The 71,476-nt window shown below is 41.8% G+C and overlaps 2 protein-coding genes across 7 annotated transcripts; one reads left to right on the forward strand and one right to left on the reverse strand.

The window, feature by feature from the left end:
• The first annotated feature begins 548 nt into the window (after nt 1–548).
• On the forward strand, nt 549–40,239 carry GTPBP8 (GTP binding protein 8 (putative)). Of its 3 annotated transcripts, XM_053663069.1 has the most exons (7): nt 550–629; nt 720–899; nt 5,255–5,353; nt 6,940–7,070; nt 7,978–8,077; nt 9,630–9,748; nt 12,915–13,373. In XM_053663069.1, exons 1-7 carry the CDS (start codon nt 564–566, stop codon nt 12,985–12,987), a joined length of 768 nt encoding a protein of 255 aa, XP_053519044.1. In that variant the 5' UTR covers nt 550–563; the 3' UTR covers nt 12,988–13,373. The 3 variants fall into 3 exon arrangements, with proteins under 3 accessions (XP_053519043.1, XP_036992739.2, XP_053519044.1); XM_053663068.1 differs by lacking the exon at nt 12,915–13,373 and adding an exon at nt 39,289–40,239 and having other exon boundaries at nt 549–899; XM_037136844.2 differs by having other exon boundaries at nt 549–899.
• Nucleotides 15,777–31,035, reverse strand: NEPRO (nucleolus and neural progenitor protein). Of its 4 annotated transcripts, none has more exons than XM_053663066.1 (9): nt 30,867–31,035; nt 28,793–28,947; nt 26,150–26,229; nt 25,646–25,777; nt 24,279–24,356; nt 22,634–22,995; nt 22,264–22,325; nt 19,450–19,709; nt 15,777–17,303 (listed from the first exon to the last, which is right to left on the reverse strand). In XM_053663066.1, exons 1-9 carry the CDS (start codon nt 30,967–30,969, stop codon nt 16,844–16,846), a joined length of 1,692 nt encoding a protein of 563 aa, XP_053519041.1. In that variant the 5' UTR covers nt 30,970–31,035; the 3' UTR covers nt 15,777–16,843. The 4 variants fall into 4 exon arrangements, with proteins under 4 accessions (XP_053519041.1, XP_053519042.1, XP_036992737.2 ...); XM_053663067.1 differs by lacking the exon at nt 30,867–31,035 and adding an exon at nt 30,405–30,571; XM_037136842.2 differs by lacking the exons at nt 24,279–24,356; nt 26,150–26,229; nt 28,793–28,947; nt 30,867–31,035 and adding an exon at nt 24,093–24,205 and having other exon boundaries at nt 25,646–25,731.
• Nucleotides 40,240–71,476: the final 31,237 nt, after the last annotated feature.

A 71,476-nucleotide genomic window follows, 5' to 3' on the forward strand; every position in this document is an offset into this window, starting at 1 on the left:
AAACTGTTTTTGCTTCTATTGTGTAAGAAATCTCTAAAATTCAATGACATTTCCTGAAGCGACAGAGAAAGCATTTCTATAAACTCTCCCTTTTCTGTAAACCAATTGCCACTTCGACCACATAGCTCACCAGCTTTTTTCTGGAATGTTTTCCTAGTGATGTGTACGTCAAAGATCTGTGAGACAACCATAAACTGTTGAGTATAAGGGCCTGAAATCCATCCGAGCCTCACATTTTCTCCTTCCCCTGAGATTTAGAGGCCACATAGGCAGGTATGCCTTTTGACGTCCGCAAATCAGTCAAGAGCCTCCCCACAGCAACAAACTCAAAAGTGGTCATCAAGGGCTGAGTGTGGAAGGAACGTAGCAGCGGGCCCCCTATCCGGTCCCCCACGTCCCCACCCCCATGCCTCTGGCTCACTAGAAGGGAGAACCTTAGGGCGGGAACAGGAGAGCAAATGAGACTACAATTCCCAGTAGGCTTAGAGGGAGCGGGACCACGCACGCGCGACCCGACCCAGAGGCGGGGAATTGGGTCCTGCAGCAGCTTCTGGGAGAGAAAAATGGCAGTGTCCGTGGTGCTGCCTAGCCTGGGCAGGCTGTTTGAGATGCCCGCTACGTTGGTGCACGTGAGCCGAGCTTACAGCAAGCCCCAGGCCTTCACGGAGGTTCTACAGCTGCCAAAACGGCAGCTGACGAAGTTTGTGTTCCCATTACAGGAACTCCAGCGGCACCTCCTCTCCGACTCCACGTCTGACCTTCACCTGAAGACCTTCGACCCGAGCCTGGAACAAATCGCGAAGGCAGATAAATTCTTCACCGCCACAGCCGGGAACCGCATCGAGTACCTCAGTTCCGCTGTGCGTCTGGACCACGCCCCAGACCTTCCCCGCCCTGAGGTGTGAGCGCAACTGCTGGCTAGCCCAGTTTTAAGTATTTTGGTAATGAATGTAGAAGACGTTACAAGGTTTAAAAACCTAAACTAAGTATTCAAGATATTATGCTTTTAATTTTTTCCTATTTAATTGAAGTAGGGAAAACAAAGTGAAGAATGTGAAAAGTATGATTTTCACAAACGATGTGATCTTTACCGATTTGTAATTTTCACCGTATCTGAACTTCCTGTTGTGTAAAAAAATGATATATAGATGGCAGTAATGTAGATTTTTAAAAACAACTTTAGTGACATTCCATGATTGTACATTTTATGTATGTACTGCAGTTTACTCATATTTTGTTCTAAGACTGGTAAAAGAAACCTCAGCTCTTTACATACAATAAGTTCTCACATATGATAGTTTCTTGGAAACTGAGACTGAAAGGAATATATAACATAACCAAAATCAGTTTTACCCAAAGCTAATTGGGTAAAATTCGTTGATACCAACTAGTTAAGTTCCTATGGCATATTTCTTGGTCCCAAAAACATCGCATAACATATAAAGACCCCCCAAAATTTATAATATTAAACATTGAAATGAATGTGAACTATACTTATATTTAAGATGAATAAAAACAAACAAGGTAATTATTTTCCAATCCACTTATTGAGCTCTCCTGGCAGCTCAGAGCAGAAGGCAGGAACCAGCCCTTCACAGGAGCCATGCAGGGCCCACTGGCACACACCTGCACTCACTCAGAGTGGGACCGTGTAGACTCACAGGTCCACCTAACCGTGCACAGCTTTGGGATGTGGAACTACCTGGAGAAAACCCACACATGGGGAAAACATGAAAACTTCACGCAGACAGTGGTCCTGGCCATGAATTGATTTTTCCCCCTCATCCATGTTATAACAAAACAATGTTGAACAAAAGGATGTTATTCAAGGATGTGCTGTATTTGTAATAACTGTTCCACTGCACTTAAAATTTTCTTCTACTATATTTAGAATTGCCAGAATTCAAAAACATATATATATATATATCATTTATTGATTGTGACGTAGCATCACTTTTTGATTTAAGCTTTTAAATTACTGGACATTTTGTGTAATTTGTTTTTTAAAATTCAGTTTTATTATCTATAGGTTATCATTGGATTTAATCTGGCAGAGCATTTGAAATTTATGCAGACTTCAGATCAGTTCATTCTGAAGGACTGACCCCAGTTTTGCACAATATATAGCATCCTTGGCCCCTGTCTACTAAATGCTACCTGATCATTACAGATAGCATTTCCTTACAGATTTCTTTACAGGTTTCCAAAACACACCTCAGGGAGCAGTACTGCCCTCATTTACAACCACCGATTGGTATTGTACCACCTCCAATACCATGTTAAAAAGCAGAGCCATATATATTGGCAATTATTATAAAGAATATTTTGTTGCTTTCTATACTGTAGAACAGCAATTTTTAAATATATTTTATTGATTATGCTATTACGATTGTCCCATTTTCCCCCTTTCATTCCCCTCCACCCTGCACACCCCCTCCCACCCACACTCCCCCCCTTTAGTTCATGTCCATGTGTCATACATGTAAGTTCTTTGGCTTCTACTTTTACCATACTATTCTTAACCTCCCCCTATTTTCTACCTATTGTCTATGCTACTTATTCTCTGTACCCTTTCCCCCTCTCTTCCCCTCCCACTCCCCTGTTAATAACCCTCCATGTGATCTCCATTTCTGTGGTTCTCTTTCTGTTCTAGTTGTTTGCTTAGTTTTTTGTTTTAGGTATGGTTGCAAATAATTGTAAGTTTGCTGTCATTTTCCTGTTCACATTTTTTATCTTCTTTTTCTTAATAAATCCCTTTAACATTTTATATAATAAGGGCTTGGTGATGATGAACTCCTTTGACTTGACTTTATCTTAGAAGCACTTTATCTGCTCTTCCATTCTAAATGAAAGCTTTGCTGGATAGAGCAATCCTGGGGGTAGGTCCTTGCCTTTCTTGACTTGGAATACTTCTTTCCAGCCCTTTCTTGCCTGTAAGGTCTCTCTTGAGAAATCAGCTGACAGTCTTATGGGAACTCCTTTGTAGGTTACTGTCCCCTTGCTGCTTTCTTGCTGCTTCCAGAATTCTCTCCTTCATTTTAATTATGGGTAATATAATTATGATGTGCCTTGGTGTATTTCCTCCTTGGATCTAACTTCTTTGGGACTCCCTGAGCTTCCTGAGCTTCCTGGAAGTCTATTTCGTTTGCCAGACTAGGGAAGTTCTCCTTTATTATTTGTTCAAATAACTTTCCCACTTGTTGCTCTTTTCCTTCTGGTACCCGTATAATTTGGATGTTCGAATGTTTAAAGATGTCCTGGAGATTCCTAAGGCTCTCCTCATTTTTTTGAATTCTTGTTTCTTCATTCTTTTCTGATTGGATGTTTCTTTCTTCCTTCTGGTCCACTCCACTGATTTGAGTTCCAGTTTCCTTCCCATCACTATTGGTTCCCTGTACATTTTCCTTTATTTCACTTAGTGTAGCCTTCATTTTTTCATCTTATTTGCGACCTTATTGAACCATTTCTGTGAGCATCCTGATTGCTAGTGTTTTGAACTGTGCATCTGATAGGTTAGCTATTTCTTCATAACTTAGTTGTATTTTTTCTGGAGCTTTGATCTGTTCTTTCGTTTGGGCCATTTTTTTTTTGTCTTAATGTGCCTATTACATAGTGAGGGGAGGAGACTTAGGTGTTCACCAGGGCAGGGCAACCCACGTAGCTGGGTTATGATGCTGTATGTGGGGGAGGGGTCCAAGAGGGATCAGGGGCGCTTGCTACGCTCTGCTAGATATCAGTCACTTCCTCCCAAAAGCAAACTGGGCCCTTCTGGTGCTGGGTCCCATTTGGGGGGTTTATGTACTTTCTAGGACCTTGTGAGTCTCTCCCACGAACTTTTCTGTGAAGCTGGGAATTCCTGCTCCCCATTTTGTTTCACCTGGTGTTATCTGCATGGGAATGTGGGACCACCCGCTCCACCAGCTGCTGCCTTGCAGAGAGTCCTATCTGCCTGTCTCTGCCCCTCCTACCGGTCTGGATGAAAGTGTCTCCTTTAATTCCTTGGTTGTTGGACTTCCACGCAGTTTGATTTTCTGTCAGTTCTGGTGGTTTTTTTTTAAATTGTTGGTATCCTTTTGGTTGTGTGAGGAGGCACAGCATGTCTACCCACACCTCCATCTTGGCCAGACGTCACTAGAACAGCAACTTTCAACGACTGTAACCACAAGATGCACACTGGTGTGCTACAAGAATTTTAAAACATGCAATACCTGACTTTTTAGTTAGGAACACTGACCTCTCTTCCCTTATATTATCAAAGAAAAAATTACAATAGCAACACAACAAGGGACATCTGGTGTAAATGAATTATACCTATTTTTATGTCAGATCAGCAAAAAAAATTTTTTTTGGTGTGCCACAGAATTTTAGCAATTAGTTTATGTGTGCCATGAGATGCAAAAGTTTAAAAATCACCACTATAATAGAGGACTAAAGGAGAAAAGTTCAACTGGAAGATGAGAGCCCAAGAAAAAAAGGAATAACCCCTTACAGTGTACTCTGCAAGTTTGTGGGGAAATGTGGGTCTAACTTCAAAAAGCAAGTGTAAATATAGAATGTTTAGTAAATGTTGCAGATATTCATAAGCAGCACAGTGTCATTAAAAAGCACAGATTCTGAATATAGATGTCTTGAGTTCTGATTTTAACTCCTTCACTTTCTGTTATTTAACCTCTTTCTACCTTGTTTTATCATCTGTAAAATGGGGATAATAATATTGCCTATCTCATAGGGATGTTGTAAAAAGTAAATAGAAAAATGTATGTTAAATGGTTAGAATAGCACCTGGCACATTGAAGTGATTCAGAAGGTAGTAGCTACATGTTAGGGTTTGAGGTTTGACTAAGCCCAAGTCACTTTCCATGGCTGGGCAAGACCAAATAGTTTGACAGGTTTTTGCAGCTAATATATCATTAAATAAACAAACAAACAAATAAATAAGCTAGTACTCAATTACCTTTTTTCTTTTTAATTTTTATTGAATTTATTGGGGTGACATTGGTTAATAAAATTGTATAGGTTTTAGGTGTGTACAGTTCTGTAACACATCATCTGTATGTTGTGTTGTGCGTTCACCACCTAAAGTCATGTCTTTCCATCACCGTTCATCCCTTTACCCTCTTCTAACTCCCCCCTCCCCCTTTCCCGCTCGTAATCACCATTCTGTTGTCTGTGTCTGTGACCTTGTTGGCCTTTTTGGTTTTGCTTAATCCCTTCACTTTATTCACCCAGTCCCCCTTCTCTTTTCTTTTATAAGGTGTGTTTCATAGGCAGAAGCAATGTTGGAAAATCCTCTCTAATAAAGGCTTTATTTTCACTGGCTCCAGAGGTTGAAGTCAGGATCTCCAAAAAACCGGTATGTTGAGATAAAAAATGTGAACTATCTCTGAATTGACTAAGAGGAATAATAAGTGCTGGGAAGTACAAGAAATCATAATTGCCAACTTCCTAGAAAAGTGATTTCTTTCAAAGTAGTAAAGGAAGACATTTCATTAGTGCCTGTGTATTTCTTTGAAGAAAGGGAAGATATGTCTAGATTTATTTTAGTAGTCTTACCAGTATCTTGAGGAAATCTTCCTTGGTCTAAATTTTTTCCAGAGATGTTCTATTGTTATTCTATAATTGTTTCTGCAAATGATCTTAGTTTTACATTGATTTCAGGGGAAACAGCTTTAAAGTGTTTTTTTCTCCTATAATCTTTTATACCTTGCTAACTGATACATATGTACCAGTTTACCTGGGCCAAATTTTGTGCTTATTATCTCAGGCAGTCTCTTGTAGTAGCTTTCTGTCATTTTCTAATTTTCTCTACTTCCTCCTCAATGATGCAGACTCCACCAATATCTAAGATTCCTTCTCTTCAAAACTTGCCCACAGTTCCCCTCACCCTATTACATATTCATGGCAAAACATCCCCACCAACCCAATGCACACTGTCCCTTTTCCTTGCATTGGAATTCTCCCAGGAGGCTTCACTAGTCCTTTCTTGCTGTCCGCTTCTTCATTTAGTTGATTCCCTGGCTCTGTCACTAATGATTGTTGTTGTTCGTTAATCCTCCCTCCCCTACCCCTGCCCTGCCTCACCAAATCCAGCTAAACTCTCACTCCTACGTAGAGTGGTTCCCTTCCTGCTTTGAGAGGAGGATGCAAGGAATGTATTTTTGACATTCCTACTTCCAAAATCATTTTCCTATAGATAGACACAGAGCTGACTGGGAACCTAAGCACCATCTATAAAATCTTTCCTCTGAAAATACTTGTTCCAAGTTCTAAACAGCTGACTTTTTAAATTATTTATCTTAATCTTTCCTTGCCTGATTAATGTCCATAGATACAAAATCATGAACAAACCACTTACCATCTGTACATCAATTTTGCTTGCACAGATATTTTATAATGTTTTACATACTTTTTAAAAATGGTTTTGAAAGCCATCTACTGAAACATTCAAAACCCATGTTCATTGTAGGGGTGCAATAATCTGGGCATAGTGAACTATCAGGCTTTGCACCTAGGTCGTATGACTCTGACTAACAGTAAGCATTTAATTTAACTTACCAGCACCATAATTCATTTCTTCTTAGAAATATGAAGAGAATATTAACTAGAACAGTCACACCACTTAGAACAGGATACTTTTTCACTGAGAGAGCGAGCTAATGAAAGAGGAGAGACTCCAAAATATTTTGCCTACATATTTTTAATACGGAATCTAAAGTTCTTAAGTCATTCTTCTCTTAAAACTATGAGTTGGAGAGAAGTCGAATCCCTGAAGCCTGTCTCCAGCCACTGCTGTCGTCACTTCCTCCTCACTGTCAGCGTGACTGGGATTATATACAAAATACTTACACGTGTTAATAAATGTGACTAAGTAGAACATATTTTGAGTTATGAAATGTAAAGGACATATTTTAAGGAGGCTTTCATTTTTCCATTTATCAGGGTCACACAAAGAAAATGAATTTTTTTAAAGTTGGAAAATATTTCACGTTGGTGGACATGCCAGGTTATGGCTATAGAGCACCCGAGGATTTTGTCGATATGGTAGAGCCCTATCTAAAGGAACGAAAGAAGTAAGGAAAAAAATTTTTATACTAGTTACACATTTAACCCAAAAGCATATTTTTATTATTCTCATAATGTTTTACAACACAGTATTTAGAACTGTGGTATATTCTGCTTGCTTTGCTTTTCCCTATAGATTGGCTTTATCTTAAATTCAAGTGTTTTTCTAAATTGAGACTATAAATAGTACTTCAGCAGAGTTTACTGAGTTTTTTATACCAGACGGTTAGATGGCTAACTTTGAAAATGAGAACTCTTGGTTAATGTGGCATTTACCAAATTCAAATACACGTCTGTAAATTCTAATCATTCTTAAAGTACTTCTGACATCACATCCTCTGTAAATGTTACATTTTTTTTTGTCTCCTTAGGTAGTTAGATGGTAGCTGTATGTTTCAAGCTTTGCACAGATACAGAAAAATTTGTTAAATTTTTGAAGTATAAAAAGTGTTAACAAGTATCTTTTTTACTCTGGCTTTATATAGAAACCAAGATGAAATATTTATACAAGAAAATACAAAATATAGTGTGTCTGGTTTGTGTTATCTGTTAGACTTAAAATATTCGTTAATTGGTATTTTAATGATAATATAGTTAATTGGGTTCATCTCTCTTTCTCTCACTAGAGTTCAAGCTCTTAGAGGAAGGGGCTCACTCACCTTTATAACCAGTCCCAAGTACATTGTCATGTTCAACACATGCTACTGAAATAAATTGATACTTAGTGAACTTAGTTCATTAACTATTACACTGTAGGATAGACTTCCTGGTGAATCGAGAGTTCCTTTTGCCTAAAGAAATTTTTAAAGTGTGGATTGAAAATTAGTCAAAGGAAAATTTATTAGTATTGTGAGTGTCAGGGAGAAATAAATGAATTTCATATTGCCTTTCATCTTTATTTCTGCATTCTTGTAGTTTGATGAGAACATTTTTGTTAGTGGATAGTGTTGTCGGAATTCAAAAAGCAGACAGTATTGCCATAGAAATGTGTGAAGAGCTTGCGTTACCTTATGTGGTAAGTATTTCTTTTCAATTATGGTTGCAGTTAGAAATACCAGTTCTCTGAGTGTGTGTGTCTGTCTTTTTAGTGAATAAGTAGGTCTTGCCTCTGGAAGAGATAAAAGAATACCTTTTCAATTGTTTGGCCATTAATAAAATAAGTCTGTGCTACTCTTATTAAAAAATAATACTTTTCTCTCAGATCTAAGTTTTCAAAATTATAGTCAAAGTAAAGTTTTTAAAGCTGTTTATTTGGTGTTTATAGGTGCTTTTCTTTATGATTTTTAATGGCAATATAAACATTGGTCTAAAATGAGTTAATAGCTCTTTAACAGTAGCTTGTCAGAGAGTACTTGTAAGTATGTAAATAAAACTGCAACTGAAAATTTACTAAGCTAATTTGGAATTTCAGAACCATTATGAGAAGATAGTAGGTTCTAGCACATACAAGTAGGATTTTTATACTGTATACTTCAAACAAAATTTCTTCTGGATATATTTTATCAGTGTTCTTTCTGTTATTTGCTCTGGAATAGAATATAGATTAGTAGGTTGGTATCCACATTTATTTCACCTTTTGAGTTTTCCAAATAAAATAGCACTCTTAAGGAAAAGTGGAGAACTCATTGACTATAATTTTGTTTTTCAGAATGTCAGAAAACCACTAAAATGTAGCAGTGGAGTTTAATGCAAATCAAACCACATTACTAGTTAGCACCTTTTTTGTGTTCTTAGAGATATGGAGTTCTTGGGGTTTGCAAAGCCCCATGAGGCATTAGTGATAACTTAGTTATGAGGAGCCAAAGGTTTGATAAACATAGTCTATGCAGTACAAATGCAATGAGTCAGGAAGTTTCATTTTGTAGAAATTCCCAGGAAAACCTGATAGATCAAGGTTTCACTTTGTAATGGATTTTGTAATCAAGCCATGCCTTGACCCTCCTCTATAATTGTCTTTGCATAGGTAAATTTATTCAAAGTAATTATTTACTAGTAAGCCTAGAAAATTTGAGGCTTAACTTGGAGTATAACTATGTACAACTTGCAATACTGGATGTAACCTACAAAACAGCCCGATTTCTCATTTGTCCTTTAGATTATTACATGTAAGATAGAACCATTTTGTAGATCAAAAATAATTATAAGTTGGCAGTTTTATATGAATCAGCCTAATGATACTCACTTGCATATTGAGTATCTTCAACCACGAGACATATAGTGATCTTATGAAACATTTGGTTTATGGTAGTTGCAAATATGGCTCCAGGGTCCTTTTTGCTGGTTTTGACTTCAAGGTACTATAGTCCTATGTAGTTCAAGCACCGTTAAACAGCAAACACATAGCGCGTGCTTTATACATTGTACACAACAGGACTGTACAATAACTCAGTCTTCACAGTAACGCATTTAGCATACATGGCTTTTATTTTATAGATGAGGAAACAAGTACAAAGAGATTAAGAAACTTGAACAGGTCACCTAGTTATTGAGAATTTGTAGCTGAAATGTGGAAAACTGTATATTAAAAATACTTTATTTCTAATGCTTAAATATTTGTTTTCTTGCAGATGGTATTGACAAAAATTGACAAATCTTCCATGGGCCATCTTCTAAAGCAAGTGCTTCAGATCCAGAAATTCGTGAACACTAGCACACAAGGGTGTTTTCCTCAGTTGTTTCCTGTAAGGTAAGAGTTGAATTGTTTTCAGTAGCTTCGTGTACTAACAGCCTTCATCATTATATCAGTATTTCTTATCACTTCTTGGCCTTTTGGCTAAGATCAAGTGCAAATCAGTATTTGTGAAACTGAGGTATCACTTAAATGAGGGAAATTTGGAAGACTGTGCACTTAGTTATGACTTATTGGTACAGCCCATGAGCACTTTTATTTTTCTCTTCCCTCCATCCTTGTCTCCTTCTGCAGATTTTGCTGTACCTTCATTCTCTTTCCTCCTTAGCCTAGCTCAACCCTGCACCACAGCAGAAGTGAAAACTTTTTTTTTAGAATCAGCTAAATAACAACCACAATAAAGGTACTACCATCCCTTTCTCGGCTTCACAGAAAAACAGTTTATCTTTATGGTCGAAAACTCATTCAGGCTGTGAGGGATAAAAATGTTCCTTTAAAAGGACCACATGTAAAGAAGAAGTACTTCATAAAAATTAGAATTAAGCATTGGCGGCAGATGGAATGGTTATTTCCTGAGCTGGCAGTTTTTCAGATATTAGATGTGGTTTAGCAATGAAGCATGAGTTTTTACTTTCAGTGTATACCTTGGACACAGTAAGTACCTGTATTGTTGCAGAGAATAGAGTGTCACTCCCCTATGATATTCTTATTCGAACTTCTTTGCAAAAGGCACTATGGGAGTTGCTATGAAAAATAATGAAGCCAAGTAACAGTTAAATATGAAACTGCTCATTCTACATCCTATCAATGCAAATCACATTTAAATTGTTTGTAATTACGAACATGCCTGTCAAAATCCCTCTTCATCATTCCTACAAAATGCTCTTCTCCTTTTACTACTTTTCAAGATAGAGCGTGTATCCTGTTCATTTATCTGTGTCCCATGTATACAAGAACCTCCTGGGGGCAGGAACGAAATCCTAATTCTTCTTAGAGCCCTGAGCATTGTCGTAGAAAAATAGATGTTTCTTTTAACTATTTAATAATAAAGAAGTGATACTTCAGCTAAAAGGCAATCAAATATAAGATGTGCAAATTATGCCTTAATAGCAGCATTTATTGAAAAAAAGTAAGTTTTAGTTGACTGGAAACTTAGTTTGAATTAACAGTATAATAGGGCGAGGGGAAAACTGACAATGTTTTCTTCAGCTACAATGAATGGAATTAGAGTTTAAAACAAGGGAATAATCAAGCAGCGGTCACAGCCTGCTGTGAGCTCTGTGCCACCAGACTAATCAAGTGAAGGTCGTGGCTCGACATTAAAAGCAGTAGAGCTGTCCGGTGGTCTTGGGGGAGGTTATGTCACTGGATCATTCAAGGCACGTAACTGATTCTCCCAGTAAACATCCCTATTTCATGGTCACAAGTCAGAGAAGTGAGTTCAGAGAGGTGTTGGCTGTGACAGAAAGAGCTTGAGCCATAGAGTCAGGCCATGGTTTTGCATAGTTCCTCTACTCCTTACAGTTTTTAAAGCACCTTACTTCATTTTCTGAGTCTTTTCTCACTAGTAAAAATGTGATTGTTAGAAGGATTAAATAAAATGTATTGTGACTGATGTACCCACACTATAGTAGATGTTAGTTTCCGTCCTTGACAAAGGTCAGTCAGTAAATGGCAGGGTCAGGCCAACAATTCAGAATATCAGGTTCCTAGTACATTTTAGAGGCATTCCCTTCTTTAAATATGCCAGCATTCTCTGCTGCTTAACCCTGGGAAGATTGCTGTTACGGACTACTCACCTTAAGTGACCATGGCACTGTGGAAGCCACACAGCACTTAAAGGCTAAGAACCGAGACACGGGAGCCTGCTGACTTTCAAGAACACCAGTGTTCACTCCACCACAGTGACCACATACAGGAAATCAGCAGGCTGTACTGTATAGTTTTCAAAATTCAATTCAGAAAATAGAGTTACATGTAGTCCTTGCTTTTACTAGCATCATCAAACCCCAATCCATTCCTCCAGATGGAGTTTGGCCTAGTCACAGAGTAATTATTATAAAGTTAGATTTTATTTCCTTATCTTCCTGTATGATCCTGATAGGACAAAGGTGGAAATGTGAGTAGATATGTAGTCCAGAGAAGTTGGCCTCTCAGCCTATAGGCAAAAGTTAAGTGCTAACCCTCATGTCTGAACTCTACCCAAGCTGGAGAAGTATAAATGGCAAAAGGCTTCTAAAGATTGATGCTGGGATCAGTCTGTTGTTATAAACTGTATGGAATAAATATGTAAGTAGGCAGAGTATAGTTGCTTCTGTGGTTTTCTGTGTAGTGAAAATTTCCAAGCAAATGAGAACTGATCATGAAGACAAAGAAAATTATTATGAAGTTGACAGAAATGTTGCAGATGAGTTCACGGTGTCATCGTTTGTGTGTAGACTATCGAACCCTATCTAACCCATATCTCTCCTTTAAACTACATATGTATAACTTCATTTATGATCCAAGAATCATTATGGGCTATTCTCAAGCAGACAGGTTTGGTCAAAAAGTCCAAAATGCTGTACCTTATATCAAGGGAATCAGCAATGCTATAGTTAATAATACTATATTGCATATTTGAAAATTACTAAGAGAACAGATCTTAAAAAATCCTCATCACAAGAAAAATTGTGACTGACTTCGTATAGTGTTGGATGTTAACTAGACTTTTGTGATCATTTTGCAGTATATACAAACACACACTCATTGTGTTGTATACCTGAAACTAGTATGTCATATGTCAATTATTCCTCCATAAGAAAGTTAAAAAAACTTTTCAACTGGCAAAAAAAATAGTAATATGGTGAGATTTTTGGAATCAAGAAGGAAATAGAGCAGGTAGTGTAGACCCAGTTTAGAATACCACAAGTGGCTGAGAGAAGAGAGGAAAGGCAGGGCAAATTAAGATGTTGTTTCGTACATGGAACTCACAGCTCAAACAGTTTATTTTTTTAGTATATAATCTTTATTTTTTTCATTACCATTAGGTCCCCTTATATTCCCTCCCCCTGCAGTCACCACACTGTTGTCCATCCGTGTCCATGAGTCTTTTTCTCTTTTTGCTAAATCCCTCCACCCCTTTACTTCCCCCTTGTACACAATTGGTTTTTAATTAGGTGAATTCAGGTCTGTCAGTGCCTCTGAAGTACGGAAGAAAATTATTTTTCTTTTCTTTTCACAGTGCTGTGACCTATTCTGGAATCCATCTGTTGAGATGCTTTATAGCAAACATAACAGGACATCTTAAGACGTAATGGTGTCTAGTTTAGCAGAAGACTCAAAAATTTTTATGCCAACTGGAGCTAAACACCTAGAATTTCAGCATTGTTTTAAATGTTGCATGCCTATAATCTGCGGAGAATCAGTTCAGCTTTAAACCTACCTCTTCCCAAAGCAAGAATGAATTCTGTGCCTGGCAGTGGGGGGTGGTTTATAAATGATTGAATTATGCCTTCATTTGAACAGATGCTAGCAGTTTTTATTTTAACAAACTCAAGAGCAGTATATAAAAGTCCATAAGGTGAAAACCTGTTTACTACTGTGTAGAGAAGGGTTTTCATGTTACTTATTGGGCTCTGTCTTTTTAAAGAAAATGTCTATTATGTGTAATTTTAAATATTAAAATGGAATAGTTCAAAAAGGAGTTACCTTTCTGTTAAGGACTGATAGGTAAGTTGAAGATAAATGCTCCTATTTGTATGCCTATAATTTATCTTTTTTCTGAATCCTTATTTGAATTTTTTAAATTATTCTTGATAAAATTTTAGTCAGTGCATGCTGGAAATACCAATAACTTCAGTCTGGGGTCAGTCACCTGAGGCTCAACATGGGATTTAGAATCAGAAGACCAGATTTTAAGTTCCAGTTCTATTATTTTTTTATATGTTGGACCTTGATTTCTTGAGCTCCATTTGTAACTCTAACCTCACAAGCTGTGAAGATGATGAAAGTGGTGTATGCGAAAAGGACGTCTTCATATTCTGCATATTTATAAAGGGAAATCAATCCAAGAATGCAGCTAAATGCAAAGGTAGATTTATCACAGAAAATATCTTATCGTGGAGAAAGCAATATTTTCTCTAGTGAAAGACAAAAAAACAAAAAGAACAGTCCTGAGAAAACTGATTTGCAAAGCGTGAGAACAAAGTTGATGGCACTGTTTAGAATCAGTACATTAAGATTCACAATGGAAAGATAAAGCCTTACTTTGAACTAAAGTTAATGGAAAAGATTTTTATGAAGATGCTACTGCCTTTTCATGTAAGTGGCTTAGCTTTTCAAAGTGAGGCTGAATATTACAAGGTTGTAGCAACAGCTCTGAATAAAAGAAATTAAGAAATAAAACAATATTGTAGCTTTTTTAGAAAATTCTGTTTGAATATAGTTGATAGCACTGGTCTGTTCTGACCAGCAGCATTTTAAGCTTAAAAAAAAAACTTTATGTGGTCATTTGCAAAGTAAAATATATGGTAACAATAGAATTACCTTTCTTATAAGTCATCTTTCTGTTTGCCTGTGTTACTTTACCCCTTGTCCTAGCCTTGGTTCTCCTAAAAGCATAGCCCGAGACTTGCATGCAGTAGTTTATTTAGGATGTGATCCCACGGAACAGGGATGATGGAGAAATGAAACAGCAGGCAGGAAAGCTCATCAAGGATGCACTGAGTTGGATACCACATAAGCACAAGTACTTGATCTTGAATGACCTTTTGAGCAGCTTATGAAATGTGCGTCTGAATTGTCTTTGAAGGGAGAAAGGGTGACCCCACACCTCTTCCAAGTCATATGTGCCCAGGAGTCAACCAGTTTCTGCAGCTTGTCAAAAGCCAGGAGGCAGGAAGTGAGAGGTCCCTGGAGCAGGAGGCAAGGTACTTGCCAGTCCTATTCCAAATAGGTTGCCATGGCAGCAGTTGAAGTAGGAAGGTCAAGGATTTCAGGACACCTGGAAAGTCTCACCACCTTTCTCTTATGAATGAATTAAGTGTTCTAATGCCCGCAGATGTGATTAAGTTGGTATTCACTATGATGACACTAACTTCTGATCTAACTTACTAGGTAAGTTATGGTTTTGTTTATTTTACCCTTTTAAAAATTTAAAACATTTGCATTTAAATTGCTTGGAAAACTAACTGATATAGAATACTACATTCCTTACAAATACATATAAATTACCATTTTGTAGACACATCATATGAAGCTTTTTACCATTTTTCCCAGAATTGTAAGGGACACAAGATGAGAAAAGGAGATGAAAAGACTTACTCCAGGGGAACATTAATGAAACACACAAAAATGCTAGTCTTTAGTCCAGTCAGGGCTTTATAGTTTTCCCTCCCTAGACAACTCACTAAACCACTCTGGTTTTTCCAATGAGGGATCATTTCAAATTGTAAAAGTCTGATTTTTGGCCACTTCAGATGAAGGAATCTAAGTCCTGGGAAACACTAGCTCAGTGGAGTCACGTGCAAATAAAAGCAGAATCAAGACTGGACCTTAAGTCTTAAGATTCTTAGAAGCTGACCATCTCCTTGGTATTGCCCATGTCTGAAGGCACTTAGTAGCTACTACCATTCCAAGTCATATGTGCCCAGGAGTCAACCAGTTTCTGCAGCTTGTCAAAAGCCAGGAAACTTCCTACCAAACCATTGGTAGGAAGCAAGCAGAAATATAAACAATGAAAAGTCATTCAAGGTTAAGAACTCAAATCAGGGTGTTCCATCTTGGGAAAAGGGAGCTAAACCAGTGTTTATCCAACTACATTTTGGGCTACTTCTTGTATGTCAAAATCACCTGGGCACTTTTTACTCAATTAAAATTGCAGACTTCTGGCTCCATTCCCTGGCTGTGTTTTTATCTCTTCAGAAGGGACTGGGAGTCTGCCATCTACAGCCCACATGGTGATTCTCAGTCTAAAGTTTGAGAGCCACTGGTATAGATAAAGGGGGAAGTATGCAGAAAACAGGGAAAGAACAGGCCAGATAAAGGAGGGAAAGAAAACAGAAGAAAATGATAGGATGGCTGAGAAAAAGAAGGATGCAGTACATATCAATGCATTGTTGTATTTTTTATGTCTGTATATAAAGAAAACTTAAGGCTACAACCTACTTAACAGAGAAGCTTATCAGCCTTTCTAGTAAGCTAGAACATTTGAAAAATTATTTCAAACTTCACATCATTATTTGAAAATATCTAAGATTCACCTCTCAGAACACTTGAACAAGCAACTTACAAATATCAAATGACAGCATCAGTCCCAAATTATAAATTTATGTTTAGCCTCATTCCTGGGTCTATTTTGTGTTTCCTAGTTTTATTTTTTCATTTAACTTTCTACCCACTTCTACTTTGTTATCCTATTGTATTGTATGTGTAACCATGAGTCACATTATATCCTTTTTGGAATCAGTTACTCATACCCTATAAATAAACCAAAATATCCCACAAACTTTCGGAAATTTCCAAAAGCATATTAATATGCTGTTCTATGAATTAAGGTGAATAAATAGTGAAATAATGGTTGTGACCAGTCCCTGGTAATACAACTAGTGGCAAAACTTTTGAGTTCCTTTGATGACCAATTCTAATACATCAACAAGACAGCACCACCATTAGAAGCTACAGACCTTGTTGTCCAGAAGTGGACTTGCCTATAACCCAGCCAGTAAGGTCAGAGTGGCCTTTTAGGTGCTTCCTTGCTACTCCCCACTTCCACTCCCTATTTATCTTAAGGCACAGGGTAGGTTTTTGCAAACCTAATTATTTGGATCTTAATTCCCTGGTAAGGCATAAAATTATTCAGTTTTTCTGAAACCTACCAGCTTCATGAAGGTAAGGAATTACATCTGCTTTTCAAGGCAGGATATGGTCGATTTTTCTTAACAGCATTTAGTCAAAGTCAGATTTGACTGTTTAGTAGTAAATTATTTAAATGACACAAAGCTACTAAAAATGTTTATTGAACCGAAATGATCTGCTTTATAATGCTGCACTAAATCAGCTCTTCTCTGAGTCCATGTGGTGCTTTCAGATCTTTGCAGATCTCAGGAGTTTCACTTAAAATAGCTGAAAACTGAACTAGTCTGCTAATCACTTAAAGATCTCACTTAGCATCTACACTCCCATTAAAGCAAAAATATCATCAATATCATCTGTCTCCTTACTGATTCCTGATGTATCTTTATTTATTTGCATCACTGTCCATGAGTCAGTTTCATTTTCATTCCTCCCTGTTAGATTTTCACGATTTTGTTTCTCCTTAGTTTGTAAGACGGGGTTGGAAACTGTGCTGCTCAAGGGTTGCTTACTGTTAGGGTTCAGATCAGTTCTATGACCTGTACAGTGTGAGAGTCTCTGTCTGCTGGTAACTGTAAAAGGCTGAGTCCGTTGGGCGGACTGCTGAATTTCCTTCAGAAGAGTCGACTGCAGCTTTCTCTGTGGTTTTCTCTGTCTCAGTGAAAATTTATTCTGTGATCTTCTTAGTCTCAGATGATGCTTTGAAGTTTTGCTACCTGAGCCACGAAGAAGGCAGTTGCAAATAGATGTTTTTATGCAGTCTAGTTTCTTGGGCAAACTGTAAAGGACAGAGAGAAAGGAAAAATCTGAGATTATTAAAATACAGAGAAAACACTCAAAAATAACTTTTATCTTCTTTTTACCAACTTCCAACAGAAAGTACACAATTTATGTAAGTCCCATGCCTGTGCACAACCCCAGCATCACGGTGAAAAACAAGAAAATAGGAGCTTCAACCTCAATCTATTTTCACAGCACAACTTCCTTCATTCAAGTTGCAGGCAAATGTGTCCCCCTTACCCTCAAAGTAAAGTAGCTCCTACAACTGCCAAGCAAGGCAGCTGAATGGTGAGATATCTCCATACTTTAGTGCCAGGGCTTTTTCCTGGTAGTCTGGTATCTGTTCATAATGTAATTAATAGTAGAACTGGAGAAAAGCTGTAGCTCAGAAAAATAAAACCCACGAGGGTGCATCAGTCCATTTCTAGATAAAGAACTTTGTGTTGTAACAGGAAACAAACAAGGAAAAAGTGAAGAGGGAGTCTGTATAAGAATGGGAAGACAAACTGACAGCCTTGAGCTACACAATTTGATTCATTTACCATCTTCAACTTTGGGAATTCGGAACTCAAATAGCTGATTATTTTAAGTGTTTCACTTCTGAAGAGGGTGCACTGCCACAAAGTACATTGGTACCTTTCAAACTGCCTCAGTTTTGTGACAGATTTCAAAAAGATTAGCATGGGTCTTTACTTCCTACCCCAACACCCTCCCCTCTTCCTTTCTTAACAAATACAGAACTTTGTGGAAGCCCACTATAATGCTAGTAATTCATGATGTTTCCATATTCTTTCCTTGGCTTAATATAAGTGGTAATTTTTATGCGGGGAGAGGGTAGGTATATTTCCCAACTGAAATGAAAACAAAAGAATCAGAGGATCTGAACTGACTTCTAGGTCTCCAACACTTTCAGTAAAATCTTTCGCTTCCTCTATAAAATGGGAATAGTACTGTCTACCCCAGTTACTGTGGACACTAAGTAGATATAAAATGTACAAATACATTACTGAAACAGTGGGACAGGACAGTATGAAAGCATTATATTTTTGTGAGGAACAAAATAATGGTTTAACCAAATAAACACCAGTTTGTTATCCTCATTAACTTTTAACACTTGTCATCTCTGCCTCATTTATCCGACTTTAAACCCAGTTTTGAACAAAACAATTCTCTCCACCTCAGGCCGAGTTTCCACTCAGAGAAAGACCCCTTTTAGATTACCACAGGCCTTTTCAGGATTCCAGTGTAAATACCTGTCCGGCAACCCTGGCAGGTGTGGTTCTGTTGGTTGAGCATCGTCCCACAAACCAAAAGTTCAGGGGTTTAATTCCTAGTTACAACACACGCCTGGGTTGCCAGTTCAGTCAGTCCCTGGTCAGGGTGCATGTATTTCTTGAAGGATACATTAAAAACTGTTCAGAATGACTAACTCTGTGGAAGTGGAATAGGATCTTTATAGCCATTTGTGGCTGATACTGTTATCATGGGCATCTATAATTTTTTCAATAAAAATAAAACCCTCAAGTGTCTAACTTCATGTTTAATTTCAAGTGCACAGGCTCACAAACAAACATGTGGATCCCTAAGCAGTTCAATGAATGGAAAAATTCACAGGAAGGAAAGAAATCAACACATGGAGAGTCCAGCTCCTGTGAACAAATGTTACCTGAGCTCGGAGTCTGGTGTGCGCCCCTGTAGCAGGCAGGCACCTTCTGCTTCTGCTCTCACAGTCTTCCTGCTGCACTGAAGTTGTGGGCAGACTGGCCACCTCTCCTACTAAAGCTAGAACTCTCTGAGGATTCTGCTTTACACACAGTTGTATCCCCAAACACTTCTAATACTTCTAAGTGAACAGTCAGAACAGTGAAGAGTATAAATGAATATATCCAATATTGAATATATTGAATATAAATGAATATTGGATATATTCATTTATAGTTAGTTAGAATTAACTAACTTTATTCCTCCCAGTGATGTAACTTGGCCCAACGAAAGCTGCAGACAAAATTGCAGTTTGCATAGATCCCCCTTTTAGCCGCTCTCGGGCTACTGGCCGTCCCATTTTAAAAACTGACTTTACCCGAATATATATGCTCTTCTAAATGACAACAAAAAAAGGGATATAAGTTTTGTAATATACCCACCTATAACCTTGGGCTTCCACATGTTTAAGGCGGTTACTTTTAAGAAGTTTGTTGCCCAGAAAGGAAGCCTGAGCCTTGAGTTTTTTGCTCCTGCACCATAAAATCGCCATTTGGATTTCTTCAGAAAGTTGTATGAAAGTCTCAGCCTCTTGCAATCTTTGCACCAAACTTTCGGCACAAGGAGTTCCTATCACTTCCTGAGAAGAATGTTTGGTTGCTTTTAGGTGGGGCTGAGGACATTTAAGCTCAGAGCTGGCCTCCTGAAAAACGGAAAGGTGAGAAAAACATGATTTGTTTCTGAATTATAAATTACATGAAAAGGGAGAGAAACTGACAAATTATCAAAATTTGAAAATTTATCTTTAAAGAAAAACTTTTAGTTCACTGTACTTCCCTTTTGTTTTAAAAAACTTAACTTGGTATCTACTGCTCCCAACACAAGATGACTCCCCCCACTGTGCTGCAGTAGATCCCATCCATAGCTGAATTCAGTTACACACAGGAAACAACATAAATATCCTAACACATTTCTTTTACCCACACATAAGAATAAAACTCCACACGATTAAATATTGGTCAAAGCCTATCTGATGGGGGGAAAATCACTGAGAGTCCTTTTCCTCTGCATGCCAGATGACCCCAACTTGTTCTCACTTCTGCACCCTCAGTCACCCTCCTGAATAACAGGTTATAAATGCTACTGAAACACATGAAGACAAGATGACTGCTCAACATATCTTAAAAATGCTTAACGGGGCCCCATTTCCACTTCTAATTCAACCATCTTTTCATGGGGCACCTTTGTCTCTTCAATCCATCTATAAAGTCAAGTTTGAATTTTACCAACTTTTACTGTTTATGAAAATATGCCACCTACCAGGTGTGCTTCCATCCTTCAATCAAAGCTTACCTTCTTCCAAATTTCTTACCCTCAAGAACATAAAAAAGTAGTAAAAATATTAAAGTAGAGACCTATCAGTACTTTGTGCTATTGATTGGTAAAGAAGTCTTACCTAAAAGCAAACTAAGCATATTAATGCTAATTGCTAAAAATGTGGCAGTAATAGTCATAAATAAGAAGGATGCTGACCAACCAGCTTCAAAACCTAGGAATAGGTGGATGGACTGCAGAACTTTCAAGGGTCACAGAGAGCCACAGTTCTTAAAGCAGTTGACACTATTTTGGGGGGCTGATGCAAAGGGTAATGAACAAAGACTATGAACCAAGCTGCCTGCATTCAAATCCCAGCTCTGCCCTGTATTTGCTGTGTAACCTGAGCAAGTTTCTGTCCTTTCTATGCCTCAATTCTCTCACCTGGAATATGGAAACAATAATAGCACCTATCTCGGAGAGCTTTTGTGAGGATGATACGAGTTAAAATGTTTGGAACAATGCCTGGCAAAGAGTAAATGTAAGGACATATTAGCCATTATTATTATTGTTGTTATCACTCCTCCCTCTGGAACTCATGAATTGGACACAATGTAAATGGAAGCTGAAAGCCTTGTAAATAAACGTCCAAGAAAGTACTCTGACTTATGAGAAATGATTAAGATTATTAAATAGAATGGAAGAAATAACCCATAAAGCAAACTAGAGAAAAACAATTTTGAAAAGACAAAGGGTAATATAAGTCACGCAGTTACCGATGAGAAGGGTAACACTGACATACTTATCTGTTGTGAGGTCCAGAACAAACAGAAATTACAGACCCTGACTAAGAAGAGGAATCATGTTAAAACTTGAACCCTGACAGGAAGAAGGAAATAGAAGCCTCATGACAAAGGATGAAGATGATGATAATGACACTGAAAATAGATAACATCTAACACCACTTATGTGCCCTACTATACTCCTGACTCTGTGCTGAACACATTACATGTATTCATCTAATGAACACATTCATGTAATGAACAGCAGCAAAACCCTACAAGGTACATACTATTAGAAAACAGAGGTATGGACAGGTCAAGAAACTTACACGAGGTCACACAGCTAGTACAGACCAAAGCCAGGACTCAAAGCATTTCTGACTGCAAGGCCCACACCCTTAAGCTACAGTACAATCTATACCTGTGATGGATCCTAGAGGCACTTTTAAATGGTAGCAAAACTTTCAGTAAAATATTTCTGAAAGATTCTATTAACTGAATAACTGGATGCACTAAAATCCCTTGCAGTACTTCTGTTCAGAAGCACAGACTGAGAACTACCACGATACTTAGCTTACTTAGGGCTACAGATAAAAACAAAGATTCAGTCTCTATCCTTGGTAAGTGGCATCTACTCTATAAATTAGCAGAAATCAAAAGCTGTATTAAAATAAGCCAAACCTGATAAAAACAGATACTACACTTGATATCAGCCAAAAGGAGGGGAAAGGGGGGAAGGGATTTCAGGAACAACTATAAAGGACATATGGATATAACCAAGGGTGGGCAGAATCAGGGGAGGGAGGTGAGGATGGGTGGGAAGGGGAGGAGTGGGGGGGGGATGCAAACAACTGTACTTGAACAACAACAACAAAAATTTTTTTTTAATGAAAGCTTCTTATTTTCTTTTTTTTAAAATTTATTTATCTTTAGAGGGGAAGGGAAGGAGAGAGGGAGAGAAATATCAATGTATGGTTGCCTTTCATGCGTCCCCTGCTGGGAAGTGGCCTGCAGGGAACCGGTCTGCAACCCCAGTATGTGCCCTGACTGGGAATCGAACCGCGATTGGTTCGCAAGCCCGCGCTCAATCCACTGAGCTACACCAGCCAGGACAACAAAAATTTAAAAAAAAAAAAAAGAAAGAAAGAAACGAAGCCAAACCTGAATAGCTTTGTGTTTCAGCTGTCTGCAGAAAGCTCTCACATCAAATCCACATGATTTTTCTGTGGAGATGGAAAGATCAAATACAAAAACTTAGGCACACTGTTTTCAAACCAACAAATTATTAAGTGCATGATGGTATTTCTTGCCAAATTACTACAAAGGAAATAAAGCAAGCAAAGAACCATGGAACAACAGAAATAAATAACTTTAAATGTTCAAGCTTAGAAAACACACATGGGTATTACCATCTCTCTCTGAAGATAATGTGAGTTAAAAGGTATAGGATTTCTTTCTACACAATCCATGGTTATACTGTAATTTCAAGTTTTATTTTTGTCTTAGTATGTGCTATATCAAAGCATATTACCTTTGAGGATTTTCTTATTCTTTACTGGCTCTCCAAGATCCACATTATTCTGTAGATTGATCTTCATTTGTTTAGTTTTTTTGGAAATTCTAAGTGAAGTTTCTTCACTGCATCTCAGTGACTGCTCTTTTGTTAAGAACAGTTTATTTAGCAATTTAGTTACTCCTTTAGCTGCAAAAGCTGCAGGCATATTTTTCTTAAAGACCTCAAAATAGGGTTGTCCTAAAAATTCAATAATATCAGAAGGAAAGATAAAATCTTCGAAGTAAGGCAATGGTTGAATCCTAGAGACCTCTTGAAGCAATCCAAACAATGGCTCATATAAAGAAATCAGCCTTTTTAAAACACCTTTATAGAGAACCCTAGAGAAAGAAACAGGAGCTCATGAATTAACCAGTAAGTACAATTTGCAGATTATATAATAACCACAATTCAAAACTGCAAATAAATGCCTTTCAATCTGCCCCTACAGATTAAAAAGAAAGAACTACAGCACATCCTTGCAAATAGCAAGATCAATCTAGCCTTCACAAAAAACCTAAGTACAAAAGAAAGTGTTACTTAAAACTAAAGCACTAGACAGAAGGCTGTCTCAGAGGATGTGTAGCAAAATCCTAAGTTTGGTTTTATCTAGATGGTGAGAGTTTAGGTAGTTTTCAGGTTATTTACATTGTTTCTAGTTTTTCAAAATAAGCATGTATCATTGTAATTAGCAAGACTTAAGTTACTTTTATTGAAAAAAAAATGAATGTTTGACATTGAAAATAATGTTTAATAATTTTAACACTGTTACCTCTAAGAATAAAAAACAGCACCGGAAATCGTACTTAAGATATACAGGTAAAGAAAGATATCAAAGCAAAGCTTTAATCTCAAGACAATTTTGTTTGTTTTTAGTTTTAATTCAAACTAGAGATAACTATCCCAACTGTCTAAAATGGCCAAAAACTGGTATCTCTACAAATATGGGCAGATTCCGAGTCCAGTTGTATGTACTGAGAATGTAAGCGAAGGTCTCTGGTTTGCAGCCAGTGCCAGTGTTCTTTACACCAACTAACTACACCTCAAGAAGCAGTGGTGTCTTTCCAGACCCCACGCATTCCAGTCCTGAAGCAAAAGAGGGCTCCGCATCACTCACAGTTCTTGTTTGCAAGACACAGAAATGGCTCTAGTTAATTAAGCAGTAAAGGTGTTTAGGAAAAAGGAAAAAAAAAGTGGTATTTCAGGTGGGAAAAAAAAATCTGGAGCACACAAGGAAGGTCATGAGCATTAAAAATTGGAAACCAAAAGGCAAAAAGAAGTAATACAGCCTGCCCAGGAATACCTTAATTTAAAATGGGCCAGTCGCTGTATGATTATGGCAACTGCTTTTTAATTTTTCAAGTTGCTAATCCTAGGAATTCATTTGCTTAAGTGTTTAGTGTTGCAGAGTCTCTTAGTTTCAGATTTAAAGCCTAACCTTTTAACATAACCTTCAACACTTAGCTTCCAAATCCACTCCATATAAACTCTGATCAAATGACACCAGAGCTCCCGCAACTTCAGCATCCCGTGGGAAAACAAACTTGAAAACTGATGAGAAACCCAGGCTGAGTTAAAAAAATAAAAAAGAAATGAAAGATTTCAAAGGTGTGTACATACATACCATAATCTGCTCACCAACCCAACTATCACAAGGTTTAAAATAATGAATTCTTGCAAACCTAGGTGTTTCACAGTCAAGCTGGAGGATTAAATTAAGTTAGAAAATAAAACCAAAATAATTTGAATTTTGTAAGGTACACTTATGAAAGAACTAGATTGGAAAGAGAATGTTGTTAAAGAATTACCGTGTTTTTCAGACTATAAGACACACACTCCAATTTGGGAGGAAAATGAGGGTACGTCTTATAGTCCGAATGTAACTTACCTGGCTCTGGCAGGGGTGGGGGGGCAGCGGCAGTGGAGCGGGGTCACAGGTTATTAAATATATTACCACGTTTTTTGCTTCAAAAATTTTTTTCCTATTCCTCTAAAATCTAGGTGTATGTTATGGTCTGGTGTGTCTTATAGTCCTAAAAATGAGGTACTGCCTTAAAACACGTTCTATTTAACTCACGGAAATTTAAAAATAAGCCCTGGCTGGTGTGGCTCAGTGGACTGAGAACCAGCCTGTGAACCAAAAGGTCACTGGTTCGAGTCTCAGTCAGGGCACCTGCCTGGGTTGCAGGCCAGGTTCCCAGTGGGGGAATTCAAGAGGCAACCACACATTGATGTTTCTCTCCCTCTCTTTCTCCCTCCCTTCCCCTCTCTCTAAAAATAAATAAATAAAATCTTTAAAAAATTTAAAAATAAAGTAATATACAATCTGCTAGAGCTTTCATTATTAAATTTAGTTTCTAAGGTTTAGTTTCATTTTTGTGGGTTTTTTATTTTCACTTTTTTTAATTTGCTTTTTTTGTTTGTTGCTAAGGTTCGGTTTCCAAGATTAAGAATTTCTAACTGTCAGTACCTTTAGGGTAATATATACTAGAGAAAGGTAATCTCTGGCAATGGTTGTATCAGGTAATTCCTGGGAGAGAAGCAGAATCTTGGGCGGTAGGGTGTAAGGGGACTAAAAGGTAATATAAAAATATATAATAAAAACTGAATAAAATACAAAAAAAACAAGAAAATTTTTAAGAATCCCCACAGGCCCTGGCCAGGTGGCAGAGTAGGTAGGGCATAGTCCTGTACACCAGGAAGGTGGCAGGTTTGATTCCTGGTCGGGGCACATGCCTACGTGCGGGTGCATACAGGAGGCAACCAAGCGATGTGAGACATCAATGTCTCTCTCCCTTTCTCTCCCCTCCCTTTCCTCTCTCTAAAATCAATAAAACTTACCCTCAGGTAAGAATTAAAAAAAATAATAATAATTCCCATTGGCTATAACTCCTACAGACCCCAACCCAAGCTCTCAAACAGAAATACTACTAAAGTTATACACACAATTCCCACTGAGATGGTACAGCATTTCAGTTGACTCAAGGATACAGAAATGTCTTGCAGCAACAGTCCATCAAGCGAAGTAATAATTTACAGGCTCCCAAAATCTTCACCAGCACCAATTCTACCACTGGCTGGCTGGGAATGATACGCACTTCAGTTGTTAAAGGCTGATTTTCACTTGAAAAAAAAAAGAAAGGTACATTACTTTCACTACTAAATATAAAGCACTCATATAGCAGTGTTCAAGTGCAGAGCTGCTTTAAGCACAATTTGAGTTAGCTGCACTCAATAATGACTCACTGAAGTTTATGGACACTAATATTTTTTAATATAATCATGTCCCAGATGTCAAGTCATGCCAGTCCCTCCCACAAGCCAACAAAGGGAGATTACCATAAATACCAGGTGCCCCTTATTAAAACAAAATTTGTAGAGCTGAGGTACAAGTGGTCACATTTCAACACCAAGTAGGAAAAAAATGCAAAGGGAGGTCACAGCAAGATGGAGTTCCCAACCACTAAGCCCACACAGAGCAACTGGACCACTTACTTGGAAGAAAACGAGTCAGACAGTTCTTGAATGGAACCCTCCAAGTTCATGTTTTTCAAACGTTTTAAACATTGTTCAACCTGAAAGGGGAAGAGCAGTTCACATTCATGTGTATACAACACAGACAAGGCCACTCGTGTGACCAGCAAAGCTGGAAGTTCCATGACAGCAATATATCTTGTCTACTTCAGCTACCACTGTAACTCAGTACTGAGTACTGAGAAGACATTTAATAGCACTTTTTTATCCAAAAGAAAAAAAAAGGTGAGGACCATTCATTAAGTAAACCGTGGTAAGAACTGCGTAGTCTCACACAATACCACACAAAGGGCACGCAGGGGGCAGCACCCAGACTGACGGACGTCAGGATCTGGATGGTCACTGACACTGGCAGAGGCAGTATCTCATCAGAGCTGCATATGTGCTACTAATAACTCCATCCAAGTTATGGATTCTCTCTTGAAAGGATGGTTTCCAGAGCAATGGAGGCGACAATCCCTAAATTCTCTGGGGTCAGCTCTTGATCATTTTTTAATTCTGGACACCATGCTTTGAGAGAAGTATTGACAAACCAAGACAGTAAAGCTATTGAGAAACATGGTTCAAAAAACTATGGTTCAAAAAAGGGGAGGGGGCAGATATTTGAGTTTAGCAAGGAAGAGAGAACGTGGAGGACCATGGGAACAATTTTTATATACTCTTAAGTACTGTAACACAGAAGAATTAAGACTATTTTCTATGCTCCACTGGGGGAAATTAGAGTGAAGCTAACTGCGGTATCTAGCTTTTGAACGTAGAAAAAAGAAACCTTAAAGTAGATGAAAGTTCTTTGTAAACTGAAATGTTAAGCAGATGTAAGGCAGTAGCAGTAATAGTAATAGGAGTTGCAGCAGTAGCAGGAGGCATGTTCCCTGTTCTAAGCGATGGAGGGGAACGTAAAACATGTACACAGATACCTGTACTGCAACACACACTGTGCCAAATGCAGTAAGGCAAGCACAAATGGGGGGCCTGGATAGCCAAGAATCACAAAAACAGAAGGAGTTCAACTTCACTAATCAGAATGCAACTTAAAGTGAGATTACCACGATAAACACTCATGTTACCCATTGGGAAGAAGTTATCACTTCTGGGAAGGCTTGAAATGGGACTTAGAAAAGGAGAAGGCCTTTAACAGAGAGCAATAGAAGGAGCAAACACACAGGACCAGGTAAAGCAAAGGCTCAGGTGAGGGAAAAAAACAAGGTGAGGACTCATGAATTCAGTTTGCCTGGAGTGTAAAACAGCTGAAGGCAAGAGAGAACTAGGAAAACTGAAGCAGACAGACCCTAAAGAATCTTGTAAGCCAAAACTAAGACGTTTGGTTTTTATTCACAAGGCAATAGAGAACCACTAAAATTCAAAGCTGTGTTTTAGGATGATTAATCTGATTTGCTTTATAGAAAATGTGAAGATGAAGGAAAGATTAGTTAGAATAGCAAGACAATTAAAAGTTGACAGGTCAAAAAAGATGCAGCCAGAACTAAAAGAATGGACTAGATGCAGAGATAGTTTGGAATGACTGATAGACTAGATGGCAGAGCTACACAAAAGGAAGAAGCAGAGAAAAGGGACACCAAATTCTTCTGACTGGATATTATTCATAACCTGGAATCCAGGAGGAGAAATGTGTTCAATCTGGAGTTAAAAACTCAGAGATAAAGGTTGCCCAGACACAAACCTAAGGGATATACCATGATTCCAAATCTTTCTTTGATGAAGAAATCATTTTTTTTCATCTTAAGGGAGCAGAAAATTAACCAGAGAACATGAGTCTGTAAGTTTAGAGACTGTGTGTTTTTCTCCCCTGTAACCAAGGACCAAGCACAGTGTCTGATACATAGAAAGTTACGAGAAATATTACAGAATAGAAGGAGTCAATGGATGAGAATATAAAGAACCCAGCCTAGGAGGCTGCAGTCTTTGGTGTAGCTCCAAAACTGGAGGGCCCAATTTTGTCTTAAATTCCAAAAATTACGTGAAACCACTTCACATAGCTTGTTATGTACCCTTTTACTCTAACATATTACCAATTAGATGATTTGTCCCACAATAAACAAACAACTTGGTTCTTTGTAGGATTTTAGGATTTTGGCCATGCCCAGGATGTCATTTCTTTCTTTTTTTTTTAATTTATTTTTTGTTTATTTATTTATTTTAGAGAGGGGAAAGGGAGGGAGAAAAAGAGGGAGAGAAACATCGATGTGTGGCTGCCTCTCATGTGATCCCTACTTGGGGACCTGACCTGCAACTCAGGCCTGTGCCCTGATTAGGAGTCAAACCAGCCACTCTGGTTCACAGGCTGGCACTCAATCCACTGAGCTACACCAACCAGGGCAGGAAATTATTTCTTAACTTAACACTTTGTCTTGATCAAATCACTATATCCTAGAAGTAGGCAAAGCCACTATAACTTATTATAGATTGTGTAAACGAAAAAAAACTTTTCATAAAAATCACACACTCGAAACAAAACTGGGAAAGAATTAAAGTTCTTGTAAGTCGCAAGTAATTCACTCAGTTCCCATAAATAACAAAATATTAAGTAGGGTGATCTCCATCTTCATCAAGTAAACATGTCCTTCTCGAGCAAGGGTTCCTTACCTGTTTCAGGGCCAAGTGAGGCTTGTGGCGGCCCATTCTGTAGTGATTGCTGTAAAGGACCGCGCATAACACACCTGCTTCTGCATCTAAGGTCTGGCTCTTCAGTGACAGTGTAACCAGAGAGCACTCTTTGATTACAGCTGCAACACAAAGGTCTAAAGCAGAGAAATTGAATTAAGGCTTAATATGCATTAAGTGTATTATAGAAAAATACACTGAAAGAAGCATCTTTCCTTTTTTGTTCTAAAGCAGCTATTTTCAACTTTTTTTTTATCTCATGGCACACAAACTAATTACTAAAATTATGCAGCACACCAAATATATTTTGTGTGGATCTGACAGAAAAAATAGACGTAATTTTGATTCATTCACGCCAGAGAGCTACTGTTGTGTTGGCTTTTTATTTTTTTATGACAATCTAAGGTAAAAGAGGTCAGTGCCCAACTGACTATGAACATAGCAGTGCCTATATTCTTTTGTACTGATGTTCCAGGATTCTTAGGCTATATTCCCAGAAGTGGAATTGCTGGGTCAAAACTCAAGTCCATTTTTAATTTCTTGAGGAAACTCCATACTGTTTTTCCATAGTGGCTGCCCCAGTCTGCATTCACACCAACAGTGTACCAGAGTTCCCTTTTCTCCACATCCTTGGAGCAAGAAATTATAAAACATGTAATACCTGACATTAGTCAGGCGCACTGACTCTTTTCCCTTATGTAGTTAAATTTAAAAAAATAACAAAAGCCAAAACAACAATGGCTGTCCAGTATGAATGAATCAAAAGTATACCTAATTTTTGCCAGATCAGCAAAAAATATATATTGTTAGTGTGCCACAGGATTTCTGTAATTAGTTTGTGTGTGCCACGAGATGAGAAAGGTTGAAAATCACTGGGTTAGACAACAACAATTCCCAGCAAAGGAAAGAGACATAATTCAAACCTAGGCAATCTGGCTACTACGCTCTACTGCCTAAAAATGTCAACAACATCATACACTGGTAAAACACTTTGAGAGCACTCTCCCCTCTACTAGACTTATGGGGTGATCACTTCATAAGTTGCATAAATGTCTAATCATTTATGATACACCTGAAACTAATATAATATAGCATGTAACTGTAACTGAAAATTCAAAGAAAATGTTAAGCTAATCTGCTATTACGTATTCTGCCAAGTACTTTTCCAAGCTTGTTTTTAACTATAAATACTGATGTTTGCATATTAAATTTTAAACTTCTGTGGTCAAAAACAAATGCTTGTTTATGTCTATTCTAAATATAGTCAGTGACCTAATTTTAAAACCAATAGCAGAGCACACTGTCTGCCAAAGACTATTATTCAGTTGTTCATTTTGCATGCATTGCCTGAGTACTTACTGTGTGCCAGGTACTGTACTAGTTTCTGGGTATGTAATCATGAACTAGAATCACACAGAATTCTGATCACAGAGCAGAATATTTAAAATTTAAAGAATATTTAAAGCTACCTCAGAAAATCTAGATTGACTGTTGTAATTATACACCGCAACCTGTTGGATATTACCAATAAAAATAAAACATAAAGATGAGCATCACCAGCTGCTCCCAACAACGGGTGATGGGTAGGACTAACCCCATTTTACAAATGAGGAACCAGAGGCCCAGAAAGATCGCAGTTTAAGTCCAGAGTGCCTAAGTGGCCCCCTCCGGCCGCTCCCAGGCAGAGGTCGGAAACTGATGGAAGGTAAAGCGGACTCCTGGTGGCCCTCGGGAATGAGCACAGGGTTCCCACGCAGCACTCTTCCGTGACGCTAGCCGCGTCCGCCTTTCTCCTCCCCCTCCGCACGGGGCTGGGCCTTGGGGCTGGCTAGCTCCAGCCCGGCGCTGCGGTAGCCACAGCTGATCACGAAGCGGCTGCGAAACGACAAGCCTTCCGAGACTCCTAGGCAAACTCCGAGCCCAGCACTAGCTCCAGGGAACCATCGCCCCTTCCCAGTGCCCCCGGCCCCGGAAGTCCCGCCCTCCGCGCACGTGCGCCGCCCGGGCCTGACACCACCCCCAAAACGTCGGTCGGTTCGCAGGGTTCCTCACTCACCCAAGGACTCGCCGAGGTCCTGTACTGTCACTGTAGTGCTGCTCCCCGCCTTAGGGATTCTCACGCGGTTCCAAGGCTCCGGGCCCTGCAGCACCGCGGCCATGCTGCTTGACAGGGAGGGGCCAGGAAAGGCGGGGCTGGACGAGAGCGGTGGTGCAACCGAAGGAGGGGCGGGGAGACTAGACGGGACCAAATCTATGGGGTGGGGGGAGGAGGACGGCAAAGGGGCCTGGGGCGGGGCTAGAGGCGGGGAGGAGGCGGGGCCCTCACGGAATCGTGGACCAGACCCAGTGAACTGGAAAGGACTGATGTAGTCACCAAAAACCTGGACGCATCATTTGGGAAAGTTTGGGGGAGGAAAGTCCTATCCTGAAACTACCCAATTAGGATCTCGGAAATGGGGCGAGGAATCTGCATTTTTCTTAAGGCTTACCTACAGGGGTTTTAAAGCACGACCAAGTTTGGAACTACGATAGTCGAAGGTATTTTACAGATGTGGAAACTGAAGCTGAGAGTTGAATTGGTGTATGCATCCCCCAACTCTGCCTCAGACCTTAGGGGGGAAGGACGAAATGAAATAAAGAGGATTATGCAAAGTGTAGAATTCGTAACACAGGAGTGATCTACTTTGAGAAAGTCAAGACTCTTCTGTCTTGAGCAATGGCAAAACCGCACAATCACATCAAAGAAACTTGGAAGTTGGCTGAGTATCAATTCCATCCTCAATATCCAAGACTAGACAGCGTTCCAAGCTCTGCTGATCCTTACCTCATTATTATCTTTTAAATAGTTCATTTATCTTCAACCACACTGATACCACCTTACTTAAGTAGTTAAGACTCCTACAGTAATGTATTAGAGAGGCAGTTTGTGGGTTTCAAAGACACTGCCAAGGTTCTAATTAAAGCTCTGCCGTTTACTGGCTCTCTGATCTCAGAAAAGTTGCTTAATTCCTCCAAACCTTAGTATTCCAATAGTAAAATGAAAATAATAATAGTCTCGCCTCACAGACTTGTAAATGCTTTAGAATAGTGCCTGGCATAGAAACATTTGCCAGAATTAATATTGTTGATATTACTTCTAATGTTTAATACAAGTAGGCTTGCCTTATTGGAACACCTCCCTTGCCCCTTGTGTGCCTGGCACGCACTAACTTCTCTACCTGCAACGTCCTTCTGAAACACAATCTCCCTTCCTCAGCTCTCGTGTCATCTCCTCTGGGTAATTCTTCCTGAACATTCCTTCCCCACTCCACATCTTGATCATAGAGATCCCTTTATGTACTACAGTGTCTTGTGTTGACCTCTGCATTAGCTTCGTGTTGCTGCTATAGCAAATTACTACAAACATCATCACTTACAACAATACAGTCATATATATGACTGTACTGAAGGTCAGAAGTTCAAAATCAACCTCACTGGACCAGAGTTAACAGAGCTGGTTCTTTCTGGAGGCTCTACTGGAGAATTCACTTCCTTGCTTTGTCTAGCTTCTAGAGACCACCTGCGTTTCTTGGTTCATGTCTCCATCCTCCATTTTCAAACTCTGTAGCATAGCATCTTCCAGTCTCCTTCCACCCTCTGTCTCATCCTACTGCCTGCCTCCCTCTTAGAGGACCCTAGGGATTATGTTGAGTTCACCAAAATAATGGGATAATCTCCCCATCTCAGAATCTTTAATTTAATCGTATCTACAAAATCTGTTTTGTAATGTAAAGTAATATATTCACAGATTCTGGGTATTAGGATGTGGGCGTTATTGGGGGGGCATTATTCAGCCTACCACAGACTCACACAATTTACCTCATCGTATTGTGTAATTTGATTGTCTCCTTCTGCAGTGGCCTGTGAGTTTACTGAAGGCAGTACTATCAGCATAGGCTACTGACTTCTGTATCTCAATGCTTTGCTCAGACCTCAGTAAATTTAACAGCTTTATTGAGGTATAATTGATATACAAAGAACAGCACATAGTGAATGTGTATAATTTCCTGAGTGTATCAATATTCACTGGCTGAACAAGAGACTAAATGATGCTTGAATAGCGTTTTTGAAGGTCGAATAGGATTTCCCCAGGCAGATGAGGGAAGGGCATTGCTGGCAGGGAGGTATTAATCAGCATGGACTGAAAGACACACTAGCGCTGGGTCGGCGTTGCTGGAGCATGGTGTGCGCCGAGGGCTGAAGCTGGGAGGAGTGGTGTCAGATCACGGGCAGAATTGGGATTTTCCCCTGAAGACTGGTGGTTCCTGAACCCGGCTGATCAGAATTTCCTGGATAGCTTTTAAAATCAGAGTTTCTCAGGCCCCACTTTGGAAATTCATATTCACTAGGTCTGAGTGGGGCTCTAATCTATGCCATTTAAAAGGTTCTTGTAATGGTGGGCAGGGTTGGGTAGCCCTTGGTGCAGGTGATGAAGGAGTCACTGAGTCTTAGGCAGGGCACTTTCAGTCACCGTGCATCAGAGGAAGAGCATACTGGACAACAGATTTTAAAAAGATGGGGCTAGCCCTGGCTGGTGTTGCTCAGTGGATTGAGCACTGGACTGTGGACTGAAAGGTTGCTAGTTTGATTCCCAGTCTGGGCACATGCCTGGGGTTGTGGGCCGGCCATCAAAGTTTCTCTCCCTCTTTCTCCATCCCTTCTCCCACTCTCTAAAAATAAATAAATAAAATCTTTAAAAATAAAGAGATGAGGCCGGTTGTAAGGTAGTGTGATGCAAGACAGCGTAAGGGCCTGAACTGAAATGATGGCCCTTGCTAGATACCCACACTGAGGATGGACAGTATGACTTATTTAGATGTCTAGTGTTTAGATAGTTAGGTCTGTAGTATGCTTTCAGATTTTTACCTTGAGTTTGAGAGATAGCTTTCAAAAGAACAGATTTAGGCCTGGATAATGAGATAACGTTTGAAATACTGAGATTTCCCGTGGGCTGTCTACAAGAGTATGTCTGATTCACCAGGTAAACAGATGGGACTATAGCTCAGAGGGTAATTACAAAGAGAGAGAGTAGAGGTGGTGAATATAGGATGTTTTAAAAGCTTAGGTAAGAAGGGAAAATAGTTTATGTGGTAATAGTGAGATGCAGGGTCAAGCAGAGTATGGAGGGTATTGTTTTGTTTTGTTCTGATTTTAAGGATGGTATATCAGTCAGGGTTCCACCAGTCAAACAGAACCAGTAGAAGAGATAGATCCATAGATAACAGATAGATGATGTCAGGGATTTATTGAAAGAAACTGGCTTACACAATTGTGGGCCTTGGAGGATAGTCGAGTCTCAGACCTACCGGGCAGGCAACCAAGGAAGAGCAGGCTGGAATCTCTCAGGCAGCGGCTGGCACTGCTGTCCACAGTGGGATTTCTTCTTCCTCCTTCCCATCCTCAGTCTTCCGGCTTTTACAACTGATTAGCTCAGGCTCACCCAAATACCCCAGATAATCTCTTTTTCATTGAGTCAACTGGTTGTAGCTCATAATCACATCTACAGAACACCTTTACAGCCACACCTAGACCACAATTCAATTGAGTAACTGAGCCTAGCGAAACCGACACATAAAACTGACCAGCAGAGACAGGAAATTATTGGGTCACACGTGTAGGCTAAGGGAAAAAAGCCAAAGCAGTGAGAGAAGATGGGCATACTAAAGATAAAGGGGAGGGAACTGATGGAGCAAGACTCATTATTTATTCAATAAGCTATCTGAGCATCAGCTATTTGCCAGGCGCCATACTGGGTCCCAGAGGAGATGAGCAGAGATGGGATCATGTGCTTAGACGGAGGGGTTGGCTTCAACTTTGAAAAGCCTTTTCTTTCTCTGAGCCGGAAGAATATTAAAGATGGCCTTAGATGTGGATGCCTGGGGTGGGGTAATGGATAGATGAGGGAGCCCCCCAAAAGAGAGCTTCTATTTTGCCAGTGGAGGCGGATCCGTGACCATTGCCAAGAGTGGAGAGCAGGGAGATGGGGTTCTGGTGAGCAGCGGGGTATTCGAAATCAGAGCTTTCTTGAACTGAGGGATGTGGAAGAGGCACGGGCTGCGTACATGAGAGAGAAAGGCAGGCTTTAGGGCCACACTCTAAAATGTCCTGGTCTGCAAAGCAAGACTGCCACAGACGCGAGTGACCATTAAGTATATGAAGCCTTGTCTATCTCATCAGTGACTCAAGAAATATGGGTTAAAATAATTTTGAGGTATTGTCAAATGTGCAAAGAGTTAAAAGCATGTCCCATGCTACTAGGCTTTAGACGCAATTTTAGGTAAGAAGTGATCCTTCGTCGTTATCATCACGAAAGAGAAAGTGATATTATATTCACACTGTGAATCAGTTGTTTTCTAATATTTTGGCAGTAGACTTCTTTTTCCCCACAAAGCCTTGCATAGAAATTAAAAACATAAAACAAAACAAGACAAAAACAAGTAAAAGCAGCATTGCCGTGGATAAGGGTGGATGTAGAATATGGGGCGCTCCCCCTGAGGCCTCCTACCCAGGCTCCTGGAGATGGCACATAAAACACTCCCTAAGGATAGTTTGGAACCCACTGTTGTAAATAAGTAAATATGTATTGAGGTGAGTAATTTTGGGTGATACAGTAAAGCATTTTTTAAAGCAGTTTGGAAAACCGTGTGGACAATGTGATTCCATGAAAAACATACATATCTATGCACTGAGAAAAATTCTGGAAGGATCTAAATTAAAGTGTTAGCAATGATTATCTTTCCAGCAGCAGAATAGATCTTTTTTTCTAAGAGCTTATTTGTATTTTCTATTTAAAGAAAAATATGTATTGCCATTGTAATAAGAAAGAAATTATTTTTATGCCAAAATAGTGTGTACCAAGTCTTAGGAGTGTGTGTGTGTGTGTGTGTGTGTGTGTGTGTGTGTGTGTGTGTGTGTGCATGCACACACACCAACATACTAAATGACAAGTACTTTTGACCCACCCAGCTGTGGTATCTGAGCTTCAATCCCACCCTTCTATGTTGACAACTGGTAGATATACCAATATAAACCACTAGAGGGCGGCTGCAAGGCAGCAGAGGAGAGAAAACCCTGTTCCTTCTAGTTTGCTCCCTTATTAGGAGCGTAGCTCTTCATCTCAGGTACTGGCAGCTAGTTCTAGTCTCTAACTCTTTCTGACACACTGACAGAACTACTTTAGCCCTCATAGGTATTAGCAGCAACTGGATGGTGTTCTGCCCTCAAAAATCTGGGTCCCAATTCTGCAAATCCCTTCCTCCAAAAGTCTAAATTCTGATAACCCCAAACTCTGTTCCTTGTTTCCTTGGCTCCAGGGGTTATATGTAACTCTTTTCATCCATTGTCTCTGTGTTACCTCAGTGCTGCATGTGTGCTTTTCAGTTCTCAAACATCTATACAACCAATTCCTTATACTGATTTTTTCTGGTAAGATACTTAGTATGATTCTGCTGTACTAATGGACTCTGATATGATACTTAGCATGAGAAGTAGTCCTGGGAAACAGCCCCTCCAAATGAGATGCTTAGGTTGGTTTGGCCATGCCGTGAGCTTTGAACACAGCAATAAGCTGCTTTTCTAGGGGACTGGGATATAAGAAGTCACACTACACTGTGACATAGTGCTTGATCACCTGAGTTTGAGGGAGATGAAATGCTTTCTGAAGCCCTAGAGAGACCAGTTGACTACCACGCTGCCAGAAGTAGCAATGATGCCTTTGAGTGCACGTGGAGTGCCTATGAATAACGACAAGCTCAGATCTTTAACTCTTAGCTCAAGTCATAGAGAATCGGAGAGCTTTTATGGTAGTCCTAAAATAATTACTTATTTCTTATAGCTACAGGGCTGACAATGACCCAAAATTTAATTCTGTGTGTTGCAGAATTAAACTGAACCCATAAATTGCTAGTCTTGTATGTGAAAGTTAAGGCATCGATTGGTAATAAGGAATCAGGAACTTGGAATAGGAATTAATCTAGCTTGACTTGGGAAAAGTTGAAAGTCTTGCAGCAGCCTGCCTACTTGCACCTGAGGAGACTTGTGTGAAGGCCCTGTGATGACCTCCAAACCCATCCGAGCCACTTCTCAAAACCTCTAGGGCTGTAACACAAGTCAGATCTCCGTTCGCTCCAGGGAGACAAGTACAAAGACATGAAGACAGTTTATATTCTAAAATGTTGTTAATTTTTATTGACAGAAACTGAAGTCATCATGGATTTTAAGGTTATTAGACTAAAGAAGACAGATTTTTTTAAACTGGATTAGACCAAATCTATATCTATGGGTTATCATGTGAGTTACTGGAGACTCTCGCAGTTAGAAGTGTGTCTAACAGTTTTCTTTGTTGATTGACACTTGAACTCAGCTATAGCCTATATTCAATGAAGGTAAGATGCCAGCATTTTCCTGGCATAATGTAGAAGAAGGAACCCAAAGGCTCAGGGAGGTTGGAATGATGGAGTGAATATATACTCTGTGATCTGCACACCTATCCACCTACCTACACCTAACTATGTCCTCCGAGAGGTCACTCCCTCCACTGAGGTACTGAGAAACACATTAATGAGGGGCCACCTGTATCCTCACAAAGTTCTATGATGCTCTCTTCGATAGGCTAGAGTGATGGGAGCAAATACTAACTATTGAAATTGGCTCGCTGATTTCAGTGGAGATGACGGGATTCCAGAGTGACAAAGGCAAGTGACAGCAGATAACTATGAGAGACAAGATTGGTGAATTTCCTATAATAGGCAACAGGGACGAAATGGTAACCAATTGTTTTGGCTAACGTGGATAGCCAAAACAATCAGATTTTAGTAATAGCTAATTGATCACAGTATCTGTAGCACTTGAGTAGATTGCAGACCATTAAAATATTACTTCATCATTATAACAGGGGCCAGAAACCTAATTTGAGCACCAAAATGGATAGACTGGACTTCTTACTCAGTCTCTAGACTTAAACAACATAGACTCCTTTAACAGATAAGGAAGATGCTCATCGCTGTCATTCACCGTAACAGAATTTAGGGAGCATGTGTTCTCCATGTACCAGTTATCTATTGCTTGTTAACCATGAACAACTTAGTGACTTAAAATAATCACTGTGGTGCTTACAGGCATGAGGTCAGGCATGTAGGCCGGGCTCTGCAGGAATGACTTGCTTCCCCTCTGCGCGATGCTGGCTGGGGGCTGGGCTGGAGCTAGAGGACCCAAGATGGCCTCACTCACTTGATTCCCTGCTCACCCCCCCAGGGTGATTCAAATGGCTGAGGGTAAGCTGAGAGGGCCAGATCTCTCTCTCTTCTCATGGCATTAGCTGGGCTCACACCTGTCTGGGCCTCGGTTCTCCCTTACACAGCTTCTCTCTCCACGTGGTACGTCTTCCTTCAGGCCCTGTCTCTCCACATAGACACACTCATCCACAGAATAAGCTGAACTTCTTTACTCGGCAGCTGGGATCCACTCTGAGCAAAACCAGACGCTACAAGGCCTCTTAGAGTCTGGGCCCCGAAGTCCCTGAAGGCCACTTCCGTGGTGGCCTGAACAAATCCTAAGGGTAGCCCAGACCTGAGGAATGAGGAAACACACTCTAGATCTTGTTGGAAAAGCAGCAAAGACACTTTGTGAAGCGGTATGGGCACAGGAAGCCATGCTTCATTCATGGGGGGCCGTTTTCAACAACCCACTAGTGTCTAGTAAACGTTTCTTTAAAAAATGATGGTCCACCCGTGGGATGAAAAACAGGGTAGAGGAAACCACTATAGCAAGCAGACCCCAGAATATATACTGCTACGGACACAATGGATATTTATTTCACCCACATTTTGTTCAATTATTGAAAATTTTAGGGCCCTTCCATTCCATGACTTTGAATTTCCCTAGGCCCTTGTTACCATCTGCATCTTGTTAGAAGAAAGGGAAATTAAAAAACATAAAGAAAATACATCTGCCCCTTAAAAGCACTGGCTCAAGAATAGCAAGTATCACAGTGGCTCATATTTCATTGGCTACACCCAACTGCAAGGGAAACCTGGAAACATAGACTAGCGCATGCCCAGGAAGGAGGAGTGGATTTTGGTGAACAGCTGCAAAGATTCTGCCACTGTCACATTTTAAAGATAATGTAATAATGGTACAGGGAAAAAAGCTCCCATTGCAGTGAGTGGGTAAAGGAGATTATAAAACATTCCACACAGCATGACTCCAAGTCGGGGAAAGGCAAAGGAGGATGTCTATCTGAAGTGCAAGTGAATGCCAAGATATTAATAATTATTATTTCTGGTTGGTAAAAATAGAGAAAAGTTTTATCTTCCATTCTCATTTTCAGAATTGTGTTCAGTGAACACACATTACCTCTGTAACATGATAAATGATATTTTTAATCAGTTTTATTTTTTTAATTACATTCTACATTGACTATTATTTTGTATCGGTTTCAGGTGCACAGCACAGTGGTGAGAGGATCACACAGCTCACAAAGCACCCATCCCCCTGGTGCTTCCAGCACCCACCCCGCACCGCACACAGTTACCACACCGCTGTGAACGACGCCCTTTACACTGCACTTTACATCCTGCGACTGTTCTGTGCGGGTCAGTCTGCATCTAACAGCCCCTTCGCCTTTCCACCCAGGCTCCCACCCCCCTCCCCTTGGCAGCCAGATAAATGATATTTTTAAATGTTAAAATGATAGCTAATATCTAAATTACAAACAAACCCCTCTTTCAGCAAAGATCATTGCTGACAATCAGTGCACCCCTTTTTGTCTCACTGAATAATCTTCCTGTTCATCCAACACTGCAAGCCATTCTCTTCGCTGCTGATTGAATGACTTCTAAAATGAAAATGATGACCATGTTACTGCTTTGCCGTCGGTGGCTTATTACTTTCACAATCAAGCCACTGGCTTATTAAGTCAGTGGCTTATTACTTTCACACGGCATACAGCTCAGGTCCAAGACTGCTGACTGTTCAATACATCCGTATTCTCCTCTTAACCCTGGTGCACAGGTAGGCCACTCTTTCCAGCCTCCCTTTGTTGGGAACCTTACACCTGGCTTCTAGCTAAAAACATTACTCTGAGCCGTGCAGCCGCTGGGGTGCTAGCCCACGATTCCTGCCAGGTTCCCCTCCTGCGGGAGCAGCATAACCCTCGAAGGTATGCTTCACAGCCAAGTAGCTGTGATAGACACCGCTGGGTGCAAGGCAAAGCACTGCAAGGAGAGGCCTGTACATACGGCCACTTCGAGTCTCCTGAGAGGTAAGCTGACTTGCAAAGAGGTTGGTACCCAACTCCTCTCCTCCCAAAAGGTACCCTAAAGCTCAGAATGAGCCCAGGAGGAGTCAGGCCTCTGCCTCCCCCAGCCGGTTAAAGTCTACCCTACCTACATTCTCCCTCGCCCTCAAAGTAATAAAAAGGGGAGCAGATGTTGGGAACCTTACACCTGGCTTCTAGCTAAAAACATTGCATTGATTACAGGAACCTGTGCGCTCCCCAAGCCAATCGGCTACAGGCACATGAGGTGTCCACGAGTACCAGTTGCACCCAAGTAATCAATAAGCGGGCCCTTCTTTGTCTCAAGCTAACCAATAGCAAGCAACCTAATCTCCTTCCTCTCCCTCCCCCCCTATATATATACCCAGTTCGGAAAAATAAAGTTTGCAGCTTGATCAGAATCTTTTGTCTTGCTGCCATTCTTCGCGCCTCTTGTCCCCCCCAACTCATTTGTTCTAGGTAGGTGGTCGAGCCTCAGTTGACTGCTCCCGCAGGCCGGAGCAAGTGGCGCCCAACGTGGAGGCCCGATAGCCGCCGGAACAAGCGCCGTCCCCGCCAGTGACTTCCCCGCACAGATTGGATCGCCGCGACTACTCACCGCGAGACAGATCCAGGAGCCCCTCCCCTCGACGGCGAACTCGGCCAGGTAAGGCCCCCAATCATGGGACAAGCATGTTCACAAAGTGATATTTTTATAAGTTGATTAAAGCAAACTCTCAAGGTGCGAGGAACTCGAGTTAAGAAAAAGGATTTAGTTTTATTTTTTGACTTTATATTCAAAATGTGCCCCTGGTTCCCCTAAAAGGGGATGATTGACCCGCGGTGTTGGAACCGGGTTGGAGATTGCCTTAAAGACTACTATCGAATCTCTGGCCCCCAGGCCTTCAGTTATTTTAATCTTATTAAAGAAATCTTAGTCACTCATGGGCATTCTCCGGATGTCCAGAGCCTCTGTAAAGAGGGACAAGAAGTTCTAAAAAATCAATCCCGGTCCCCCTCGAGGGCCCCTTCAGCCCAAAATCTCTGTAAAGAGGGACAAGAAATTTCAAAAAATCAATCTCGGCCCCCTTTGAGGGCCCCCTCAATTTGCCCCTCAATTTCTATTAACATAGAGGAAGAGATTAAAAAAAAACCCTAACCCTTCCCGTAATTCCTCAAATAACCATGTCGACCAATTAAACCCAGCAGAAGAGGCCGAACTCGAAAAAGAGGCAGCTTCTTACAATAACCTTGACTGGCCTCCTCTCTCTTCTGCCCCCTTACTTAAAGATCTCCCAGCTTTTCGGCCGCCCCCCCATGCACCCTCAAACCTACCGCCCGCAACCACCCGTATTGTAGCCCCCATTCTAAACAACCCCGAGCCACCAACAATCCACCAAAAACCCCTTCTCCAAAAAACCTCCATTCAAGAAGCCTTAATTCTCATTTGAGAAATCAAGGCCGTGGCTAAAGAATTCACTGATTTAACCATATCCACCCCCCACTGAATTACTAGCTCTCCCCAAACCGCGGGGAGTAGACCTAGATACCCAGACTGCTGACATTTTAATAGCCACACATCAAGCTCTTAACGTATCTAACCCTCACCTAGCCGAGGATTGCTGGTTATGTATGAGCCTAGGCACCCCCATGCCTTTAGCTATTCCTGTCAATATATCCACCCTTAATAAATAACAGCTACAATGTAATCCTAGTTTACCTTTTAGAGTCCAACCTACAATATTTCCACCCTCCCAGTGCTTACAAGGCATAGCTCAAAATAATAGCTTCGACATTCCCGTTGGCTTTATAGTTTACTAGTTGTAGAAGCATAACCAATTATAGTAACCCCCTTTGCCCAGGTCATGGACAAATATTCGTTTGTGCAAACAACCTGGCCTTTTCAGCCTTGCCCGCTAACTGGACCGGGCTATGTGTCTTGGCTACCTTACTACCAGATATAGATGTTCTCCCCGGAGACGAGCCTGTCCCCATTCCCAGCTTAGACCATATTGCGGGGCGACAAAAAAGAGCATTTACATTCATACCCTTATTAGTTGGATTAGGCGTCTCTGGAGCAGTTGCCACAGGGACTGCAGGATTGGGAGTCGCAGTCCATTCATACACAAAGCTCTCTAAACAACTAATTGATGATGTCCAGGCTCTGTCAAGTACCATTAGTGACATCCAAGACCAAGTAGACTCCCTAACAGAAGTTGTCCTTCAAAACAGACGAGGTCTAGATTTACTTACTGCAGAACAGGGAGGTATCTGTTTGGCTTTACAGGAACACTGCTGCTTCTATGCCAACAAACCAGGCATCGTCCGAGACAAGATAAAACAGTTACAAGAAGACTTAGAAAAAAAGAAGAAAGAACTTTCCGAACACCCCCTTTGGGGTGGACTCAACGGAATTCTCCCCCTACCTCCTTCCCCTCTTAGGACCTTTAGTTTCTATCACCCTCATCCTCTCTTTTGCCCCCTGGATTCTTAGACGTGTAACCAACTTAGCCAAAGACCAACTTAACAGTGTACTAGGAAGGCCTATTCAGGTGCACTATCAACAATTAGAAATGCTGAAACATGGAGCGGACTCTGAGCCGTGCAGCCGCTGGGGTGCTAGCCCACGATTCCTGCCAGGTTCCCCTCCCTGCGGGAGCAGCATAACCCTCGAAGGTATGCTTCACAGCCAAGTAGCTGTGATAGACACCGCTGGGTGCAAGGCAAAGCACTGCAAGGAGAGGCCTGTACATACGGCCACTTCGAGTCTCCTGAGAGGTAAGCTGACTTGCAAAGAGGTTGGTACCCAACTCCTCTCCTCCCAAAAGGTACCCTAAAGCTCAGAATGAGCCCAGGAGGAGTCAGGCCTCTGCCTCCCCCAGCCGGTTAAAGTCTACCCTACCTACATTCTCCTCGCCCTCAAAGTAATAAAAAGGGGAGCATCCCTTCACTTAAGGGTGACCATGTAAAAGACTGCTTCTAGCCAGTGATGCCCTTCCCAGACCAGTGCTTCAAAGGGTGGCGTTGCCTCCTCCACACTCCCTCTTCCCCCTCGGCAGTCAGGATGAAGCCCTAGGCGACGCCGGGGCCACAGGTTGGAATCATCCCCTGGAGGAAAGCCACTGTCCACCAGGAGCTCCTGCTCAGACATTTAGGAGACCCAGGAATATAGTTCTGTCGAAACTTGAAGTGCAAGAGGTTACATGGCCAGTATTTAACGAATTTGAATCCAGACCACCTCATACCAGAAGTCAATAACCCCTGGGTATTGTTTTTCTTATTACACATTAAATATTGTTATTTTGTTGCTTAATTGGCTGTCTCCATTCAGTAAAAGCTTTTCCAGAAGAAGGATCAGGTGTGCTCGTTAATTGTTGCCTTTCCATATCTAGCAGAGTATCTGGCACACAGACATGCATTTCACATGAGCAGCACTGGACTGAGGAAAAGACAGGGGCAGGGAGAAGGAATGAAGTGGTTACCCCTCCTCTCTTGTTTAGCACTATCGGTCAGGAGAGAGAAGAGTATCCCGAGAAGAGCAGAAATCCTTCCCTATGCAAAGGTCAGAGGTCAATCAAGAATTGACAGTATCTGCACTGTTACTCTCACATTTCACAAGTCACCTGAATGGGTGAAAGTCATTTCTATGACAGTTACTATCTGTCTGTAACTTATTTCCCTAAGAAAAATTATTACTTTAGAAGAAATTTCCAAATTTCCGCCACATACAATAATTTTATGTTCATACCACATTCACCCTTTAATTCTTATTTCAGGGGCCTCTCCTTTCACCTGCCTCCAAAGCTGCCACTAATCTCTCCCGCCAATCTCTCCCACCTCCGCACCCCCCGTCGCCCTGAATCCCCCCTCTTCTCTGATGCTGACCACTCGCTGCCTTGTCCTTGGAACACCTGTGCTCAGTTCTGCGAAGGCCTCCACGCAGGGAAGGTGTAACTTTCCTCCGGCGAGCACATGGGGGCTCCGTAAATACTTCTTGAATGAGTAATGAATGAATGAACTCATGAATAAAAATGTCAGATAAGAACCTGACACTAAGAACCAGGTACTAGCCTGGTATTAAGAATTTATTTCTCAATTCAAAAGATGTAAGAGCTCTGGGAGTGACTGGAACACAGCCGAAAGGTTGGTCACTCTGCAACGCATAGTGTGTTAATAAATCCCCAAATTTTTCTTCATTCCAAAAATTATTCAGTCATAGATTTTAATTACAAATGTGTGCTTCTACATGACAATAGTTCTTGAGAATTTTGGCATTTTTTTAAAGCATATTTTCTTCTAAAATGTAATTTTCATGCAAAAGTCTTAGGAGACAGCCTCTCACTTGCATTAAGGGACTCTCAAAAGACATCAAACTAACACATATTTTAGGTTGGATTTTGATCTGAATGTGTAGTATAAATACTAGTTTAACATCTGGAGTATATAAGAATTAAAATTTTCCTGGGTCAAATGCTGATTCATAAAAGATACATAAAATTATGGTTAAAGAAAAGGAAGAATTTCGAATGAAAAAGGAGAAAGAGTTCCCAGCAAACAAAAAGGAGGTGGAATTAAAATTGCCCGTTAGAAATCAGATTCTCATACAGCAACAGTTCAGATTTTATTCGCTTAATATATTTTTCTAGCATAACATTTAGATTCACATTGTAGTGTAACTTAATAGCTCTAAGAGTAATTTTTCCCCGTGGACCATTTCACTGACACCTCAACTGCATTTGCTGCGGGCATCCTGTAACGGCTTCTTCAATACCCACCCTTTCCACCAGAGGGCGGCAAGAGGCTGTACCCAGACTACTCTCTCGCTCTTCCTGGCTCTGGTTACCAACCAAGCCGAGGAGCCTAATTCACATTCCAATCCGCCAACGGAATCCCAGCTCCACAACCTCGGACAGAATGGAGACAACGTACTTTATTCCAGGCGGTAGAGATTCAGATACACAAATCTCACAGGCAAAGTAGATGCATATGATTTCAGGGGTGGAAGCAGGTTACAAGACCCAAAGGCCTAGCTGTGGCTAGGAGTGTCATAACCTGAGTTTATCTTGCAGGAGCAGAGTCACCTGACCCTGGGGAATGACCGGGCTTTAAAAAAAATGTTGATAATCAGATAATCCGATGTATTTTTTTCCTGCACTGAAGACAAAATGTCGAGAACTGGCCTTGGAGAAAATGGAATCATTATTTCTACTCTTTTGACAGCCTTGAGGCAAAATTTCCAAGTCAAATTTATAAGGTGTGTAGGGATTTGGTTGCTTGTTTTGCTTTCTTTTCTCTTGCCAGTTACCTCCTGAGAGCTGGGCAAGGATCAGTAAGATCCTTCTGCTGAGGCTGCCAGCAAGTCTGTGCCTGATTTGGCGAGTTTCTGAAGAGGCACCAGGGCCTCTAGTGGAACATAACACCCTAGTCCTATGCCAAGGGGCGCAGCCAAGCCGCACTTCAGTGTCTGCTGCTGGAAGGAGCCCTGAGCCGCGGCCATCTTTTCAGCCCAGAAAATTGTTGCAGGACTCTTTCAAGTGTTCACTTTTACAACTAAACCGGTCAAGGAAAAAAATTTTTTCATTAGGAGATGGTGTCTGTCCACGCAACATTTCCAAGAGACCTGCCATCTGTGCCCCCAGATCTACTCACAGAAACATGCACGCACACACACCGAAAAAGCAACAAGCTCTCCTGGGCGTCAGGCTGGTGGAAGCTTTCTTCTCCTGAACCAGTGTCCATTGCCGTCTGTCCCCATAAACTCTGCTATGGGAGGTGCTGGCACAGCAAGGGTTTTGCCTCCGGAGTGTGTGAGAAAACATGATCAGGGTGACAAGCAGATGTCTTCAAATAGTTACAAAATACTCAAGTGTAGCAGAGCCAATACATGGAGGCACGTCTAATTCAGGTCAACTCCAGGATAAAAATTAAGGATATTGAAATTAGCCATCACATCCAGTTGTCACGATAAAAGGACTGTTTAGTTCCTTGTCCTAACGAGAAATTATTTTGTTACTCATTCTGTCCTTAAGTGCCTAGAACAGTCCAGATGCTCAATTAATATTTATCAAATGAAGAAAATACTTAAGCCCTGGCCAGTGTGGCTGGAGGGTCCTCCCTTAACCGAAGGGTTGTGGGTCCAATCTCAGGTCCAGGCATGTGCAGGAGGCAACCAACTGATGTTTCTCTCCCTCTTCCTCGCTCCCATCCTCCTTCCCTTTCTCTCTAACAGCAATGAAAAAAAATCCTCCCCGAAGATAAAAAATAACCTTAAGAAATGTACCACATCACAGACCAATATGTCTTAGTAAGTGGACTTCAATCCCTGCCCCAGCACTAAAGCAGACCACAATTTCTTCAGCTGAGAGCCAGCTGGAGTCACCACCCTGGGCCAAGGGCCGTGCTGTACGCACCTTGAACAGCAGCCGTACCCAGCTGCTCACCCTAGAGACGCACAGGGGACAGAGACCCACTGAATAAATGGAAGATCCCCATGTCACGCTCTTTCAGAGTGGGCCTGCCAGATTTAGCAAGTAAAAATATAGGCTTCTCGGTTAAATTTGAATTTCAAATAAATGAATTTAGCATAGGACATACTTATACTTCAAAAAATTCATTATCTGAAATTCTAAATAAACCAGACAACCTATATTTTTTAAAGGTAATCCTCACATGAGGGTATGATTATTGATTTTAGAACGGGGTGGGAGGCAGAGAGAGAACATCGATTGATCGGTTGCCTGCCCCAGCAGGGGATCAAACTTGCGGCAGGAGTGGGCCAGGATCCAACCTGACCTGGAGTGGAACCCATGACCTTCTGGTTCAGCAGCCTGGCCAGGGCAGAGCACCCTGTGTTTTACCTGGCAACCCTAATCTTCTCGGCATACGCTCTTCTCGGTAAAAGGCTGGGAGAATTATCCAACTTAAACCGTGACCTTCCTCTTTGGACACATAGGTTATATCCTTTTTACACAGTATTAGAATATCATCACAGTAAGGTGAGGAATTCCACTTAATTCCTTTAGTTGTGTTATAAAAAATCCCACTTTATTGGAAGTGTTCCCTGAAGTCAGAGTTTTGAAAACCACTAGTAGACAGTCTTTGGGAATCAGTCTTCTTCGATCAGAATGAAGGGTCTGCCATGCGGTCCTCTTCACGCTCCGCACTTGGGGGAATGGTTTCTGGGCAGACACCTCTGTTCAGAAGGTTGAAAGTAGACTTAGGAGGTCCCGTGTTTCTAAGCAATTTCCAGCCGGTTATCTGCCTCCTAGTCATCAAATGGACACGACACCCAGTTCTGGGGGTAGGGCAGGGGTTCATAACGCCCCTGGGTACAGCCTGAGAGGGACCCGTCTGCCTCCACCCAGGGCTCAGCCCTCGCACTTCCTGGGCAGTGGATAGCCCCAGGTCGTGGGTGGGGGGCAGGGTGGGGCAGGAATGGGAAGGAGGCCAGAGAGCAGAGGGATCTAGCTAGCAACCAGGGAGGTGATATAAATGGTTTCTTGTCCATAAGAAAATCTTTCTTCAAATGACCTCAGAGCTCCAGTTATGTAACTTTTCCAGAAAATGCTCTTCTGTCATGTGTAAGCAGCATCACTTTTTATTGAACTATAACATAAATGAGTACTGTTGAGTAAAATGAAGCCAGTTAAATGGGAAAAGTAAAACCGGTACCTTTCTAGAAAGATGTATTACATTATATATCACTTAAGACCTTTCACAAATTGACACCCGTCAAGCTCTCCAAGCTCATCCCCTGCCACTTATTTCTAAGACTGCTGCACCCTCCCCCAAAGCTGTTAAACCTCAGCAATATTGACACTTTTAAAAAGATTTTATGTATTTATTTTCAGCGAGGAGAAAGGTGGGAGAAAGAGAGGGAGAGACATATCAGTGTGTGGTTGCCTCTTGAGCACCTCCTACTGGGGACCTGGTCTGCAACGCAGGCATGTGCTCTGATGGGGAATCAAACTGGTGACCCTTTGGTTCGCAGGCCGGCACTCAGTCCACTGAGTCACACCAGCCAGGGCAGCACTGCTGACATTGTGAATGGGATAACTCTGTTGTAAGGGGCTGTCCTGTGTAAGGTGTTTAGCATCATCCCTGGCTTCTTACCCACTAGATGCCAGTAGTACCTCCCCAAGTTCATGAAAATAAAAAAAAATGTCTAAAGACATTATCAAAAGTCCCCTGGGAGACAAAACCCGCCCAGGAAGGACCACCAGGGCGTAACCCGCTCAGTGGAGGACAACTGCTCCGGCCCAGGAGACCACTTGCCTTGTGAACACAGCCCACTCCCTGCCCCGGCACACACACGCCTTCTTCCTGTCTCTCTCACTGGAACCTGCTTTCCCCTCGTCATTCGCAAACTCATACTCGTCCTTAAACCTAAATCAAACGCTCCCTGTCTATACAGTTCCCCTTCTAATCCGTGCCAGCCTCATTTCCTTTCCCTCCTCTGGCTACCAGAGACACGGCACACACCTGTCCTTGTACTAACATTGGTCCCCACACGCAGTGCAGTCATTCCCCAGCCCCGGTCGACCACGGGACCCTCAAGAGCAAGGTCTGTGCCTCCGCGCTGCCCTACCCAGCATGGTCTCGTGTGTGTGGGGTGGGGGGGGGGGTGCCAACAGGTACACACCGCATTCAAATAGATGTTTTTATTGAAGCATGAACCCAAGTCCTCAATTATATCGCTAACTTTATATTTCCCAAAGGAACACGTGGGTTTTCACACTTATCAAGTAGATTGAATCAGACCAGACAGACCCCACTGGATTTCTGTGCTTCAGCAAATCTGAATCACTCGCCACTTTCCAAAAACGTGCGTAGTATTTTCCCATCTTTACCCTGTTGTTGACATCGTTGTCTTTCTCTAAAATGCTTTCTGGTTGCTCCCCGTCAACGCCCGCGGCAAACACCACCTCTGTTTTCACAGCTCTGGAGGCACCGCGCTGTGATCCCTTCTTTCTGGGAGCGCCGCGGCTTTTCCCTGCTCCATCCTAGCTCTTATCCGTCTTATCCCGACCGCCTTCTCTTAGAGCTGGATTCCGCTCCTTAAAGGCAAATACTCTATCTTCGTCTTTTTCCTTCAGCAGCTCCTCCTCAAGTGATTTGCACACACCAGACTTCCACCAAAAGTTCATTGAACTGAATGGAAGAATCAGAGGTCGTTTTAAAAACACCCAGTTAATATCCAAGGCAAATGTGAATAAACTCAGGAAGGAAGGGGATTGTGACACCAGCCGAATGAAGGGTTAGGAAGATTAATTTATCCAGGTGAGGGAAGAATGGAGTTTCGTTATTAGGCAACCACAGTAGCACAAGGGTGAGGTAAAAGCATGGCTTGGATAACAGCAAAGATGGCAGGAATCATTGCAAATGACACCAAGCGAGGTTTGGTACCTAACTGGGCGTGGCGAGGGGAGAGAGAGGAGCAGCAGTGAACAGTACCACTCAGATCAGAGCTCAAAAAGCAGGAGTGACTGACTGAAGGAGCGGATACCGGGCGGGGCACAAGGACGTTTCCAGCCGCGAGGACTCTTTATCCTTGGGTTACGGTCTGTTAAGTGTCGTATCGTTTTCCATGCCAATGACTGCAGAGCTACTGTCGCCCCACCCTGTACGTGAACGAGTGGTAACTCGCGCCCCGGTGGGAGCTGGCTGGGGCAGAGGGAGCCCGGGGAGAGGCGGTGCCTCTGCCTGCACGTGCAGGGGAACAGCTGCACACGTGGGTACACGTGAACTGAAAGCCAGTGAGACCAACAGTAACCATGAAATAAACGGGGAACCCAAATGGTTGTTCTCAAAACCCACGTGCAGCCCTGAATAGCAAGGGAAAGAGCGGGAGGATGGGGAACTGAGTGAAAAAAGTAACAGGCCCAAGAGATAATTTCCAGTTGGGAATGGGATGGCTCCCCAAATCATAGAGTGTGTGGTCCAGAAAGCAGAGCACCGCAGATGCTGTTACTGTAAAAAGCCACTGGTGACCTTTTTTTTGGCAAAAAGCAAGTCTGTTTTGAATCTGTCTCCCAGCAGCTCGCGGCCTCGCCTTGGAAAGCAACAGCTCCGTGCAGTCCGCTTTCAGAAGGACTTCCACGCAGTGCGTGCGACTCTGCGGTGGCCGGCAACACCGGCGACGCCGTGTCCTCAGTCCCACCACGCGCTCAGCGAGGCGGGCGTGGTGAGGGTCCCTCTTCACACGCGCAATAAAACGGCAGCGAGGAGCAGTAAATCGAGTAACCCAAGATCACACACCAGCACACAGGGCCACGGCCACAGACCCAGTCTCTCCGACGGCAGGCCCCGTGCTCCCCACCACGCTAACAGATCCCCCGTTGAGTGGAAGGAGCAAAGGGTGGTGAGAGGGGACAGGTGTGGACCCCAGGCCGGCTTCACAGGCCGCTGTCCCGCAAGGCACCCAGGGCTCCGTGCTTCGCAGAGCTCCGTGTTCCATGTGGTGTCGTTGCTGCCTTGAAATTCTGAAGAATTTTTAACAAGTGGCCCTGCATTTGCATTTTGCACTTGACCCCATAAATTATAGGGAGGCAGAACTGGAGGATATTTGAGCCCGCGGAGCCGAGCAGGCATCGGCCGCACCCCAGCGGCTGCAGAGCCGAGGAAACAGCCCCGAGCGCCCGCGGCCTGCCTCGGGTCCGGCTGCGGCCTTGGGCGGAGCAGCAGGGCCCCGTTCGCTGGGCTCTTCCTGCCTCGGTGCAGCGCGTTTCACGTTAGAAAAGGGAGCGTTTCCCCCTCCCTGCAGGAGCTTATCTCTAGCCAAAATATCATTTGTGGCTGAGTCGGGTCAACTCATTTCACTCCTGGGCAAATGGTCTTGGGTTTTTCATGAAAAACCAAACGCACATAAACCTGACTGTGATTCCGACAAAACCACAATGTCTACACTGTGGTAAAAGAAACCTTTAGCTCAGTCTCTCACCCAGCACCCCTGCCCCGGTCCCAACCTCCCCAACGCGCGCTTCTTATACGGGGAGAGGCTGGCTCGGTCCAGGCCAGGCTGGGGTCATTGCCAGGGCAGCCAGGGGCTGGCCAGGTTCAAGGCCAAGGCCAGGGCCCCTACCAAAGCTGAGCCAGAGAAGAAGGAGCATGTTGGCACTGCCGTTGTCCTTCTAGGGACCAAGACGTGGTCGCCCCATTTCTCCCAAATTGACTGCATGCGCAGCCCCATCGGCAGGACCCGCGAAGTCACACTCAGGCAAAAGCAGAAGTAGCCGCGCGTTGCAGGGTCTGCGTGCACCTCCTCCGCCCCTCACATTTGGAAGCTCCAGTAGTGAGGACACAGCGTTCCGACTTCCAGGCCAGAGAGTACGTGTCCGTCTCTGACAGTCCAGAGCCCTCGGCTCAGTCAGGGGACAGCCAGTGCTGAGGAGGGTCTGACTGTTTTGAAGGTCACGTGTGTCCCCACAGCCCAAAGGAGAAGAGGTGTGGAGACACCTGCAGATCCTGAGGGAACATGGTTACCTCAGTGAAGAGCCTTCCCAGGCTTCCTGGAGTTGTGGGCAGGTTGTGCCTTGCAGGAGCACCATGAACAGTTTCCCTTTTCAGTCAGAACAAACACAGCATCTCTCAACCCTGCTGTGGCCACAACCTAGTGGCGTGTGGCCAACCAGATGACCATTGTTCTCATGTCAAAGACACTGCACAGAAGTCATCACCTACCCTAGAAGCACCTCAGGGCCAGGGGATCTTCCCTCTTGTTCACCGATGTGTCCCAAGAACCTGAACAGGGCGTGGCACATAGTAGGTGCTCATTCAACATCTGCTGTGTGAAGAATGCGACTTGTGGTTTTGGAGGATCTTCAGGATATCATGTGAATGATAGCATGACAACCAAGAGGGGTATTCCGGGGACCCTGGAGAGGTAGATGCGCCCACGATGTCTTGTGTGTGTTCCATCCGAAGAATGACGAGTCAAGTTGGGGGAATGTCACTGGTTACTGCTTTATTCCTGGTGTGACTCCCCTGGGGCAATACGTATTTAGGCTAATTCCAGTAACTCTGGCATGCAAGCATGTGTGCACACATATTCGTATATGTGTATAAATACATGGAGAAGTATATATTTTTATTATCTTATATGTATACATGTCTCTGTATGTTTGTGTGTGTGTGGATATGGGTGTATATGTGTATATATATCTAGAAATATATATGTATTTCTATATATACAGAAAAATAAAATAATATATATGTATGGAGAGAGAGAGAGAGAGAGCTGTTTTCCTGACATCCTGGCCCACAAACCGTGAACAGCTTGTACCCACCTCCACGAGACAGGAGCACTCCTCTGTGGTACCCTGACTCCACCTCCCCAACCTGAAAGTCAACATCAACACAACACCGACTTCCAAATGACCCCATTTAAGTGCCTCCAGCCGTCCCGGCAATGCCCCCTTGCTCCTCATTCCTCTGCGGGGACACCCTTGTCTCACTGCCCTCCCTCATTCTGCAGGAGCTCCCTCTTCCCTTCCCTGGCTTTGAGTCCTTGACAGGCTTCGAGAACGCAGACTTTCATCCACCAGGATGACCCTCAGCTTGGATCAGCCAGTCGTTTCCTCAGACTCCAGCCTTGCATTCCTGGCAGGAGCCCAGCTGCAGAAACGACGCTGGGCTCTTCTCCGTGCAGCACATTAGGAGGCTGCTGTCACTACTGGGGATGTCGGCCTGGTCCCCCGGCCACATTTATTTCTGCCACGTTCTCCACTGTGGGGTTGCCATTGTCCCCTTGTAGTTGGTTAGCATTTCATGGGAAGATATTCCAGTAAATACACTGATTTACTCTTCTTCATCAAATCCCCACACTTAGTCACTGTCCTGCTCTAAAGAAGAACATTTTCTTCTCCTTCATTTGTGTATTTATACAATTATTTATATCAGAGTGGACTTGTGCTCTTATTATATTCACTAAGTCTCCATCCATTTTTTAAAAAATATTTATTTATTTATTTATCTTTAGAGGGGAAAGAGAAACATCAATGTATGGTTGCCTCTAGTGCATCCCCTGCTGGGAACTGGCCTGTAGGGAACTGGCTTACAACCCAGGCATGTGCCCTGACTGGGAATTGAACCGCGATCCTCTGGTTCGCAGACCATTTTTTTATTATTTATTTTGATGCTTACGTTTTCCTGGACTCAGCCAGTCTGAGCTCCTTTAGGCTGGCTTGCGTGTCCTGCTGACATGCCCCTCTTTGAATATGTGTTTTCTATCACAACAAGATGATTTGGGGTCATCTTGTCCTTCCCCTGCTTTAGCCCTATGCTCAGCCGTTCCTCTGAGGAGACTTTGTTCCTTTTTCAACAGAGGAGAGATTTAAAAGCCAAGATCCGTGGACTTATTGTGCTCATTGCGACAAATATCTAAAAATGTATGAGTTTATGCCAACACTTCTAACTTCAACACCTTGGGATCTTTCTAGCTTTCTCTATTTTCATGTTTGAAAATCTTGTCTCAGAGGGTGAGAAATGTGGAGCTGATAATCTTCAGTGTATTTGCTCAATCAGTTAGCGCCTCTGCTGAAGGTAACCCAGACCGAACCTCCCTGTCACCTCTGCATCTCCCCGCTTCATTCCCCAGCCCTCAGGCTGCCTCCCATATCGTCACAGCGCCCCCTTCCGCTCACTGCCTTGCTTCTCTGGGGGAAGATGAAAAGGGAGGGGAATGGACTGATGTTTTAAAAGGCTTCCCAAGGGAGTCTAAGCGTGCAGACAGGCTGGCACATCACTGGACTAGACAGCAAGAAGAAGGCAGTATTTACATCTAAACCGGAGCCCCAAAGTATCAAACTCACCACCCGACATTCTGCAGGAAGCATCCCTTTTTTAATCGTAAATTCAGGGCCTCACTGAGTGGGTGCAGCTGGAAGGCTCCCGGAAGGAGTGGGAAGTCGTAAAGCTTGAGAAGCAAGATAAACGCTAGAACAGCAACAGGGGACGGCAAGAGAAATCAGGTCATTTCCATTCACCTGGCCCTGACTGTGTCCTCTCAGACTTATCTCATGTGCCCCTTTGGAAGGACAAATTAATTTGTTAAAGTCTTCACACTGTTTGCAGTGGTCTCATTTCTCACTTTGGAAAACGGATTGTATTTCTGAGAACAAGGATAGCTAGTGGTGACAGTCGTCCTTTGCCCCTCTCGGCCAGCACACCTGAGCCTTGACATATCTCTGCACTTGGCTGTTTCAGCCTCGGACCCCCACTCAGCAACCTTATTGCCCACTTTGTTTAGTCTCTTCTATGTAGTCTGGTGTGAATCATAAACCCAGAGCTACACTCCACAGGCCAAAACTGCCAGGCTAGAGCAGGGTGAGCCCACCTGAGCCAAAATTACTGCACTTTCTCCAACTCCACACTAATGAAGAAATTTGTCAAATATTTATTCTGGACGAGAAATCGAAATCAAGTTAATAGGAAAGGAAGATGAATGATTGAATTCTGTTATTGCCTTTCCTGGCGTCTCACATTGCTGGAGAAGGTCACAAAACCTTATTTGTGCTGTTCACTTTCATAGCGTTTTAACGCTTACATTACGGCTGAAAGAAAAGGCACGGCTGGCTCCCGTGAAACGTCTCCGTGGGGAAAAAGGAGCACTGTCCCACAGCCACGGCGGGCACAGCCCTGCAAAGCAGGCTTTGCACCACAGAGGTAGGCACAAGTTAAAGAAAAAGGACTAAAAGAACAGTTCAATAGATAGAGGTTCTTTAATTCATTAAACCTCCCTGTGGTCAATAGCTGGTTTTGCTGGTAGTAGGTTCGTCTCTAAAATCTTCCTTTGACCTAACAGTCAGTTCCCAGAGATCGCCATGGATGGCATTTCCAGAAGGAGCCCTTGAGTAAATCACAGACTGGCGGGGACCACAGGAAATCTGTGTGAGATGGAGTTCATGTTGCTTACATTTAGCTGTAGGAGAACCTTCTCTTTTCTGAAATACTAACAGATTAGCTTATAGGTGATTTTGTTTTCATGAATGTATATGTGTTTATTATCAAATTACCAGGAGAGGAAGGGAACCAAAATAAAAACAAACTGCACTAATTTGTAACCTGGAAAGAATATCGCAATACATAAATGGATTAGAGCCAGGGGCCAAGGCCAGGTTGGAAAATTATTACAATATTTTCAACAGGGAAGATTATGAAGACTGCCTTGGTCTGTTCTGGCTGCTGCAGTGGAGCACCAGACACTGGGTGGATTATAAGCAATATAAACCTATTTCTCGTGGTTCTGGAGGAACAGGAGACCAAAACCAAGGTGCCAGCAGACTGTCCCCGTCCTGGTTTAGAGACGGCTGTCTTCTCAATGTGTCCTCACGGGAGAGAAAGGGGCCAGAAAGCTTTCCGGGGCCTCTTTTCAAAACGCACTGATTTAATCACAAGGACTCCAATCACCTTCCATCTGCCACACGAGCAAATACTATCACGTTGGAGACTGGGCTTCAACATGCAAATTGTGGAAGAATACAGACCGTCAGTCTGTAGTAGAAGGCAAGGAAGGTTCTACTAATCATGGTGTGAAGAAGAAGCTCAGTCAATCAAGGGCTTCACTTGTGTCCTGACTGTGTGCCCTGTGCTATGTTAACACCAAAATGTTGAAACAAATGAGCGTGGTTCCTACTTGTCATCTGTGCAGGGCGATGGTGTGCTGGCATCGGCTCACAGCGGCCCATGAGAACAGTGTGTTGATTATTCAGGAGATTCTTGAGCGGCTTGTTAAACTATTGTTAGCTTAAAATCAACCACAGAAGCCATAATTACCCTGAGAACAGATGAATGCTACAAGTTAGGGCTTCGTTTTTACAGAGCCAGCTCATCAGGGCAGCACTGCCAGTCACCATTTCCCAAGGTCAGGAGGGACATGAGGACCGAAGTGGAAAAGGGCAGGAGGCACCTACGAGGCCAGTATCCAGAAGGCAAAGCCATCTAGTGTCTTGGGGAGGCTTCTGATGAAAATCGGACTTGGGTCAAGGGGAGGAAAGAAACACCCGTGGTTTTTCCTAGCCAATCCTAATCATCATCCCCACCTCATCCCCAACCAGGACCGTCCCATCAGCCTACCCATCGACCTACTCAGTTTCCAGGGAGAGGCACAGGGGAACACAAAGAAATAAGAAGGGAAGAATTCTGCTGAAGCAGACGCTGCATCAGTTTTTAGAGACGTGAGGGACCTTGTCAATTACCCAACCCAATTCTTCACCTGGAGCTGTGGACATAGATCCAAAGAGCTACAATGACACCAAGGTTATGCAGCCAGTTAACGACCAGCGAGGGCCAGAAACCAGATCTCACTCCTTATCCCCACTACGTACCAGGTGCTGTGATGGGTCCAATTCCTTGTTCTTCCTACCGCTCTGTCCAACGTGACTCACTCACGGGGAGGGAGAGGCAGGGTGGAATTCAAGGAAGAACTGAAGCTCATCAATCCCTCCCTCCCACCCAGTACATTGACTACGTATTATTTCAAGAAGAATTCAGTTTATTAATTCCAACTTTGAAGGGCCTGCCAACTTAGAAAATAATGTGTGGTTGAAGAGCTGATAATGAAGGTGCTGTGTATGTACTATCTGGTATATTTGGAAAAAGGAGTCTTTTGTCCGAAGTTGAGTTCCAAAGTCATAATTTCTTCTATCACAACCTTTACTCCCTACATTACTACCCAAATTGATGGTGATTACAATTTTTTTCCAGACGGAAAATGTTGATGTCATCCCGAGTCTTGCTTCTACAAGAGTCATTTATTCTTCCTTGGCATAAAGGGGCAGTTGCAGCGGAGCTTTGGGGGGGGAGTGAGTCCCTAAAGCCAAACAGGCCCCTCCGGAGCTACTTCCTCTCCGTCAGGGTCACACCTCTCAGACCCAGGGGCGGGGGGGGGAGACCTGTGCTGCAACCACAGCAGCGGAACCTCCCAGGGAGTCGAAGATTTGGTTCTGCACTTGCCATCCAACCCCTGTCATCAGCAATAAACTCACCCCACATCTTCAGAAGCGAGGTTCTTATTTAGCCAGTCTAAATAAAGCCTCTGTGAGAGAATGGTCCCTGCTGGTGCCCAGGGAGCTGAATGGAATGTACACTTCGTGGATCCTCTGCCGCGCTGATGGCAGTGACCATTCCCGATGAAGTTTGGGAGAACCCCATCCGCCTTTAGCAACGTGGGCTTTCCTTGGTGAGAGGGTTACAGAGGTTTTCTTTAAAGAGTCATTTTGGGGGCTAGTCTGGGAGAAGAAGGATTATATCAGACCAATCTTCAAAATTCTTACTTTGTGTCTAATAATTAATTGCATTACTGAGATGACTTAAAAGACCAACTCATCAGCCCTGACCAGTGTGGCTCAGTTGGTTGGACATCCTCCTACAAACCGAAAGGTCACTGCTTCAATTCCTGGTCAGGGCACATGCCTGAGTCAGGGCACGTGCAGAAGGCAACTGATGGAGGTTTCTCTCTCACATCGATGTTTCTCTTCCTCCCTCTTTTCCTCTCTTTCTGGAATCAATAAAAGAAAAAAAATGTAAATAAATACCAACCCAGCATCTAGGTATGCTTACTGAGTTGATTGTGACGCTGCATAGTTGGGAGGGCACCAGGACTGTAGAGACACAGAGCAAAGCAAAACTGAAAACACTTAGTAGGTAGCCATCCTTTCGCTCTCACTCAGCTTCCCTGAGGACAGCAGCTTCATCGAGGCGAGACGCACTATTGCACGACAGGTGATCTTCACAGTGATGCTGCTGGTGGTAAGGTGACCAGCCATCCTGGGCTCCCCAGAACTGTGAGAGTTCCTGGGATGTAGAATTTTAGTTTTAACATCAGGATAGTTTCAGGTGGCCCGGGAAGAACGGGCAACGCCATTCAACTCCAGTGCCGCCTGTCCCCCAAGTCACTGACTGCAAAACTGACACTCCCAGAAGTTTAAAAACATGCTCAGGATCATGTGCTATTTGACTTCAAAGGTGGGACTCTCCTTCCAATAGCCCTTAAGGAGATTTGCTGACAGAGGAAGGTAAGAAAATATCAAATGAGTAGACGTTTCCTTGAAGTCCTCCAAACTGGAAGCCTATTTAACAAGGAAACAGGGTTAAAAACCAAGCATGGATTTCCTAAATTTCTTTGAGAAGGAAGCATGGAAAAGTCATGTCATAGAGCATCTCCCATATTTCACAGAAGTGGCCATTTCTAATCATGAAGACTCAGTCATGATCATAGTCACGTCCACTCCAGTGAGCTGGGACAGTCCCGGCATATTCCTGTTGTTCTGGTGGATAACAGAGTGCTCCCTTCACTCTCAAAAAAGTTCCGACTTGGATAATAAATTATACAATTCCTCTAGCCAAGAGGCTTGCCACTCCACAGTAGAAGAAGAATGTGATATACTGGCATGAACACAAAGCCACTCTTTCTGAGGAGTTGAAGGAAGAGACAAACAAGTGAGAAAGAAACAAAGGTGGGTGAAGGAAGGTTCCAGGCAGCTGAATTCTGGAGGCAGCTGACACCAGCCAGCACAGTCACTTAAAATGCCCAAAACTTTCTGAGCAGGTTGTTAAATCATTGGTAGCTTCAAACCAGCCATGGTAGACATACTTACACCACAGACAACAGCAAACACAAACTAAAGCCTTTTCCCTTCTCACAGATCCAAATGGCTAGCACGCTGGCACTCACATGCTCTCTCTTGCTGTCTATCACATACGTACACAGACCATGAGCTGAAATGACAGGGGTACTTTAGAAGGACCCAGTGGAGTTAAGTGAATTCTGAGGAGAGGAATCTTTACTCTGGCTACTCAGCTGGGGCTCTGGAAGGAGCTTGCATCCTATGCTGCCCTTGATCAACATGGACTTTGTTACTTTAATGCAAACCCAGGGGTATGGTGTAGCTGAACAGAGACAGGCATGTAAATTTAACTTTCCTGAGCCACCTTTAGTTACCCATGGCATAAAAAACCTAAACCTGGCTGAGGAGTTTTCTGGAGAACTTGCCAAAGAGGGCCTGCCAACCAGCGGTGGAGTGACAGAGGAAACCACCTGGACCAGGATCAGTGTAGGTCCTAGCTCAATTCCAGAGGGGTGCACAGGCAAAGCAAGACTGCCAGGGATGGTTACTATCCCCAAGCAAGCCAAAAGGGAAGCATTGTGCCAGCCACTGCCTTTAGCCAGGAATGCCAGCAAGACTACCAGGTGGACAGAGGGCATCATTGTGGGACCTGGAAGAACAGACAGCACATAACACCATCACCCGATGAACGTCTGCTCTCCTCAGTTTAGGTCTAATTTTGTTTCCTGGCTCTCGGGCCTCATGACTTCAGGCCCAACATCAGATACTGAAGATTAAATAGATTAGCCTTAAATAGAGTGCTTAACCAGCCCCCATGACCATGCCAGAGTAGAAGTCCCTTAGTCAGTCTCTTGTGGCTCTGCTTCTCTGATAAACCACGACTGGTATAGAAACTAGTGCTAGAAGTGGTTTCAGAGAAGCGGGCCCTTAAAGATAGGTTCTTTGAACTGGCTTTGGGTTTTCTGGAATTGTTACCTTGATCTGATCAAATTTAAAGGCATTACTCTTTTTCCAGTGGTAAAGGGGACATCAGTGGCCCATGGCATGCTGAGGCAAAACTTCATTACACATGTCACCTGTGGTCATTGGCCAGTAGAAATCAAGGCTTCTTTACGACAAAACACCTGTTGTCCCAGAACATTTTAGTAAAACAAAGAAATGTAATAGAGCTACTCGGATCCTTCTGGGTATGCTGGGGAAATTGAGAGAAAGAAAATGGTGAGGTAGAGGCTTTAAATTCCCAGCTCACATTTTAATGGGACATGTAGGCAAATAGTGGCCTTAAACCCTTAAATTCTGCCGAATCTTCTTTGCTAGGAGGAGCATTGCTTCCTCTCCTCTCAGTGGAGGTTAGCCTCCCCTCCCCTGAAGACCCAGAACTGACCAATCTCGAGGTAGCTGCCTTGCAGGAGACAGCCAATCTTACTTCCAGATCTACCCTTGTGCACTCTCCCTGCTTCTAGACCTACAGCCAGACTCAAGTCCTGGCGGGCCTAAAGGATCATGCACTGGGTTGATGATCCATGAGAAGGTGCAATACACACACACACAATTGCACAATTTTGCCTATTTTTACTGGTAGAATACTGGGGGAATGTATGGGAATGAATCATAGCAGTGATGGATCAGGTGCGAAAGGAAGATAATGTTGGACATGGACTAATTCATTGATACAGGTGCCCTAGACTGAGCTTCTGGATTAAAAGTACCAGCTTGAGAGCTTCTGAGAATGGTTCTAATAGTGGCTAGTTGGCTGAACACTAGAAGCAAATGTGGCCTTCCCTAATTAGAATGCCAGAACTTCTTGATCTACTGCAAGAGCACCCTTTCACAGGGTCTAAAGGATCAAAATTATTTTTGTGACACTTTTTACTATGTCCATAGTTCCGCTGATAGTACAAAAGCAACAGGGGGAAAGCTGCTCCTGCATTGGCAAGACAAGGAGAGGTCACCAAACTCTGTTAGTCATTGCCATAGATGTCACGGCCACCCACTCACAATAGAAAGGAGGATGTCAATTGTGTTTAAGAACATCCTGATGAAGCAGCGAAAATATTATCTTACATGTCAACCTTCAAATACACATCTATTGAATATTTTTGTAATGAAATGGGAATTCCATACGAAACATTTCTGCTGCATGTTCAAGTGTGTTTGGCATCTCAGGAAAGAGCACTCGTGTGACTGAGCTGGGAGCAGAACTAGCCAGTGTTTTTTTCTCGAGAACTACCATACTCAGCTTGAAAAAAATGATGGATAGATAAACTATGTTCCTTTTTTTGACATTTTTGTATCACTTCAGTGAAAACAACTGACAGCATTTGGTATTGGAAAACTTGTATCTGCCCCTGTAAGTTTGACACCTTTTCAATTTCTGATATTAACAAGTGTGATTTTTAGTATTCTGTAATAAAATGTGTCAACAGTTGGAAGATCTGCATAACTCAGTGAACCAATATACTGCTCATGTCCAATGTATGACATCACAGCATCACAGAAGATCCATTCAAATTTCAAGATCAGCCAGTAGATTTTAACAGAGTCAAAACATTTTCACTGATATAATTTAAACTTTATATTGTAATTAACCTTTAAGAAAGTACCATTTATCAAGTTTTGGGATAGTATCAAAAGAATATTTTTTAATTCTCAGTTTTATTTATTTTTTATTACATTACTTATTTTTAACTTTTTATTTTAATTGTTGTTCAAGTATAGTTTTCTGTCTTTTATTCCCATCCCAGCCCACCCCCAACCCTCCCCACCTCACTCCCATTTCCAACCCACCATAGTTTTTGTCCATGTGTCCTTTATACTTGTTTCTCTCAACCCTTCCCCTTTTCCCCTGACATTCCCTACTCTTTCCCCTCTGGTCACTGTCAGCCTGTTCTCTATTTCAGTGTCTTTGGTTATATTTTGCTTGCTTGTTTGTTTTGTTGTTTAGGTCCCTGTTAAAGGAGAAATCATATGGTATTTATCTTTCAACACCTGGCTTATTTCACTTAGCATAATGCTTTCCAGTTCCATCCATGCTGTTGCAAAGGGTAGGAGCTCCTTCTTTCTTTCTGCTGCAGAGACTTCCACTGAGTAAATGTACCATAGTTTTTGGATCCATTCATTTACTGATGGGCACCTAGGCTGCTTCAACTCTTGGCTATTGTAAATTGTGCTGCTATGAACATTGGTGTGCATAGGTTCTTTTGGATTAGTGTTTCAGGGTTCTTGGGATATAATCCCAGCAGTGGAATTGCTGGATCAAAAGACAGGTCCATTCTCAGAGAGTACCAAAAAAGTTGGACTCAAGAAGAAACACACCAAGGCACATCATAATTACATTAGCCAAAATTAAAACGAAGGAGAGAATCCTAGAAGCAGCAAGAGCTAAGGGGACAGTCACCTACAAAGGAGTCCCCATCAGACTGTCAGCAGATTTCTCAAAAGAGACCTTACAGGCAAGAAGGGGCTGGAAAGAAATATTCCAAGTCATGAAATCTAAAGACCTACAACCAAGATTGCTCTATCCAGCAAAACTTTCATTTAGAATGGAAGGACAGATAAGGTGCTTCTCAGATAAGATCAAATTCAAGGAGTTCATCATCACCAAGCCCTTATTATATGAAATGTTAAAGGGACTTATCTAAGAAAAAGAAATTAAAGAAACATGAACAGTGAAAAAACAACAAGCTCACAGTTATTAACAACCACACCTAAAACGAAAGCAAACTAAAAGGACAGCTAGATCAGGAGTGGAAACATAGAAATGAAGATCTCAAGGAGGGTTAGCAACAGGGGGAGTGGGAGGAGGAGATGGGGGGAGAAGGTACAAAAAATAAGTAGCATAGACAGTAGATAGAAAATAGATGGGGGCAAGAATAGCATGGGAAATATAGAACCTAAAGGACTTGAGACACATGGACATAAACTAAAGGGGGGTAATGGTGGGGGGGGCAGGGTGGAGGGGAATGAAGGGGGGAATAGAACAACTGTAACAGCATAATCAATTTAAAAAAAATAAATTTAAAAAAAGGGAAAAAAAAAAAAAGAAAATTCCATATTGTTTTCCATAGTGGTTGTACCAGCCTGCAATCCCACCAACAGTGGACTAGGGTCCCCTTTTCTCCACAGCCTCTCCAACACTTGCTGTTTGTTGCTTTGTTTATGATGGCCATTCTGACCAGTGTAAAGTGGTATCTCATTGTGGTTTTAATTCGCATCTCTCTGATGGCTAGTGATATTGAGCATCTTTTTATGTGCCCCTGGATCTTCTGTATGTCCTCCTTGGAGAAATGTCTGTTCAAGTCCTTTGCCCACTTTTTAGTTGGGTTACTTGTCTTCTTAGAGTGAAGTTGTGTAATTTCTTTGTATATTTTGGAGATTAAACCATTGTCTGAGGTATCATTGGCAAATATGTTTTCCCATACAGTTGGTTGTCTTGCTAATTTAATACTGTTTTCTTTAGCCGTGCAAAAGCTTTTAATTTTGATGAGATTCCATTTGTTTATTCTTTCCTTTATATTCCTTGCTCTAGGGGACATATCAATAAAAATGTTGCTCTGTGAAATATCTGAGATTTTCTTGCCGATGTTTTCCTCTAGAACTTTAATAGTGTCATGGCTTATATTTAAGTCTTTTATTCACTTTTAATTTGTTTTTGTGTATGGTGTAAGTTGGTGTTCAAGTTTCATTTTTTTGCATGTAGCTGTCCAGTTCTCCCAACACCATTTGTTGAAGAGGCTATCTTTACTCCATTTTATGTTACTGCCCCCTTTGTCAAATATTAATTGACTGTAGAGAGTTGGGTTGATTTCTGGGCTCTCTGTTCTGTTCCATTGGTCTATGTGTCTGTTTTTATGCCAGTACCAGGCTGTTTTGATTACAGTGGCCTTATAATGCAGTTTGATATCAGGTATTGAAATCCCTCCTACTTTGTTCTTCTTTCTCAAAAGTGCAGCTTCTATTGGGGCTCATTTATGGTTCCATATAAATTTTTGAAGTGTTTGTTCTATGTCTGTGAAATATGCCATTGGTACTTTAATAGGTATTGCATTGAATCTGTATATTGCTTTGGGTAGTATGGACATTTTGATGATATTAATTCTTCCAATCCATGAACACGGTATATGTTTCCATTTGTTTGTGTCTTCCCTGATTCCTTTCTTCAGTGTTATGTAGTTTTCCGCATACAGGTCTTTTACCTCCTTGCTTAGGTGTATTCCTAGATATTTTATTTTTCTTTTTGCTATATCAAATGGGATTTTTTTCTTCATTTATGCTTCTGTTGTTTCATTGTTGGTATACAAAAATGCCTTTGATTTCTGGATATTGACTTTGTAACCTGCTCTTCTGCCAAATTCATTTATTAGGTTGAGCAGTTTTTGGGTAGAGCCTATAGGATTTTCCATGTACACTATCATGTCACCTGCAAACAATGACAGTTTCATTTCCTACTTTCTGATTTAGATGCCTTTTATTTCCTTTTCTTGTCTGATCGCTGTGGCCAAAAATTCCAACACTATATTGAATGGAAGTGGTGAAAGTGGACAACCTTGTCTTGTTCCCAGTCTTAGAGGAAAAGATTTTAGTTTTTGCCCGTTGAGTATGTGGTTGGCTGTAGGTCTCTCATATATGGCCTTTATTATGTTGAGGAATGCTCCCTCTATTCCCACTTTGCTGAGTGTTTTTATTATAAATTGATGCTGTACCTTATCAAATGCTTCTTCCACATCTATTAATATGATCATGTGATTTTTGTCTTTGCTTTTGTTCATGTGATGTGTTACACTTATTGATTTGAGAATATTGAACCATCCTTGCATCCCTGGGATGAATGCCACTTGGTCATGGTGCATAATGATCTTTTTAATGTATTGTTAGATATGGTTTGCCAATATTTTGTTGAGGATTTTAGCATCTATGTTCATCAGTAATATTGACCTGAAGTTTTCTTTCTTTGTTGTGTCTTTATCTGGTTTTGGAATTAGGATGATGCTGGCTTCATAAAAAGAGTTTGGGAGTTTTCCATCATTTTGTATTTTTTGGAATAGTCTGTGAAGAATGGGGGTTAGCTCTTCCTTAAATGCTTTGTAGAATTCTCCTGTGAACCATCTGGTCCAGGGCTTTTGTGTGTCAGGAGTTTGTAATTAATGCTTCAATTTCATCTGCTGTCATTGGTCTGTTCAGGCTTTCCGCCTCTTCTTCACTGAGTTTTGGAAGATTATATTTTTCTAGGAATTTGTCCATTTCACCTAGGTTTTCAAATTCTTTGGCTTATAGTCCTTCATAGTAATTTCTTATAATTCTTTGTAGTTTTGTTGTGTCAGTTGTAATCTCTCCTCTTTCATTTCTGATTGTGTTTATTTGGGTCCTCTCTCTTTTTTTCTTGATGAGCCTACTTAAAGGCTTGTCGATTTTGTTTATCTTTTGAAAGAACCAGCTCCTGGATTCAATGATCCTTAGAATTGTGCTTTTAGTCTCTATGTCATTTAATTCTGCTCTGATCTTGGTTATTTCCTTCCTTCTACTTGCTCTGGGCTGTTTTTGTTGTTGTTTCTTGAGTTCTTATAGATGTAGGGTTAAGCTGTTTGTTTGAAATGTTTCTATCTTTTTTAGGTAGGCCTGTATCACTATGAACTTTCTTCTCAGGACTGCCTTCGCTGTGTCCCATAAGTTTTGGGTTGTCCTGAGTTCATTTTCATTTGTTTCCAGAAACTTTGTGATTTATTCCCCAATTTCATTCTTGACCCATTCCTTATTTAATAGTACGCTATTCAATCTCCATGCTTTTGAGTGTTTGGAGTTTTCTCTTGGGGTTGGTTTCTAGTTTCAGTCCCCTGTGGTCAGAGATAATGCTTGGTATGATTTCAATTTTTTTGAATTTGTTGAGGCTTGTTTTGTGTCCTATCATGTTGTCTATCTTTGAAAATGCTCCATGTGCATTTGAAAAGAATGTGTATTTAGCTTCTTTGGGATGGCGGGCTCTCTCTCTCTCTCTCTCTATATATATATATATCAGTTAAGTGCATTTCATCTAGGCCATTGTTCAATGCCACAATATTTTTGTTGACATTTTGTTTGGAAGATCTGTCCATTTTTGATAGTGGGGTGTTAAAATCCCCTACTATAATTGTGTTGCTGTCAATATCTCTCTTGAATTCCTCTAAGATTTTCTTTATATATTTGGGTGCTCCTATGTTGGGTGCATATATATTTACAATGTTAATGTCTTCGTGGTGGATTCTTCCCTTGAGTATTATGAAGTGACCTTCTGGGTCTCTCTTTATGGCCCTTTTTTTGAAGTCTATTTTGTTTGATATGAGTATTGCTACCCTGGCTTTTTTTTCCAGTCTGTTTGCTTGGAAAATTTGTGTCCAGCCCTTCACTTTTAGTCTGTGTAGGTCTTTTGTCCTGATGTGGGTCTCTTGTACACAGCATATGTGTGAGTCATGCTTTATTATCCATTCAGCTATTCTATGTCTTTTGATTGGAGCATTTAATCCATTTACATTTAAGGTTATTATTGATAGGTACTTATTCATTTTCATTTTTGTACCTGTGTTTCTCTCTCTCTCTCTCTCTTATCCTTCCTTTCCTTAAAGCAGTCCCTTTAGCATCTCTTGCAGAGCTGGTTTGGTGGAGGTGGGTTTTTTTTTTTTTTGAGACTTCTTTTGTCTGGGAAACTCCTTATTTGGCCTTCTATCTTGATTGAGAGCCTTGCTGGGTAAAATAGCCTTGGTTGCTGGCCTCTGGTTCTCATTACTTGGCATATTTCTTGCCATTCTCTTCTGGCTTGGAGTGTTTTCATTGAGAAGTCAGTTGCTAACCTTATAGGGGCTCCCTTCTATGTTACTTCCTTTTCCTCCTTTGCTTCCTTTAAGATTCTTTGTTCATCTTGGAATTTTGTCATTTTAATGATGATGTGTCTTGAAGTGGGCCTCTTTTGATTCCTATTGATTGGGACTCTCTGTTTCCTGGATTTGTGTGACTTTTTCTCTCATCAAATTAGGGAAGTTTTTCATCATTACTTTTTCAAACAGGTTTTCTGTCCCTTGCCTTCTTCTTTTTTTTCTGGTATTATGAATATTACTATAATAATGTCTGTACTATTATATGGATATTATTATGTTTCATATTGTCTTGCATTTCTCTTAATCCCTCTTCATTATTTCTGAGCCTCTTTTTCTTTTCTTGCTCTTTCTGGGTGTTTTTTTCCTATTTTGTCTTTCAGCTCACTGATCTGATCTTCTGCTTCATTGATCCTGCTTTTGATTCCTTCTACTGGGTTCTTCAGTTCAGAAATTGTATTCTTCATTTCCTCTTGGCCCTTGTTGATAGTTTCTATTTTCTTTTTCATGTTGATATAGTTTGCAGTGGGTTCATTGTAGTTTCCCTGTAGTTTCTGGTAATTCATTGTGAGCTAGTTGAGCTTCCTGATAACCATTGCTCTGAACTTAATATCTAATAGTTCAGTTGCCTCTACTTCATTCAGCACTCTTTCTGAGGCTTCCTCCTTTCTTTTCATTTGGGAATTGTTTCTTTGTCTTCCCATTGTTTGTGACACTCTTCTTGTTAGCCTCAGCTTCTTAAATTGATCTCTTCTGGCTCCCTGGGTTTATGGTGTGAACTTCTATGGTACAAAACTTGTGAGATTCAGTGATGCAGTCTCCTCGATCTCCTGAGCTCACTGGTCTTGGGCTGTCATTTAAGTTGGCTCTGTGTTTGTCTTTGGGTTTTGATTGCTGTTGGATCTTTCTTTGGTGGGTCCTTCCCACCAGCTGGTTAACTGAGGGTCACTCTGTCCACCACCTCTTGCATTTTATTGTGCTGGTGAGGGCAGGTTGTGTTGAAGCTGGTTCTTTCATGTGTACAAGGTTTTGAGGATTCTCTCTCACTCTTGTTCAGTTGTCTGTACTGGGTAGTTTCTCCACTATTTGGTTGTATTTCCAGATAGGTCCTGGATTGAGGTTTGTGTGGTTTCCACTCCCTTCTTCCCCTTCTTCTGTTGCTATCTCTTGGTTGTTCCTTTGTTGTTGGGTTTCCTCTTCCAGGGGGCATCCTGGTGTTCACTGCTTCCACCTACTCTTTTTTGTGACCAGTTGGAGAGGGAAGGTAAAATGGTTTAAGACGGCAGGAAAGTATTCTATAATATTTACAGTAGCAGCCAGTAGAGAAGAGATAGGGGTACCTTTGGCTATGTATAGTGTTAACCGTGATCTTCCACCCAACTAGCCACTTTTTAGAAAGTACGGAAAGAAGATAACACTCTTGTTGGGGAGGGAAGGCTTGTGAGTTGGATCTAGAAAGCAGTGAGGTTGTGGGAGTTCAGATTCTAAGGTAAGGTGAGAGTAAATGATAGTAAATAGGTGTAGTGTGTGAGAGAATTGAGTTAGCCACTACAGTAATATAGTTCAGGAAACCTTAAAGTGGATTAAGATCTGGGAGGGGTGTTGTGAAGTATTTACAATTGTATGGAACAGCTATTATTTACAGTAATAATGGAGTAACAATCATATGACAGAATCTTTGTGATCTGGATAACAAGAATAGTGACTATAGGACCTTGAGTAGTGTGCTAATGGAACACAGTGAAGGACAGTAAATTAGCAATACACTGTGAAAGAAAGAACAGGGGAAACCTGTCAAATGATACAATATAACTAGCCAAGCACAGAAGACTAAACAAAAAGAAGACGAATACGAAGATACTATTAACATAAAAGATGTAAGAATAATGAAAAAATAATAACACAAATATGCAATAACTTGAAGGTTCTCTCTAATAGCAAAGTGAAATTTGTCTCTCTGTCTCAGCTGTTGGGATGCCCCCTCTTGGGTCCAACTCTGGTCTTTTCACAGTTTCAGGGTTTTTTGTCTCGCTCATGGGTATTTTTTTTTTTTAAAAGCAGAAGAAGGAAGGAAGAAGAGATAAAAATTGGAAAGCCAAGGAAGAAGGAGTAAAACAATAAATAAAGAGAGAAAAAAGGAATTGAAAGATAAAAAATAATAAAATTTTTAAAATTACTATTAAAACAAGCCTCTTGTTGGTTTCAAACTGGACAAACTGGTTTTTCTGGTCTTGCTGGCTTCAGCAGGCTGAGGGGAGATTGGTGTGGCCTTTCTCCCTTCTGATTTGTACTCAGTCAGCCTCAAGAGCACTCTCCCCAGAGCTGCTAGCCTGATGCAGAATTCCCCAAACAGTATTTCTCATTTCACTTTTTTTTTTAGAAATTCCTCCTACTCAAGCCTGCTGCTCAGTACAGTGGCCTGGCCTCTCACACATCCCAATTCTCCAGCCAGACCAGTGACTATATCAGGGTCACAGACTGTCACTGTGCAATTCTCAACTCTCCCCAACCAGCATCCACAGACTCCGTGGGTGCTCACAGCCCCTGTGTGTTTGCCACTTAGTCCTCATTCCCCTCTCTGTGACTTCAAGCAACCAGGTCTTTCCTGGTGCTTCTCAAACCTTGTTTGGCTGTGGAGGAAGCAGCTGACCTGGCTCTCTCCAAAGGACCCTGTGGCAGACCCGGCAGGCACCAATCTTGGGACTGCAGCCACCCTGGTCCCTGTACCAGTCCCTGGGACCTTATTGTCCTGAAGCACTCTCCTTACAATCTGGTTTTTCAATGTCTGCTACAATTTTTGGTCTCTTATTTTCATATATGCTGGGGTACTGTTGGCTGTTTGCTCTGTTCCTCCGTAGATAGGCCAGGTTTTTCTCCTGTATGTAGGGGCAAGTAGAATCTGCTCCCTCCCACCTAGCTGCCATCTTCCTCCCCCAACTTCTCAGTTTTAATTTCTAATATAAAACAATAGATATAATCCAAATAAATGACAACTCTTTCAAGTTCTCCATAATTTCTAAGAATGCCAAGGAGTCTGAGACCAAAAGGTTTTAGACAGACTGCATCATAGGAAGCTATTCAAGGGCTTAATCACATCTGAATGCTAAGTGAATTTGCCTTGCAAAACCTGCCCCCTCCAAATATTTCCCCAAGAGAGTCCAGAGGACACTGCTTTTACCAAAGCTGTAGGAAACATAGGAGCTCCATGAAGGGAGGGGCTCCAGGATTCTTGATCTGCCCTTATTGCTATCTGACTGGCAGCCCTGAATTCAGTGGGGAGGAGGGGATCAGGGACAACAGGGGTGGCAGGGATGGCAGATAATCACCAGAGACCCGGTAGATATGGTTACCATACTGGGCAATGGAACCATACACAATAAACAGAATGGCTTAAACCTCAGAGATCACTGGCGCTGGCTAGTTAATCTTGGCATCCTTAGAACTGCATAGAAGGACAGTCTACTAAAGTCTTACATGACTTGTAAAAGCAAAAAAGCTCTAGGTTTGCTCAACAGAGCTTGACTGGAATCACCAAAAAAGAGACTTGTTGCCCCTCAACCAAGTCCTAGACTCCAGCCAGTTCGCAGATACAGAGCCCCTCAAATGAAGTGGCAGCTGAGTACTCTTAAGGAAATCCAAAATGTATTTTGTAAATATCTTCCTAGACTTCCTCATGAGAGGCTTATACCCAAGCTCTGCAGGGGCTTGAAACTTCCTACTTGGTCACTGTTTTTTTATCTAAATCCTTCCTGTCTAACTCATTATTGCTGCAAGATGCCACTCAGGCCAAGAAAGAGCACAAATCCCCACAAACACTGAGTCCCATAGCTTAGCCAAGCTTCATGCTGGAACTACATTACACCATGAGTATACTTCAATTTATCTCTGCCTCCTCTTCCCTACATTCTCTACTGTATACTCTCCATGTTTTCTTTTACTTTTGCCCTATCTCTACCTTCACACTCTTTGTCTGTTAGCCCAGTCAGTGGCAGCTTCACTTCAGGTGAGAAGGTAGTTTTCTTTATTTAGCATTGAGAAGATTCAGGCAATGTACCTCAACCATAATGTCATGTCTATATCAGGCTCAATATCATCCCCCAAAGTAAAGCTACTTCATTCAAAGTAATGCTACATTGTAAGAACCTTCCAAATTATGCAGGACTTGAGGGCCTTGCTGTAGTCTTCCTAAAGGGCTGGAACCACATCTTACTCATAGAGAAGCACTCTACAGAAGGAGCTTGGGAAATGTGTGCTGAATGTTCATTCTTGACCCTGTTGGATATGACAGTTGAGGAGATCAGTGCCCAGAGCACCCAAACAGTACACTTCAGCAATAGAAGAATTCCAACCCCATACCTCACATGAGAAGATATAGTATACATGTTTCTATAGCAGCTAGAAAGCTATGTACCTAGGTAAGTGTCTAGAATATATAATGACAGTAAACTGAAATTTTGATGTAACCCACTGGGACTCTCAGTACAAATCCTCTGTAATGTGTTTTCTATGTAACTAAGAATGCAGACCTTTAAGGATTAAAGTTTTTCATTGAACTGTTTTTGAAATTAAAATATAGATATATTTATTTTCATATATATTTTGTATATTTTTTCATTTGTTTTATATATATATATATTTATATTTATATTTATATTTATATAAGAAGTCTGTCCAGAAAAAGTGCAACCATTGTTAATATAATGAGAACAGTTTGCACAACATTGATGTAACCTGAGAGCCAAGGAGAGTGGACTGGAATGCACGTGCATGAACAATGGCCACTTCACTATACTATTCGGTGGGGGTGGCAAATGCCTTTGAGTGAGCATGTGCACTGTGTGGCATCCCATTCAAAATGACTGAGTACAGCAATGAATCTACATCAGATTTTGTGTTAAGCTTGAACATTCTTCAATAGAAACTACTCAGATGATTCAGAAGGCTGCAGCTATGGGCAACTGGTGATTGG

This window comes from Artibeus jamaicensis, unplaced genomic scaffold, assembly GCF_021234435.1.
Source record: "Artibeus jamaicensis isolate MK-2021 breed Jamaican fruit bat unplaced genomic scaffold, CSHL_Jam_final contig_3126, whole genome shotgun sequence".
In the NCBI taxonomy this organism is placed as follows: Eukaryota; Metazoa; Chordata; class Mammalia; order Chiroptera; family Phyllostomidae; genus Artibeus; species Artibeus jamaicensis.

Bases quoted from the DNA above. Each gene is read 5' to 3' on its own strand.
- GTPBP8 (XM_037136844.2), top strand. From the start codon at position 564: ATGGCAGTGTCCGTGGTGCTGCCTAGCCTGGGCAGGCTGTTTGAGATG. The intron at 900-5,254 runs GTGTGAGCGCAA...TTCTTTTATAAG, and splicing joins CAGACCTTCCCCGCCCTGAG to GTGTGTTTCATAGGCAGAAG. The intron at 8,078-9,629 runs GTAAGTATTTCT...GTTTTCTTGCAG, and splicing joins AGCTTGCGTTACCTTATGTG to ATGGTATTGACAAAAATTGA.
- NEPRO (XM_053663066.1), bottom strand. From the start codon at position 30,969: ATGGCCGCGGTGCTGCAGGGCCCGGAGCCTTGGAACCGCGTGAGAATC. The intron at 25,778-26,149 runs GTAAGTGGTCCA...TTTTTTTTCAAG, and splicing joins TCTGACTCGTTTTCTTCCAA to TGAAAATCAGCCTTTAACAA. The intron at 19,710-22,263 runs GTTTGGCTTCGT...TCCGTTTTTCAG, and splicing joins TGAAACACAAAGCTATTCAG to GAGGCCAGCTCTGAGCTTAA.